This window comes from Bombus terrestris, chromosome 4 (genome assembly GCF_910591885.1).
Source record: "Bombus terrestris chromosome 4, iyBomTerr1.2, whole genome shotgun sequence".
In the NCBI taxonomy this organism is placed as follows: Eukaryota; Metazoa; Arthropoda; class Insecta; order Hymenoptera; family Apidae; genus Bombus; species Bombus terrestris.
Window position 1 is genome coordinate 17,073,476 of NC_063272.1, and position 72,089 is coordinate 17,145,564.

The following is a 72,089-nucleotide window of genomic DNA, read 5'->3' on the forward strand; positions in this document are numbered from 1 at the left end:
GCGTTTTTTTATTCCCCCTGTTTCTGTAATCGAACGGTGAAATGTAATCGTCGATTAAGATCACTAATACTTGTCATTTGCGTACGTTTGTCATCTGTAGCGACGTTTAAACGTAACCAACGCGTTCTGTTCGTTTTCATTCGGATTAGTCACGTACGAGACTCGAACATTCGCCAATAATAAAAAACTTGCTTATCTCGCACGCCTCTCTTTATCCTCTTAATCTCGACCAGTGCCCATTAATCTACCAATGCAATAGCGGTAATAATTTTTTATCAACAGTCGGAAAAGATTCGCGATTGTTTTATATTTTTTTCTCTGTCTTCTCTTTCTTTTTTTATGTAATTTTGAGCACCGTATTTTTCCATGACAATTTTTCTACATTTCGATACGTTTGACACGGATAGATCGCGTTGTTCGATAAATTTCGCTATCTCGTGTCGATATCTACTAATTTTTAAAACGGGCAGCTTTCATTGGACCAATCAACGAAAAATATCGCTTCTTTGTTCTATACGAAGCTTGATTCGTAGATTTTTCTCCGTTAAACGTTTCGCTGTGAAAATGTTATATTTATCGAATTTCGATTCTGGGTACGTTCTTCGGTCTAGACAGCCAACGAAATGTTCGAAAATTTTAAGAACGGAGGTAAAAATGTTACGTGCCGCATGTTCTTATCTTCGGGATGATGTTAATTTATTTTTTTCGAAAGAATAATTCGAATCGAACCGTTGCATTGATCTAATTACCCGACAAAAAGGTTTGCTTAAAGAACGAATAGATAATTGGAATGTAACGAACGAACAACCAGAATATTAAACCTCTATAGTACGTATAATTTCCAAGCTACCTGCTAATCCTACCTATGCCATAGTATGTATACCTATATTTAAACAAATTTTCTTTTATTCGCCTATCATTGTATTATTCCGTTTCATCTCTGCATCGTTGTACCATCGTGATCGCTTTCTCCCATTAGCCAATTAGATCGTCAACTGAAAATAAGGAACTGCGATCAATTATAATTTTTTCGTAAAAAGTAAACAAGTTATAGAGAGTTAACGCGATAAGAAAAAGTAAATGCAAGTGCTTATATACTTACATGGAACCGTTTAAAGGAGGAACGATATACGCGGGAGCGGAGCGGAGACTTCTTTGTGATTGAAAATTGATGGAGTGGAATCAAGAGGGCTGAAAGAGGTCGGTTAAGGGGATGAGGGAGCTCGTGGTTCATTTATCAAAACACGCAAAAGGGTGATGCCGTTTACACGTGCATGCAAAATTCCAAGGTAAAAAGATGGATGATACCGGATAAAAAGTACCTTCGATTCGTGTAAAAAGTGTATTCACCGCCGCAAACCGCTACATCCTCCAATGCCTAAGATATTCCATGCAATAAGAGTCTCTAACTTCCATAGCGTGTTCATTGAATTCAAAACGTTGCGAAGGTTTAAGCAATTTCAACGAATTTATCGTAGCTCGTGACATCTTATTTTGTCGATGTTCTTGGAAATTGCACAAATTTCTCGTTCTCTCTCGTGTCTCTATTTTTTAAGAAACGTTATTACCTCTTACTCTCGTCTCTTCGCTTACTAATTTATACAAATTTATGTAAATAGTCGATAGTCTGTACAAGTAATATATGTCGAAAAATAATAACAAATTTTAGTAAACTTAGGGTAATTTGTAATATTATCAGTAGCAATTGTAATCTCTCGACATTCTCGAGGTATAATTTTCTTTTCGTCTTCCTCCGCTTCTCTATATTATTATTTAATAAACTTATCATTTTGTTTATTTGTACTGCTCCGCATAAACTTCTTCGTATCTACGTGAATTTCGTCCGTCGCATTCTGCTCGCGATTGCGATATAATCCGCCTAATGACAATATCGGATATGATTTACGACGCCTTTGATTTTCAGAAAGTCGTTTAGTCATCGTGAAAGACAATGAACGCGAGCAATCGTTTGACGAAACCGTCGAAAATAAGAAAAGCGCAACAAGGAAGGTGTTAACCATCGTGCTTCAAATCCGCAAACGTTTTTGAACCAGTCATGGACAGATTGGCGGTTGAAATCGGCTGCATCGAAAGCTCGTTAACGAGATCGTTCGCTCTAATGCCACTAAGCCGTGCCATCGCCGAAAGGCTGACCGAGTAAGAAGCCAAGTTTTCGCCTACTTTCCGTTCATCTTAAACAGGATTAACCTTAAACTGGGAATAATCCTTGCCGTATAATCGGCCTGTGCAGGAATAGCTCCGAATCGACCAATCTGCTACGCGACTTTTCATTTTCACTCTAATCGATGAATGTACTGATATTCAGCTCGCACGATATCACTTTCGTCCAAGAACAATCGCTATCTGATTTATGTAAAATCAAGACATTGATCCATCGTAGCATCGCGCGGTCGTGTTCCTTTTACGAGACACGAACAACGTAATTAATTGTCGATCTACCTCTAATATTTACATCGTAGATACGTTTTCTATATTAATATAACGAACAAGATTAAATACGCGTGATTGCATCTGTATCTTTGTAAAAATTACTCGTCAGAAGCACTTACATTTTTTGATAATATTGAAAACGAACGGAGCTTGATAGATGCGTTAGATCTTCCTTGTACAGCGAATAAAAAATCTCTCCTTAAATTTAATTTCATTCTAGACTATGCGCGATAGAAGTTAGAGGAATTCTATAGGTAATTAAAAAGGTAGAAAAATAAATAAGGTACCTACGTACAAGAGAAATGCGAAAACTGACGAATTATTAAAAAGGTAAAGTGCGGCAAAATACCACGGAATAATATCTCTATACCGTATCATGTATACTATATGCTACGAAGTATACTTAGGATAATAAGACCCTTAAAAACGTTCAAATCCGAGTCTACCATAATTTTCGTTTAATCCTTAATCTTCCATTGGCAAACTGAATCTCTGGCAAACGACGCAAACGGAGCATCGTCTTTCAATTTCAAGAGAGAATTTCTATTTTTATTGGACAGAGTTTCAAACGTCTGATACGACCAACCATTGCATAATACGATAGAAACATGGACAAACGTTCCACGATCTTTTCACGCGTTCTGAAAAAACCGAAATAGCCAAACGATTAATATACATCTGTTCGTAAACGATGCAGTCCGCTCGCCAAGTACGAGAAATCATCTTTCTCCGGCAAAACCTAAAACGGTGATAATACTAAAAATAATCGCGCGACACTTACCTAATCTTAGCGAATCTCGAAGTAGACAAAAGTATAGAGAAGCGGCGATGAGGGTGGAATTTTCAGTGGAACGAGGAAAGTGCCGTGGACGATTAGGAAATTTTTAATAAGCCAAGACACGAAGGAAGCGTTTCTTGATAGAGCTGGCTGTAGTCGGCTGGCAAACCTCCCCTCGCGTGCTGTATCCCTTCCTAGACCCTCGGTATCCCTCCTTTTCTTACCCCAAACGCGGTGGTCGAGCACGAGGGGGTTGAAAACCGCTCCGCCCAGCCACGTGACTACGCGGCTGGCGAGGGGGTTGGTGGCCAGAAGGGAGTTTAGAAAGAGACAGAGTACACCAGCTTGGACCTACGCACCCCTCCACTATGCCCGATTCTCTGGTCCTCTTTCTTCCTCGGTCGGCTTCTCGACGACTTTATGCCTCATAAAAATGATATAAAATTTGTAAAGACGGAGCGGCGTAACGACCGAACGGCTTCGTCGTATGGAGTGGGAGATGAGGGTAAGGCTCAAGGAAAAGGAAGAGCCGCAAGGGGAAAACGAGGAGCGACGTGAGCGCAGGGAGACGAGTAGTAAACGAAATCGAAGCGGAGCAAGGAGCGAGCGACCGTGTACACCGACGTCCTTGACGGTAGTCGACATGATTCCGCGCGGAGATAAAATCCGGCCAGTTCGGGCACTTGGAAAATGGACGCGTAAAATGTGTAACCTTCGACTGGTTCTGTTCTCGATCAATCGAGTCGAAGCTTTTAGACACTTGCTCTCGGCGCGATTCTTTTCAATTAAACTACACAAGGCAAAACGAGATTCGTTTAGGTAGCCGGATGAAAATTTTTTACCATAACAGACGTTACAGATCGGACGATCGTCCGATGTGAAGGAGATCCCCGGCGCGTTTGATTTTTCCATTTAATTTTACGAAACAACGCGTGGTTATTTTAGCCAGTCGAACGAGTATTTTCTATTGGAACGTCAGAAATCGGATCGTCGTTTGTAAGAGGTGATTCCCGAAGCGATTCTTTTCTCGCTTAAATTTTTAATCTCGTTTAATTCAGAGTAACTAACGCGTTCGATTCGTCAATTAAATTTTACGCAACATTCCATGGGTATTTTCTACTACGAAACGTTACACGTTCAAAGATCGTTTATAAAAGAAAAGTCAGGAGAACGATTCGGTTATTCGCTAGTGTTTGATTTTGTAATTTTTAGCGAGATGATCATTTATAAGAAATTGGAAAAATAGATCGATCGATCGTTATTGCCGATCGATCGTGTTCAGTAAATGTGGAATCACCAATCTACGCGCGACGGTTTAGGAACTTTTACGCCGACGAATCTTTATCGCGACAAAGATTGTGTTTTACAATGGTGCAATAAATTAGATATATATTTATCTCTCTATTGTCCAATTAAAAAAACGAAACGTTGGCAACGGATATAAATTATTCTGCGAGTCTCGTATCTTTCTCAAAATCGCTTCCTCGTGACTGCAAGATAGAAATGAAACTATCCTTTCTATAGAACTTGCGTTTATTCATCTACCAGATTTAATCAACTAACTATACAGAGATATTGTACTACCTATGCCCAATCGTATTACACAGGTATCTATGAGAAAAGATTTCACGATTTTAGAATTTCATATCCTTCAACGTTACTTCGATTGATTTCAACAAATAACAAAGACAATAGTAAATTGTTACGAAATGGTAGCCCATGAAACGTTCAAGTTCAACGCTACGTTCTCGTCTTAGCACGATAAACTGTTCGTTGGAATTGAAACGACTCGATTTCCTCTTATTAATAATAATACGTTTCTGGAACGAGATCTTTGCCCTAAAACTACCCCAATACTCTGACTTAAAAATATCGCGATAAAAGAAAAAAGTTCGACACGAGAGAACAACAAGGGTTACCGAATCAAAATGGACAAAGAATAGAAAAGAAGTCGTGGATACGTCGAACGACCGAAAATATCTAGATTCTTAAGAGTAAAGAAATATTTTGCTTGCAAAACCACAGACGATATTAACGATTATATAAAACTATACGCACGATAGTTTCCTATAGTCGATAGTCTTGCCATTTCCAATCTTTCGTTTCGCGATGTTTCGTCTTCTTAAACGGGATAGGTACGTCATTGGCTATGAGCCGAATTAATTGGTCAGCTTACAATAAACGTCTCGCGAGATGCGTATCGTTTGGACATGAGAGGTGCGAGGACATTGGGGAGAGATTGCAGCTATTTATGTATCTTGGCCCCGGTACCAATGACGACGGACAAAGTTCCGTGTTCTGTCGTGGTTCTTTGTTCGAATCTCGTGACAAGAGAGGAGGACAAGAGAACAGGTACATACAAAGAAACGTTATCGCGGCACAGATAGGAATCTTGAAAACGATATTACGAGCGAAATATCGATTGTTTGCCTTACGGACGCTTTACTATCGCTAATAAAACACGGCCGACTCGTGTCGGCAGCAATTGATCTGCCACGGCCATAGAAATGCCTCGTACTGATAGATCCTTTATAGTACCCGTACCGACGACCAGCTGTTTATCTAGACTCCGTTATGTTAAATAGATCACCGATAGTTCTTTTTCCCGAGGAAAACTGGGTTAGAGTTTAGGAGTAACCGTGGCATTTTCGGATCGCGAAGGAAGAAAATAAACCCGATCGATTAACGCCGGAGTCGCAGTTTTAATATACGATTAGCGGTTTATCGTCTTATCGTTGTAAAATCGTTACTGTCACGTTGATAAGTTATAAAATATTAACGATATATTCGTGATAGTAATTCTTTCTTTTTTTTTTTTTTTTCTTTTTATTTCACAAATAACGCAATACCACGGTACTCGTGTTAGATTTATCCACGGAGTAAACGCGGAAAGGGATTTGAAGTAGAGTTAAGTTTATAAATCTCTTCAAATAAGGAATTCTTCGTTGCTTTTTTTCATTTCCTTTATCGCTTGTTTATGGCATATGCCTTGTAATATTATCAAATATATGAATATTTAATCAGGGATTGAAACGAAACGTCCGATATATTTAACGTATAATACAATTGATACTTTATACGACCATTGTAAATATACGAATGCAATTTTCAATCCAATTATTTCGTTCGACAAAAATATCTTTAATTCGTTATCGATATGCCTGATTTCCAGTTAATCGATTTCGCCAGCGTTTAATTTTCCTGGACCGTTAAAAATCTTCTTTCTTTGCTAAAACGACAGTAAAATCGAAATATAAAAATTCTAAACGATAGAAAGATCAAGTCGCGATATAAGACATAATTATAGAAATATGTACGTCGTAACGTATATCGGTAACCTGTATTCTCCCTTAAATTCCACGAAGAGAGAAAGAGAGCATACATACTTATGTGACTTGGAATATGTCCACGGGGTAAGAACACGTACGAACGTTGAAATAAATTCAATTTCGTTGATCTCTCGTAATACGGCAACAAGCACCTAAGCAAGGAACGGTCTTATAAAAGTAAGCTGTAAGAAGACAAATCGTAGGATTCGAACAGCATAAATCTCACGACTCTCGTCATGAACCTTACTCGCGAAGTCTTAACATTTCGTCGGCGAACTGGATTACAAGGAGCGCGAGATTTCCTGACCATACCGTCCCAAGGTCTTTATGAAACTTTCTTTTCGATTACTTTCGAACCTTTCGCTCGTATCCTAATTTACATGAAAATTAGATCGAAGATTGTAATTTTTCGATATTTCTACTTGTTTGCTGCTATCGCATACTTATGTCGTGACGTTCTAAGATTAATTTAGATTTAATTTAATAAGTCGTAAAAGAAGAGAACGTACGTACATGTAACCGTCTAGTTGGGCAAAAAAAGTAAAATACTTTTTAGATCACAGTTAGAGTTTTTGGATTATCACAGGTTACAAGGTATAGACTGCTCTTCTATAAATTTATAATTTTACGTTTACAATAAGATACGATTTGTGTCGACGATTTCTAATTTATAAAATTTCAGTCGTTTCATTAGAACCAAACATACAAGAAAACTTGACTAACATTTCACTAGCAATATTAGTTCAAGCGTGCAAGAGTGTCGCATAATTTTATAATATATTCAAGAAATTTTATTTGATTTTTACAATTAGAATTAAAATTTTTTAGAGTTTTTGGATTATCACAGGTTACAAGGTATAAACGTCCCTTCTATAAATTTATAATTTTACCTTTACAATAAGATACTTTGACGATTTCTAGTTCATAAAATTTCAGTCGTTTTATTAAGATTAAACACTTAAGAAAATTAAAATTTCGCTAGTAATATTAGTTGAAGCGTGCAAGAGTGTCGCATAATTTTATAATAATATTCAAGAAGTTTTATCTGATTTTTAAAACGTTAGAAGGAAATTCATCTGTATTTCTAATATCCTTTGGGAAAATAGCTTCATAACGCTTTATATGACACGTCTTCTATTTTTTCATTATTTGGCTTGGCGCAAAATAAACGGCCATTTGGCGGTATTTGAATAACATTGAACGTCAACCGGATAGTTATATCGAAGTCGCGCTGTTAAACGCATAACCAGCCATTCGTAGCTGATAAATGTCTATCTTATCCTTTTATGGCATCCCGGCAATAACCGAGTTTATGGGTATCGTTTCACCGATATCGAGCAAATGACAAGTATAAATAACAATGGAGACACGTTAGAAGGACAATTAAAACGTCCATTTTTCATTAGACAATGCTAGTTACAGTTGCGTGCCTAATTTAAGATCGTAGAATAATATCGACAGAAATAGATCTCACTTTTGAAACGTCCCAATATCAATGTTCTAAAAATATCGAATATTACGATATGTAATATTTACTTATACGCTTATCTGTTTATCTGCCGATGCAATAAAGTTTCATTTTTAAAACGCGTAATTATCGTAATACACCATCTTTGATTTCAGATCGTAAGCTCAAATTTCTACCTGATCGTTTCTTTCTTCTTATTAGATACGATTAAGATGGATCGTTTCGACGAAAAATTCGCGTTTTGTTAAATTGATTATCTAAAATTGATTGTTCGGAATAAGCGGCAACAGCTTCAAAGTATCCGTCGCGGAACATGTTTTATAAAGATTACCTTATAAGGACAGTGTAAAGCACCAACTTCTCAAAGCATCTTTTTAAATCATCTTCTCGAACGATACTTGTTAGTAGAATTAGAGTTAATATCCCTTAATTCTCGATAAAGAAAAATCTGCCGCTGTTTAGCAAAAATGAGAAGCTGCTTTACTTCAAGAATTTATGAAAATACGTAATACAAGATCGATAAAAATATACCATAAATTGATTAATTACACGCACAGTTTGTGAAATACAGTTGGCTGATTCGCTTCTACCATCTCTATCGATATTTTTCTATAAATATTTCATAACGTAACGGCACGCAGAAAAATTGGATAACGAGAGATAATTAATTTCCTCCTCGAAATTTCTGTTAATTTCATAATCGTACGATTTGATTCTGCTATATAACCACGTGTCACGAAAGCAACTATGAATAGTCGGTGACTGTGCGGTAGTTACATGTTCGGGTCAGCCGCAAAGCCCCTGTGTCGATCGACTGCATCCGCAGATAATCTATAATCCTTCAATTGCTACCGCATTACAATAAATAGGAATATTGTGCATATTCATATATTTCCCCCGTATTTCATTTCGCATAAGCGAACCGATATCACACTCAAACTCCAATCCACGATCGACGATTTGCCTCGTTGCAAATTACCATCGCCGAAACGACGTCAAATTCCTTCTTCTCTACGTCTCGTCTTATGAATTGTGACTTTCGTCGAATCTTCCAAAACAAAAAAAAAAAAAAAAAAAAAACGATACGATAATCTGGATAAAGAACGAAGAAAGAAACTTTTTCCTCTGTACGTCTTATTTTCTTACGAGTTAGGAGTGTAGTCGACAATTTAAAAAAATAAGATACAATAAACAATTGTCAGTGACTATAAAATAAAGAACAGAGTTGAATTCCGAATTTCCTCTGTCTCCGTAAATACTTATGTTTTATCTTCTTATGGACTATGTCTTCGATTGAAATTTTCAAGAAGCGATTCTTCGTCGGAAATAATACACCGTCTAAAACATTTTGATTACACTACGACCTATATATATATACATATAGTGCAAGTCGCGAATCAGAAAAATATATATAATATTGAAAAGAAGGAATTTTGAACTGAATTCCTTTTTTTATTCTTCTCTTATGTAGATACGTTTGCGGATATATATCCTTTTTTTAATATTATATATATTTTTCTACCTCACGACTTGCACTACGATCTTCGACCGACGATGCAGCGCTTGGTGTTATAAAACGGAAACACACGTACAACGTATCCAGAAGAATATTAATCATTCCTACAAACCTGAAATCCAAAAATTGAAGATAAAAAACCCGAATACGATTGCGTTATTCCGTTATGAACTGCAATTTCCATCGAAACTTCTCACAAACCATACGACACTTTTTCGAACGAAGAGACACTTTTTCAAAAAGACTCCTACTTCCTGTTCCAAAATCCTTCTTCTCCGTACTTTATCTCGCTGTGCATCGCGACTCGCGCCAAAAGTTTTCAAAGAACGTTACGACACTCTGTCGAGAACATACAACGTGTTCGGATAATGAAAAAAAAAGACAAATCTAACTACATCTTATTTTCTTCCACCACAACCTGCACAACATTCGCAGACAACAATTTCCAACACTTTGATCGCAAACCTACAACGCGTTCGAACGAAGTTAATCGATCCTAAAAGACCTAGAGGAACCTAAACAAAGAATGGAGAAGCAGGGAAGAAAGGAGAAGGCAGAAGGTAGAAAAGGGAAATCGACTGGTGTCGATCAATCGAGAAAGAGACGTCGTCGAGCGACTGAAAGCGGCTGCCCATTTGCGGTCGCATTCTTAACAGACATCGACCATTAATTCTCGGCAGACGGGAGCCGAGCAGGGACGTCCATAACTCGGTCGGCCGCTTCAAAAATCAGGAAACACTCTGGACGGTTACCCCTTCGTCCCTCGGATATCACGAATCCCACCAGCGCCGGCGTCTCTCCCACTACGTTCTATCGAAGTCACACTCACACAACCATACCCGACGCCCACGCCGCGACGCGGTAGGCGTGGCCACCTTGTCATTTGTCTCTTCTACTTTTGCCGAGGCGTTAGGGGGATCCCGGGGATGGCGGTCTCTGTTCGTACCTTGACGTATGTACTGCCGCTACACCAGCCTCCACCCGCTTTTCGTATCGTCGTCGTGCTCCTGTTCGTTTTCTGCGTGCCCGTCTTCCTACGACTGGCCTCTCTCATCTTCGTCGCTCCGCGGATCCTCGCTCCACTTCGAACCTCGTCTCCGAGACTTTCTCCCTTTTTCGACCACCAAATCATCCGCTTTGTCATTCGCCGCGTTTATCTTTCTCCTCGTGCCCTTCGCGATCTTCGGCTTCTCCTTCGTTGCTCGCCGTCGATCGCCGATTCAACGTCACCGCTGATTGCGCATTGCGCACGTATCACCGAATGCTTTGACGCTCTATCGAACTTTATGTGCTTGTTCGTGTGGTCCGTCGTTTCGTTCATTTGAATCCTCAGTTTTACGTTCGTCTTTATTGTGTGCTGGATAAGTAGTTGGTTTCATTTGGAATTTTGCGAACGTTCGCAAGAGGAATTTTCGTACGGTGGAGATGGTTGTATGACGTTGGAGATTTTTCTAGGGTTTGGTATTACGAGGTTTGCCTATTTCTTTCCTTTTGTTAGACATATACTATGCTTACTTTCTAGTGAAGCGTTTTCTTAGAGGATTCTATGTAAGTACGTATATTTCATTGTCACAGTAAGTATCCATTGTTCGTAGTTATGCGAAAGTAGGTATCGATAAATGACACGAAATTTAACTCGAACCTGATCAATTAGTATACAAAAGCTAGAATAGGTACAATCGCGTATAACCATCTTCCGTAGTCACTGTATATTTTAGCTGTTATATCGTAGATGTAAGACATTTTTACTTAAAATCGAACCGTTTTGCAAAATTTTTCATTAATTTTCATCCTTAAAACTTGGAGATAGAGCTCGAATTATCACGATCAATGTTTTCTCTGTTTTCTGTTCCGTTAGATTACATGTAACTTGTAACGCAAAAATAGATATACCTTCCAATCGTCGTAAGTATTGTAAATTAGATACCTTGATACGAATGCCTATCGTTTTCGTGTTTGGATGACATTAGCGTTAATTTTGGAGAAATTATTTCGACAGTGATGAAATATACCGATGATAAAACAAATAATATCGTCGAGCGATACACATTATGTAATAAAGAGTGGAAGATAGCGGAATAAAAGTCGAAATATTTTCCATTGATTTCGCGTGTAATTTTAATGAAATAATTTTCCGCTACAAGTGTATCGAATAAAATTATCAGATACATTTTGTTCCACCGAAATATCTTTTTCTCGTCTCCTTCTGATATCGATTTACCGATCGTATTCATTAATTAGCAATACCAGAATACATACGTGATTAATTAATTCCACACCTTTCGATCGAGGCTTAAGTTATTTTTACGAGCAAGTTAGACGACATGGTCACTCGGCATTCTCGAAATAAGATAAGACAAACGTAGATAAAATATTGTTTGTAAATGGCCGATTCGAACGGTGTATTTCACTTCTGGAATTTTTCGTAATCTGATTAGATTCTAGACTATTGCAAGGACGACGATTGCTGCTTTTAATCGTGCGAAAGTAATTAATCATAGTCTAGTCCGTATGAAATTAAGAAATTAACCGTGTAATTAACTCTAAACCGTATAGAGATATTATTTACGCTCGTGGAGTTTCCCGTGTCTGTCGATTTAAAGAAATTAAAACGTCGTAATACAGCTACCTGAGACTGAAACAGAACGAATCTGTAGGAAAAATTTCGTAGAATCAAAGAAATTGCGTAGAAAATTTCGAAATTGTAATTCTCAGTAACGGTACAAAATTTGTTCTGCCCTTTATATGGGACATGGTGGTGATTTTTTCAATGAAATTTGCAGCCAATATACGACACACCTCCCCATTTCGCTCGAAACGCCCAGCACAGAGGCAGTCTAAGTCTACGAAGATAGGTATTTGCTTCGACAGATAAGACGACCGATAACTGCATACGCTCGACTCGAATCACGGTATCTCGGCAAAGATTTTCTACGTTATATCTGAATTTTACATCGCGTAAGAGTTAAAGATGGCGGAGGCGGCGAATCAAACGCGATCGCAAGACCAACGTTATCAATCCCGTGCAAACTATTAAAATCGTATCACCGTAATAGAGAGGCAAATTTTTTTCCTTCGATGCAGAGAAACTACATCCACGTGTTTTTTCCCATTCGAGGAAAGCAGCAACTATGTACGTGCATCGTGGAACGTCACGTTGAGCGTGTCGTTAGAGATTAAAGCAACTCATGACGATCCAAGGCGACAAACGTCAACGGAAAGAAACAAATGATAATCAGAAGGTACGCGAGATTCGTGAAGCGCGGAAAAGAGGAAAAGAGAAAAAGAGGGAAAGAGGGAAAGAGGGAAAGAGGGAAAGGTAGAGAGAAAGGAAGAGAGAAAGGTAGAGGGAAGGACAGAGGGTGCGTGGTGTGCGTGCTGGATCGAGGGAGAGACGAGAGATCGGTGTGCACGTCCGTAGGAGGGGCGGACTTGGATGTTGTTGGAGGGGCGCCGTTTGCTAGTGGGGGTAGATGAAGAGAGGTGCGTCGACGATACCGAACATAGGCGAACCGGTGACTGTTTCGGACACGACTGGGACGGAAAAGAGAGGCACAGGCGTGAGAGATCGCGGCAACGAGGAAACGAGACGAAACGCGGCACGATATCGGGTAGGGGTAGCGCGAGCGAGAGAGAAAGCCGCGGGGTCGTCCAATCGAGCAGTGTCGGGGACGAGGTGACAGATACAGGCGTGAGAGATCGTGTAACGAGGCGTGAGAGAGAGAGATAGAAAAGGCGAAGGAAGATAGCGTGCGACGTGATGGAGAAAGCGAGAAAGGACGAAAACGAGCGGGACAAAGTGGGGAGCGATAGGACGAGGGAGAAGGACGGTGGCCACGGTAACCAGAGGGATGAAACGGGGCACGAAGACGCGAGAGATCGTAGCGGTGCGAGCGAGATAGACTTTTGAGGGAGATAACGAAAGCAGAGTGGGAGAGCTGAAGAGAGAAGGAACGGATGGAGGGGAGTAAGAGCGAGCGAGCCAGGGCGAGGCGCAGTCAGACAGTCAGGCAAGCCGCCCGGCAAGCAAGGAAGGCAGACAGGCTAGCAGGCAGCCAGTGCACCAGCCAAGACCACTAGATCCGCTCGGCTTACCGACTTAGAGACTTAAGCCGGCAGGCAGTCCGAAAGGCTCAACCGGCTAAGCCTGGCGGACCCACCTACTACCGACGCGCGGCCACTACACGTTCCATCTACTACGAAAACCGGCTATACTACCGCGGCCTCCAGCACCACTCACGCTTTCTTACGCTTCCTTCGTCTGTCTTCCTTCCTCTCTCTTTCTATTACACGCTGTGTCTGTCTGTTGTTCCTTAACGCGTGCCCCGTTAAGGCGAGAAGACCGAGGTAGACGAGCGAGACGAGAGCGTAGCCGGCGCGCCACGTTCAACTCGAGCTGAAAGGTTCCGGTCGTCGATCGTCGCGATGTCACGGCGCGGATCCCGCGCTCAATTTTCCACGCCATCATCGGCGCGAGCTACCGAGTGAACCGCGTGGGTGGAAATCTTTGGTGCGAGTCCCGCTGGCGCGTCAACGATCGCGAGTCCAGTGACCGGTATTGAGATACGTGTCGGAGGTGTTGCTCTGTCCGGCGTTGCCGGTGTCGCGATACTCGGTGGTGATCCTTCCACGACTGGATATACGTACGTACGTACCAAAGTTCTCTGCTGTGATCGGTTCGAACACGCGGCTGGAAACAGTGCAGTGACGCGGAATTTGTCGTGAGAGTCAGTTTCGCGAGGATTCGTTCATCGGGCCTGTAAACGTCGAGCTGTCGCCGTTTGTTGCATCAAAGTTTCAGTGTCGAGTAAGAGAACAGAGAACGGACAACCGTGGCCTTTGTACCTGACCAGCTGGATTCCTTACGGAGATTCGCGATTTAGCTGTCGAGCGGAAAAGGTAGAATTTATCGAAGATCAGTGACCGTCTACGTTCCTGCGAATCGAACACGCGTTGGCAAGTACCCGCGTAAGGATTTGAACGATCGATGCGAGCGAACGCTACCCGACACGCGGTTTTCATCGTACGTAAACAATACGATCACCTGTCAAAGGAATACCCAAGAATCACAGTGCGTGCAATCTATGGCGATCATAGTGCGACCTCTTTAACCTACTTTTCTATTCCGCTATTTCAACCGCGTTTCTCGGTCCTTACGTAACTCATCGTGCATCCGTGATTGTCTGATTTATCAGTCGCTTCTACCAACGTAGCGTTGGAGCACGTGCGTTAACCTGGCCCCTCTTCGTTTTAAACACAAGATACGATCCATGAGAACGAGCACCTTCTACCGTCAACCGGCTCCGACATCATCCTCAACGTTGTTAGCCACAGAAACGCAGAAACTTGCTCGTCCAATTCTATCCGACGCGTAGCGACGGAACGCGGATAGCGTCCGGACGTCACCACCTGATCCGCAACGAGCTGTTCAACCGAACCATATGACGAAAACTACCAAAATCAGTCACCAAGCGTTCTCTGTGCAAGCACGATCACTACTCGCGTCGCCGATAACGACCATAAATCGCCAAATTGGAATCGAATTTGATTCGTTGGAGCTCTGACGCAGAGGGAGAAATCGTTGGTGCAAACGGATGCCTCCAGCCGACGGCCGTCGCCAGTAAAAGCGCGCACCGAGTGGAATCCATCGCGCGTTCGACTCGAATGCCTGGTTCCTGAGGGCAAATTGGAAACACGAGCCGACTCGACGTGATTTCGCGCGACAAACGGCCTCGCGAGGGCTCGGTTGATCTTGCGTTGCGTTGTACAGATCAGTCAACACGACGTTAACCTTCTACAGCATGGAGCGGGGCAGCGGGGGCGGGGGGAGCCTCGAGCTAGCCGGGGGCGGAGGAGGAGGCGGCGGGAACACGGATCTGTGTCTTCAAGATCTCGTGACGGGATCGACGACCGGCCTGTCGGTCCAGCACCATCAGCACTCTGCCGCCGCGGGTTCCATGGCTGGCCTCCACGGCGATCATCTTCAAGCAGCGATGCACCATCACGATCTTCACGGAAATTCGCACCACGACGCGTCCATGTTGCACAATTCCAACCATCAACTGCACGAACCGCTGGAGAAGCTGAAACGTGGTGAGTCGGTCACAATATCGAGGGTCGTTCCGACCCGCGTTCTTCCTTCGCGACGATGAATCTAAGAGTCTGATTGGAGGAAATCGGAGAACGAGGGAAATGAGCGATTGTACAGTGTTTTTGAAGTTTTCGCAATAGATGAAGCTTGGTTCGAGTCTTGGAGGTGAGAAGATTCAATGGAGGTTAATCGAGCGTGATACGTGTGACGAAAAAGTGTTGCGTGTGGTGAGACATAGATCGGGCATGTTTATGCAAATTCGTGTTCTTGCGGATAGAAATGGCATCCAAAGAAAGATTCGTTTTACTTACTAAACATCGTAACGAGAACTTTGCATATTTTATGCGTGTTTATATTTCTCTTTTTACTTTGAATATATTTTAGGGGTTTAGATACATTTTCCTTTTTCCTTTTTCATTTCACCTTAAATATTTTATATGTCGTGTATATTCCGTTTATTTTATTCGAACATAGGAATGTCGTTTTTGTTTTGTCGTTTAAATTTCTTACGAATGCATAAACATCCGCAATCTAGCGATAAGGAAATGTTATTTATATAGCTGCGAGGATAGCTAGCGGTATACGAGTATTTTTAGACGAAAATTAATTAGGTTATATTACACGATTCAAGTGAAACTAGATCTTGATAGATTTTATTAATTGTTTGATCGATACTGTGCTGTTCTGTGAGTGTTACCGTTGTAAGAGGTTTGGTAACAATGCTTCAAAGTACTCCAATATTACTTATCGGTCCACTTGAGCGTCTTATAGCTTGTATATATTGGTTGATTCCTCCTTTAATTGTATTAAAAATATATCGTGCAAAGACGATCCCGTTGCCTTTTACCTTTACGTAATCTAACGTTCATTTTACAATATCTCGATGAAAGATAGAAATTAAAATGTTAACTGTACCATAACCTCTCGATCGTTAGATGGGCAACTATTCAATTATTCGAAACGAAGGAAGTTCAAATGTGGCAAAAGTTTCATCGCGACATGAAAGTTTAATTCGAATCTTCCTGGTAGCAGAGTTTTATTTAAATACCTTAAACTTAAAGCTTATCACGATCCTGGAAATGAATTTTATTTCCTTAGGATTGGAATAATTTTTAAACGTTCAGTTTTCTACAAAATATTTAGATATAAAGCGTCTTTGTTCGGGGATTAGACGACATAAAGATAAAACAATAGTTACATTTCTATTCAAGTACCTATATCTTTTTGTCTAACAACGGAATTACGTCGTCATACTTTCTGTTCGCTTAAAGTCGATGATATCCGTAATTATTACAATTGTATTTATTATCAAATACTTATTTGCACCTTGAATCTAAAAAACAAATATCGCTTATCGCGCGAATTCTTAGCTATACAAAATAATAGTTGTGGCGTGCATCTGAAATTCATGTAGCGTACTTATCAATGCGTAGAAAGTAGCAACGTTTGCTCGAGGTTGTTGTCCCATTTGTATGAAAATATTGTTATAACCTGCTTCGCGCGAACTATCTCGATCGCTAATCGCCGGGAAAAACTTAATCTTACACTATATCGGAATTTCCAAATCGCACCGCGATAAAAATATTATCTTCGCTTATGAAAAAAGAAATCCTAATTGATTGCGTCGCGTTGTTAACGAATAACGTAATTATATGCAAATAATTGGATATTAAATGCAGCAATTGCCAAGGAAAATTCGCATTCGATTAATTAAAATGATGTGCTTTTAAATTAGACAGTGGCAGATAAAATATTGTTAATCTTATCCGTCTTATTCGTATATCATCAAATTATCGTTTGCTCCGATTTTTGTAAAACTACTTTTTATAATAAAAGATTAGAATCTTTCTAGGAATCTGTACAAACTATCTCAAAGAATTTATCTTTGATTTGAAAAGAAGTACTTCGAAAAAACGATCATGAAGTTATTCAATGAACAGCAAAGAGTAACGCAGTTATAAATCAATAAACTTAGAAGAATTAAAAGACATGGTCGTACGAACATAGAATTTCCAAATCACATGGCACACAACTAATAACCGGATCGGTGTCCATTCAACGTCTTCGTCCTCCTTTTATCAAACCGAACGACAGTTGTATCGATCAAATTGAAATCGCCATTCTGCTTCAACATCACCGTAGGTCATTTTAAACGCAATTCGTCATCTTTGAACGCGTCACGTTTTCTTCTTCAACTCGTTTCAACCGAACGCGAGCTTCTATGTTAAATCGAGGTCGCGTAAATCAAAGAGGGAAGAATCGTAAGGATTAAGAATACGGATTAAATTTGAGTGCAGTGTTCGAGATATATTTTGTACCTACATTTTGTAAGAGATGTCAGAAGTACCTATGTACAATAGCCTCCTTTCGCGTGTCTTGATCGAAGCACCGATACGACGGAAGAACATTCCTTTTTTCTTCGTCGGCTGGTAATATCGGCGATAATCGCTTGTAGCGGGGAATTGACAACTCACGTGATTTTATTATTTGCGATATCATCGACGTTCGAACGCGAGAAATATAGTCGAGCACCTCCCTGCTCTTAAATCGTCCGACTGCGTCGTTTGCGTTATCGCGCATCTTTTCAGAAAATCTCCTATCGTTTGCCGTAGCAAATTTGCACGTGCGTGTGACGTAAGATTAACGCGTTCGCGTTGCTTCGTTTCTACTTTCCGTCGTTGCATCAGTTCGTTGCATCGATGTAACGAGCGAACGTAAAAGCGTGCCGTTTGCCAAAAATTAGAGGAACGGGACTTGATAGGAGAAGCGACAGGATCGATCGACTTGCCGAATGAATTTTATCGATTATATTTGTGACTTCGATGTTTGTTTCACGCAACGATAAATTCCCAATTTGTAGGCGAATGACGCGTATAAATGTATCGGAGGATTTTTGAACGGTTCGAAGTACCAATACAATTTAAGTCGCGTTCCTATGGTAGAAATATCGAGTACACGCTATAAACAATATATGACGTTTCTGTTGCAATCTCGGTGAATATTTTCGAGCGATAAAGCAACATTGTACGTTGATTTTTGTCAAGTGCCAGCGGAGCACAGATAAAATATTAGTACGAATAGCTTTGATAAGCACCGCACCCATCGTGTTATTCCAGCTTTGATACGACATGACGAATGAAATTTCGGCCTCGTTCCTGTGTTAATGCAATCGCCAAAAATTGCCATCGCCTAAAATAGCGTAAAATATCGAAATATACATGGGTCGTTGATTATCGAAACATTCAGAGATAAACGTTCTTACGTGTACATATCGTATGGAAATAAGAAATTTTAAATTACCATTGCTGGATGTCATTAACGCGTTTGAGTGGCTGTTGCTTTGGCTTCTTTTATTAACATCAAAAATATACGATTTTCAAAGCAAACGCCATTATATCGCGTAATACGATCGTTACAGTATCGTGCCATTACATCGGATCGATAGCTACGCGCATTCTCCAAATTCAGTAGCAAAATTTCTTCTACTCCGAGTGTCTTCTCTACTCGACTTTCGAAACAACATATCAGGTAAAATCGTATTTCTCGTGATACTTTTCGTAAATCTACGAACACAAAGTTCTCCTCTTATCTTCGTCTCCCGGCCGAGGAAGCTTTTCTTAGATGGTTCCAAATCGTGGTGTCCTAATTTTTCATAGCGAGAAAAATGAAACAGACGAACGATAGTTTCGAGGCCGAGATAAAAAGCGGAGACAAGGGACGCGTGAACAAACATCGAAGGCCGAATTCCATCGAGTATATCAGCTGGTATAGTCCCTTATAAGCTGTAAGATCCTCGAAAGGGAAGATAATCCAAAAGGAAGAACAATTAAGGAAAAAAAAAAATAGGGAAAAGAGAGTCACCGTTTTGTCAATCTCGCAAGAATTCAAGCTGCACATAGCAACGAGTCGAGGACGAAGACGATCTCTCAGTGGCGCCACCACCTGTTTTGTGATTCATTAACTCACCGGCTTATCGGGATAAGGCAGACTTATCCGGGGCTCGAACCCGACACTGCGGCTAAACCCGATCTTATTCCAATGGCATCCCACCTATCCCCGTTTCAGTTTCACTCCCAGAGCCGGCAGTTCCCACTTCCAGACCGCAGGTACTCTCCGTTCCATTCGTTTGCGGAATCGCGATCTTTCCTACGTTTCGCGTACTACTCTCTATCCATCCGATTGATTTGACGAGAATTCGATACGTTAGAAGGTTGAACGGTCCAGGATCTTTGGATCCGAGCGAGCCAAGAGGAGTTATTTTTAAGAGAATCGTTTCGCTTAGTTCATCGAGCTGGTTCGGATGATCGCTTGCCTCGAGGTGGATCGTTGATTTGGCGAAGCGCGTTTCGTTTTCGATTTCACATAGAAATTTGTTTATCGTCAGGTAGGGGTTTACGGAACTGAATGATATCTTGGGTGTAGATGGTTCTTTGAGTTTCGGATGAAAAATTGGAAGTTCGAGAAAACGTTATTCTTGCGATATTAATTAAGAAATTAATGCCTGCGAAAGGATTCTTCGATTCCGTTTAATCCGCAGGAATATTATTGGGAAGGTTTTAGTTTCCAAAAAATAATTTCAGTTATTTGGTGTCGGACGCAGTGATATTTTTTAAATGGATATGAACTTCACCTTCTACCAGCTTTCGTTATCTCTAACGTTATTGTCCCCTTTCAAATATCGAACAAACGCGGATCATCTGTCGTCCGATTTATTTTCCAATATCGTCACCCCCGAAAGGAAAGCCGTATTTACATTTCGCTTTCACCGAAGTTCTTATTAACATCCCATCAATGCAAAACAACGTCAAAGACGAAAAATCGGATCGATAACCGTCCATACGTGTCCAGTTTGAAAATTCGATTTCTTCACGGGCAATTCATAGAAAAAGGACCCTTTTGACAAATCTGTTATCCCTTTCGGTCAATGGCGATATCCCAATATTTTGTCAACAGACTGGCATACGGTCTGTACCGGGTTTTCGATCGGAATACCCCCGATAGTCATTAACTACCCCTTTGTTGTGGCGATGGCTGCGCGAGATCCGCTGGCAGATGCGCCAAAGTCAACCCTTGTTGCCATCGTCTAATGGTGTTGACAAATTGCTCGGCTAGCCGCTAGGTTTCCCTAGGGAAGCCACGGTAGAACTCTTCCGACCGCAGACTCATTGGCATTTAGACGTGCAATCTTTCAGATCGCTGCGCCACCCGAATAAGACGTATCGTCCTCCCTTTAGCCTCCATCACGCACCCTATGAATTGTAACGTGCGCGGAATAATTGCAGAGAATGTTCTCGATTAATAACGCGGTTAACTGGTACTACGTTGTCGCTTATACTTGCATATAAAAAAAAAGAAAATAATCATTTTCTCGAGAAAAACGGATAGCTAGTTGATTTCCCAGAAGATACTGTGTACATACTCGTCTTCCGATATTGAATTGATATTTTGAATTTTTCCATCGATAAACCTACCGTACCGTTTCTTCGATTGAAACTTGGTTTTCTCGCGAAGGACAAACGATCAGTCACTTTCGTAAGAAAAAGCTCGGTGGCTCGATAAATCGTCGATTTTATAGACGACCGTCTGCGAGAGTAGGAACATTATAGACTCGGCAGAAACAGTTAAGTCGGTCGATGAGCCGAGCTATCAAGCTGATTTTCTGCCTCGATTTTCTCGATCACCGAGGCAATCGTGGCGCTCTTCTAAGCGCGACAGGAACCAAGCCCGTGGGATCAACATAGAAATGAACTGATTTCCTTCCCATTATCTCAGCTGGCGCTGGTGGCACGGTCGGAGGACGCCTACCTCAGAAACAAGGTTTGTATACTCAGTGGGTTTCGATTGAAGTGGGCTGGCTCGGTGTCGGGGATCGTTTCGCCGAGGAAATTTTCTGTGCGTGCCGATGTGTGAGAACCGGGGGAACCCCGAAGCCATCAAACCGCCGCGAAACTTGCGGTCTTTAAGGGTGTAATCCTAGAAGCACCTCAAAATATAGCAGGTCTTTCTACGAAGTTAATTCTAGCCTCTACAAACTGCACCAACGAATGGGACATCTTGCTCTTATTTTGTTATACAGCTCTGGAGATGTTAATTGTTGGATAGGGAAATTAATTGTTGGAAATTAATTATTGGATACGTAGGTAGTTAGTACTGTGATAGGGAGGTTTTGAGAAAGGCGAATCTCGGTTTTTAAAAGCGTGCTCTATTTATGAAATATTCTGATAACGCTGAATTATATTTTATAATACGTTTTATAAACCAGTACTATTATATCAGTTTAGAATATTACTACGATCGTATATCGTTTTGTATTTGTGAATTATCTTCTCTAGAATATACGTATTAATCATCACGATATTTTCATAAATAGCGACGAAAACGAGTAAATAGAACATTGGATTACAACGTATCTCTCTCTTGCTGTTACGCATAAGATGAACCACTTTCAATTGATTCGTTAAATTGTCTTAAAAATCGCTATCTTCGTCATTATAGCTATGTATCATTTTATGAGAATATTAATTTGCTTTATGACAACGATATAGACATGCCCTCGAATAAAATTGTTAGTTTCGCTAGAAATTGATTTTAATTGATTCGTTAAATTGTCTTAAAAATCACTGTCTTCGTCATTATAGCTATGTATCATTTTATGAGAATATTAATTTGCTTTGTGACAATGATATAGACATCCCCTCGAATAAAATTGTTATTTTCGCTAGAAATTAAAATATAAATTTGAATACATCCCTTCTTTATTGCGTATATATTTAATACATTCTTTTATATAATTTAATTTTAATTTAATACCTCTCGAGACTATATTTCGTAAGAAGAAATGTCCTTCGCTTATATTCCAATTTATTCTTTATCCTAGATAATTTCTTGCATAGAAAAATGAGCTAAGAAGAGAGGAAACGAGCGGATTAGATTCCAATTAATTTTCATAGGAGCTGTAGGGGGTTTCCCTCGGTAGCGCCAGGCCGTCTGAAAGGTCTCCCGAAGACATTCTATCCATGAACTTTTCCGAAACGCTTGTGACACGCGTGTTAAACTCGAAAGACACACTGCCTCTCAGATTACTTATCGGTTCCATATGCTCTCGCCCTTGTGTCAAGTTGAAACTAAACAAATTGCTTGACAAGAGCTACCGAACCCTATCCACGGAATCGCTCGTCCTCGATGTGTCCACGTCCGAACAAACAAACGCGACATTTTCCTTGACACTCGCGCATTCCCGTCATCGCTTTGTTCTCGGAAAGATGCGAGTTTCTTCGAAGGACTTGCAAATCATTTTGCAAACAATCGTGCTTCATCCTCGTCTGAGAGGATGCATATGGGGATACTAACTCTCTTCAAAGACGTTGTCTTTGCAACATTGATTCTTTAATAGTTTAGAATATCTGCTCAACGTCTATATCTCGCAACATTGGATCAACACGCTCCGTGGAAAATTAAACAAAGAATAACGAAAAAACATCATTTGAAAAATACGTACTTTTCACTCTCAACCTGTCGTCTTTTTGATAGATCACTTTTAGAAAATTAATAAAGTTAATACGAAGGTACAATGTTTGAAACGAGTGTTCTTTTCACGGAATACGGTCCATCAACATTAATCAAAGTTTATTTCTTTAGAGTTGCGTATTCCATAATTTTATTCAAGATTAGTTTCGATTTAATTCTAAGGACAATAGAATTCTGTTTATACGAACCTCGTTTGTCGTGTGTAACTGAATGAGCGTAAAAGAAATAGCAAATAGCACTTAATGGATTGAATAATCGAGCAACAATTGACCGTTAATCTCAGAAACAGCGTTGTAAATTCCATTTTAAAACATTGAAAGACGAAATCTACCACGATATATCGAGCAAAATATTACCCATATAAAATCAAACAAAACCGCAACCACAGATTCAAGACGATATCTACAACAAAGAAGAACGTACGATCCATCGTCGCAACGACTTTCTCTAACAGTTGCTTTAAAATAAACAACTCCACCCTAAAGACGACTTATTATACCTAGAGCACCATCGTTATCCCAAGTCATTTTTCACACATATGCCGACAAATTTTACACATACGTCCCTTCGAAATCTCCGAAAAGGAAAAGGAAAGAAAGAGAAAAAAAAGCCGAAGCTCCTTAACAACTCACGGGCCAAAAATATCATCGATCGATGTGCGTTTTCGAATATTTATAAACGTGGAGCAGGACTTTAAGGCTCGTACGAGATATTCCGTCCCGGTCGTTGTCCCAATGACGAGCGTACCGGTCGGCTTGACTAATAAACGACTTCCTAAGGAAGCCAAGGATTACGAGATTAGGAGCGAAGACCGTAACGGCAGACTGCGACTTTCTGCCGGAGATGGTGAGGAGCCTGTGGCTCACAGGTGTTCCCGCCACGCTGTCGTACTTCAACCTCCCGACGTTTTTCCACGTCCGAGGGATAGCTGTCTCGGTAATTATCGGCCATGCGACCGTGCTCGTACGTCACTCTAAAATCGCCGCCACACATCTCGCTACGTGACACACTTTGGTTTTTCTCGGCCGTGTTCCCGAGCAGGGACAGGAAATACGTGCGGTCAACTTCTCGGGCAAACGTGTGAATGTCGCCGGCTACTTTTGCGAGGTAGATACCGAAAAACAACGGTGGGAAAGTTTGTTTATCGTTTGGTTGGTTATCGTCGAAAGTTTGTAAGTTATATGATGGTGTCATAGAAATAACATTTGGATTCTATGCAGATTGAAAGTGGGGGATTAAAGGATAATCTGGTGTAGAATTATCAACGAATTTTTATTAATAAGAATTATCAATTTTGAGAAATAGAAACCACCGTGTTCTTGATTCCACGTTATATTCGTAAGAACGATATTGAAAGATCAGTACAAGAATTTCGCGCGAATGACTAATTTCGTGTGACTTTCAAAGGATCACACAGCTGCACGATACGGATATTTTAGCTACCCTTATAACCCTCTTTGTCGCTGAGTTACACCACGACACGGTCCACTAAACACCTACAATTTTTACAGCACATGCCATTTTATTTATGTTCTCGCGTCACCTTCTCATTGGCCGATGATAATCCATAAAGTTTGGCGAATCATAAAAATACTTTCGTAACGCCGTACTAATTTTCTTGTTTGTCATTAAACGTAATTGTGGAATTATTTAGTGGAAAGTTTATTTGAAAATAGTTTGTTATCTCGTACAGAGAAAGATTGATAATTTATTGTGAAATTTATTCCGTAAGCAGAAAATGATCAAAAAGTAGCTAAAAAATGTCTATTATATAATTATTACCGTTAGCATCGACAAAAGATCGTTGGTCGTTTTGCAAAAGATATTCAATTCAATGAAGATTACTCCTGTTTTTATCAAAAGTAGAGAGGTATATTGAATAGGTTTAATCGCACATTTAAGATAACGAACCGATGTACGAGTAGATACAATAGCGATCTAATCGGCAACAAATAGATTTTAGAATGACAAGTGATATAAAGTTTATCTAAATAAATAATTTTTAAATAGTAACCTATGAATAAATTTCTTTCCAATTTCTATCTTCCACGAATAATTATACCAGCGAAGTAAAAAGAAAAAAAAAATTAAAGTTCGTCAGGCGATTTAAAAGTTGAAAAAATGCCGAAAACAAAATATAAAAATGATCGTTTAGTTTCCCTTTATCCAGGAAAAAGCCTTGTGAATACCTTTTAACCGGTTGGCTATTAAAACCATTAGATGAATGTGTTAGGAAAGAAAATATTACTGTAATAGTAAATCAACAAGCGGCAAATGTCAGTCCTCGCCAAATATCTCTTGATCGATGCCACGGATATTGGTACAAGCTTTATTGCCACGCGAGTAAAATTTCCGGGTAATGAAAGCAGCGCTGAAATAACTCTCCATCGATAATTTTATATCGGAGATTACGATGCACCGCCGGAGATTATAATCCCCCGGGTTTTATAACTTCCATGGACTACGCTCGTCGCCGTTGCTGTGTGTGTTATGAAATTGAAAAAAAAATGAAAATTATTTCTGGCACATTTTAGGCGGTTAATTCTATAAGTAAATCTATCCGATAAAAGGAAACATTGATCGCATTATCAGCGAATAAAAGGTAATATTTCATTTCGAATAAAAGAACGAACGCATATATATATATATATATGTATATGTAAGCTATGGTCTTGATGATATTAAACTTTTCATAGAATTGTTTGATTAATTAACCAAGTGTACAAACAATTCACGAACACGAACTTAAAAATGGAATAGAAAATTACGCGTACCCATCGATATAACAAACTTTTTAACGTTAAAAGAAATACAGCAGGGTTGAACAATAACCCACGTAAAAATATTATAATTTCGATACTTTATTAACTTATCGACTTACACTTATCATCGTGTAAACATCGCCGTTAAGATATAATATATAAAATTATTAATTTAATAAAGTCAGCAACCAGAACTTTGAGCAAATTCTTTCGATATGAAACGAAATCAATGGAGTTTATTCGAGTCGAGAACGTGGCGGTATCACGGGGACGCTGTCTTCTTCGTCGACGCCGACGTCGACGGTCGCATGCACAGTCGTCCCGTAAAATCCGCGCGGATTAGCGATCCACTAATATATCCCGCGGGCGTAAAAACGCGACGAAGCAGCTGAGATATTCGTTTTCGTCGTTCCTCGGCACTTGGCGTTCGTCGCGCCGCGCCAGCCGGTTTGTCTTTGGCATAAAATAACTCGAAGTCACGGGGAAAGTAATAAATTTGTGAGTTACAACTCGTCCACGCGGACCCCTAGTTACCTCTCCTCGTTTGCCTCTCTTGCATTTCTTTATTTCTTGCTCGTCCACCGCGATATCTCACCCTCCTCCCCTCGACGCGCGATTTTTTCTCCGTGTGAAAACACGTGCAAACCAGGACACGCAACGGGACACCGCATTACGAAGCCTTTTTTCTTAGAAAGAAAATTACCGAAAATTTGGGTAAGGTCAAAGGCTCCAGGAACAGGCTGCGTGAATTATCGTGTGAAAATTAAGAGAATTATCGCTTGTTCCTTATACGTGGAAAAATTCGGGCAGAAAATCGATCGGAGATTGGCTTGGATTTAGGTTCAGAAATTGTTGTAGCATTGGAATATAAAGGAGCGACGAATGAGTTGATCATTGCTCGGAAATCAAGCGAACTGTCGAATAAACGTTTCTCTTTGGTTGAATTTAAGTTTGGAAATTTTTAGAATTTCAGAGCAAGTGTCCGAATTATCGTATGAAAGCTTGTCGCTTATAGATTTTACTTCGTTGTGGGAATTTTTCTCTTTCGTTGTTTGTGGAAAATTTGTCCAGGATTGGGTCGAGTTGGAGTTTGGAAATTTTTGCGATATCGGAATGTGGTAGAATCGGCAAGTGTGTAAATTACGGTATGAAAATTGAAACAATCGTCACTTTTCGCTGGATTGTGGAGATCCCATTTCTTCGTTCCGTGTTCGTGGGATATTGTGGCGTAAAATTGTTTCGACGTCCGATTGAATCCCAAGTTCAGAAATTTTTGAAGTATTGGAATATAGAACGATCGACGAGTACGTGAATTATTGTGTGAAAATTACGGAAATTGTAAGAATTACCACGTATCAGAAATTGAGAGAATAAGGAAAATCATCCGGTGAAAATTGTGTGTATTTGTTGTTTACGAGGTATTAAAATTTACTGAAAAGACGAAAAAGGGTGGTATCGCAAACTGATAAGCCACTGAATATAAATTCCTTTGTTTCGAGTGAATATTTCTTTGGTAACTACATTATAGTGTCATAAATTTGAATATTTTATAGTAGCACGTTCGAAAGAAGAAAAGAAGTTTTCGTACTCCATAAAGTTTTATGGATAGGGTTCACCGAACGAAAAATTGAAGATAGAAATAAATGTTTCCAAATTTTAAGAGGTATAGTGCATAGTAATATTTAAAGAAACGAAACTTTTTGAATTTATTAATACGGAAAAAAAAACAGAAATCGATATATTGTTTAACAAGTATCGAATGAAACCGATTATACAACACAGAAATATCCTAATCATGATTTACTAATAATCATTATTTTCCTTCCATTCAGAGATATTTATATTTTATAAGAAGAAGAAAGTCGACAAGAATATCTATTTTGTTGTTCAGAACGATTATATTATTAATCGTAAAGTACGCAAATATTATAATCGTGCACTACGATAACGAATAATATCCCAACGATACTTGAACAATATTTCTCAAGATTAGATACAAGACATTTCAATATAAATGTTTCGTGAGAATACCAATTTCCTTGTCCTGTTAAATATGCTTGTAATTTAATATATGTCACAATACTTTGCTAAACTATACTTTCAGATTAATACCGAAACACTCGCATTTAATATTTTTCACTTCTATATTCTTCTTGAAATTCACGAGAATCCAGGATCAATATATGATCTTCTTGGTAAACGGACAGAACGAAATATCTACGAGCCACTGACCAATATAGATGTCGAATGTTTGACAGGAAAGGGTAGGATAGTTTTTGGCCACATTTCGCCCTTCGAGGATCTTCCGTTTTCACGTCTCGTGTAACTCTGCCACGAATCCATAGCAACGAACAGTAGAACCGTCAAACGATACGACATGTTAAGCCTCCAAGAACTCTGCAGGAGATCTCGTGGGAACTATATTGGAGAATATATCGAGCAAAATATATAGGAAGGAGTCATAATAGCTCTTTGTCTTCGAACGTCATACGTGACCAAATCGAACATTCTCAACCTTTGTTCGTAACGAAGATTCGATCCTACACCGAGATCGCGTCGAAAAAATTCGTTTATAATTTCACTTTATTTTCCAATTTTCGCGACACAGTACACGCATTTGCCAATCCTATAATACCCTTTGATACTTCGGTTTAATACGCGTTTGAAGTATTTGCCTATCTTAATTCTATTATCTTACGTTAATAGCAGAATGTGGTGTAATTAGTGGTCCGTATGAAAGAAAGAATTATTCGTGACAAATGGTTCAAAGAAAAATTGAAATCGAATAGGAACGAATAAGAATGTTTGCTGTAATCGTAAAATTGTCCTATTGCCGAAGAAGAAGCTGACGATTCGTTAAAGACAAAATTCATTTTTGATATCACAAATGTGTTGTGTTTATACATGTTACGTAATCTAATACTTTATCATCCTTGCGTTGTCATATCTTCTTCAATCTTGAAGAATACGGCGAATAATTCCTTCGCGTGTAATACCTCATAAATGGACGAAAAGAAAATTCTTGAAAGAGATATGTAATAAATTTTATATTGTCACGACTTTCTCAAATTCTTCAAAATTGCCAAAAACAACGTTTTCAAACTAAATATACCATTTACAAATATTTGTACGTGCCTTTCAACGTGCATACGCGCCGTTCTTCGATCTGTACATATTGTTGGTACATTTTACGATTCTCATTGCAACAATTTCTTTTATACGATATCGTTTCTCGGAAAAGGAGAACCTTATGCACAAAATAGATCGTGCTACACCATCGAGCGGCAAGGTATTGAAACGTGAAAAATGGAGGCCCTATAAATTTCACCGGGTTGAGTAGGCCGTTTGAATAGCGTGTGTCGGATCAGGATGTAGATTATAAGATTAACTCTAATCTTGAAATAATATACAAACTTCGGAACGAGGAAGTTTCAGTGGTGTACACTGGTTTTATCAAAACAGCAACGAAAAATACATTTTTAGTGGGTGAACCGACGTAACGTTATGTGTTCTTCGTCAATTTCGAAATTTCTCGCTGTTATCCGATATGCACAGGATTATTCGGATGTTTACGGTCGCACAACAAGCGCGAAGAATAGAATCTACACGAGGTAATTGTGACAGAAAACCCCGTGTGTCGCGTGTTTATTATTTTAAGAACCGAAATCCCGAATTTAAAGAATTTAAGAAAGAACAAAAAAAAAAAATAAATATCGCGTCTTCTTTTTTCATTTCAATATTTTTAGTGTATTTTAGGATTTAACGCGTCCAATAATATCGTCGAGAATCTTTAACAGCATCGAATTTTTCGAACTTCGTGATCTTTGATTTTTTTAAAATAAATACTCCAGAAGAAAAAATTAATTCGCGTTATTTATCTACGATACGTTAATTTTTTCCCTCGTCTCTTTATAAATCGTCGTCAATTTTTTTCTCAAACCTTTATTTATCTCTCGAAAGATTTATTTGTTTATCCTACCATTGTTCTAAATTTATTTACTCTATATTTTATTTATTTATAAATTGTCGCTCGCCATTCTTTCAAGCTGCTCTTTTCGAATCTAGAAAATTTGTTCCAATTCGTTATTTATATTATCTCCTTTCGCTATACGTTAAATACATTTTCTAATTGCTAAAGTCTTAATTTACGTCTCCGTGATTTTCGACTACTCGTCGTACGGAACTTCCAACAGTTCTATAGGGCGTTATCTTTTCACAAAAATACGACGACGTATCGAAATCAGCTGCTAGTTGTTTTCGAACTCACTACGAGTCATCATCGTGTCCCTTCGCCTGTTAGCCGTTTATTTACAACGTGTTACATCGTTTGCATTCTTCTGTTACGTGGATCGTGATAAGTAGCACGGAATCCATGTTTCGAGCTCTCAGATGCTGTTTGCCGAGGAGACATCACCGATAACGGCGACATCACTGCGGCACGGCCGCTTTTCCTAGGGGACTGGCCTTGACAAACAAACCACCTAACCATCCCATCGGCAGAATGAGGCTTATCCTCGTATGGCCATTCGTACCGCTTTACACGTGTTTTCCACGTTAGCCCGTCAAATAGGCAACCGATCTATTTGCAGACTCGTAGATTAAAAGAAACTATTTCGTGCGGTTTATTTAAGAGGCAACTTTATCGGTGAATTTGACGGAATTATTCATTTGCAAGAAAAATGACGCAAGAAACGTTCCTAATATATAGGAAACGCTTCAAAACGATAACAATATTATCGACCGCTACATCGATTCAACAAGTCGATATTGTTAACGTCGTGTACATAATGTTGAAAGAACGTGAGTCAGTTTAATGAAGAGACAGAGAGCGTTGTGCAACGAGGATCGTGAAAAATATGAATCGAACTCATCGATCGCGAATCGCGATAAACAATGTTGTAAAATTATTGTTTTATACGTACGACGTTAACTGCGTATTTTCTGCGAGAAACAGCGTTTTCGAGGAACACCGAATAATTGGAGATAGGCAAGATGGCAATGGTTTGTAAATGTTAGAAATAATGTATATATCTATAGTAAGTGGTAGAAGATAAAGACTTATTTGCTCCTTGAAAATGAATTTCGTTGAATATTTATATTATAATATATTTATCCCAGGGCTCGGATTTAATAATTCCAGGACGAGTAAAATTGATAGATCTTCTTCCCTAAATTACTTTTTGATTTTCCTCCATCTATCTCTTGTTCCATTTTCATTTTCTTTTTAAATGTGCTTACGTCAGCCAGGCGTCGAATTCGCGTGTTGTTAAAATTTACAATGTGGAGCGTTATAACGATTTATAAAAGTATTTAATCATTTTCTGTATCTAGGTTCATAATAAGACGTATTTATATTTAAACAACTAAAGCTTGTCTTGCGAGTTATAATAGTTCCTCCAACAATTATTATAACTACTAACGTTATGAGTAAATTCTAAACTTTAGAATAATTGCCAAGTATTAATTGACAGATACATTTAATCTTCCTTCGTGTTTATGCTTCTAACAAAATTTAGTTGCATTTGAATAATCGGAATCCACTTTATAAAGTATATTCTCGCTTCTTTCTAAACGAAACAACTTTTCTCGGATTATATTAACAACGCGGCATTTGTGAACCAGACATGGCTATACTCGTAACTTCTCAATTATGCTCATTCTGAAAAATTAACGATTATCCTTTTTAATCGAGCAAACCAGCTGTGCAATGTTTACTATAAAATGCAACTCTATTTATCCGAATAATTTGGATAAATTGATAACTCGTATGTATAACGAGATTGCGCTCATTGATCTAATTAATTAAATCGTATTCAGATAATTGGATACATTTACTCGCTCCTTTGTTAAGTTTTAACGCATTCTCTATCTATATCTCGAATGCTACTCGATACGTAATATTTATATTTTTAGAATATACGTGTAATATCGATTTAAATACAAATTGCAAATTGAAACTCGGGAAATTTTACAAACTAGTTACGCAATAACCCGTGTAGATACGTAGCCAGAAATAAAAAATACTTTGTACGATAGTGAATTTGTAATCGAATTTCTGAACCGAGTAAACGGCAACCCTTAAGGAGATTATACGAAATATTAAGTTAACGAAATAATAAATTAGAGTTATAAATTTATTTCTCCGGGAAGCTCTGTTAAAGATATAAAATATAAAGACAAATATAAAATCAGTCTTCCCAGAAAATGTAGAAAATGTAACTACTGTAAAAGGGGTAACACGTACGAGATATTAACACACGCAAACGATGAATCTTCTTCGATCGAACGTATTAATCAAAATTGCAAACGTCCGTATAAATCAAATCCGGTAACAACAGAAATGGCAAAACCTCGGCAAAAGTTCGACGAATTCAACATTGACAGACGTTTCTTCCCTGCGGATGCGTTTGAACTATACTTGAAGCATTTAGAGAGACAAACTGTCCAAATTGCCAAATTGTTTCGAGTATTTAACGTCGCATCTCGCGGATGCAAGCAATCTGCCCTTGTTTTTACGTTTCAAACGTTGGTGAATAATATCCTTGTTGGTCTATACGGTACATGCGTCTCTCACTGGGACTGCGTCTCGAAGACAGCCAACACGCGCAGTAGCTCGTAACACGGTTGGCGATATCCTGGAAGAGTGACACGCGCGTTTTCGTGGTCCGTGGCTGGCTTGTGACACTAAATCAGAGCCCGAGTTACGCGCCGACTAATTGTGAACCGCCTCCCTCCTCCTTTGCCGCCCCCGTGGAAACCAAATATAACTAAACGGAGCGAAACTAAACGGTCTGGCCGATTAACTTCTCCGTTGGCTGGCTACCACCGACAGCTCACTCTCGCCAGCCCTATTCTCGACTGCCACTCGTTCGAGCCGAACGAACTTTTTCTTTTCTTTTCTTCTCTATCCTTTTCTTCTTTTCTCTTTTTTATTTTCCTGTGGCAGTGCAGCACCCAATGTGAATAAATAACGCGAGGGAAAAGTATGCTGCTGTTAATTACGAGACAAAATAGTGCTTCGTCGGGGTTCTCGGGCTGTGAAGTGCGTTTTTATACGCGCGATTTTTCACGTACGCTTGTTGGAAACGAAAACACGAGTCTGCCATTCGAAACGATGTTTTGTCAGCGTGAATCGAATATTTTTACACGAGCTACGACACCGTTTGTTGTCGTTGATCAGTTGCAAAGACTGGTAGGTGTTTCTGTGCTGGTTCGATAGTTTTGTGCCTTCGAAAGTTACAGTTTATGTAGTTTACTTGTAACGTTCGTTGCATTCTTTCTCGCGACACTAAACGAACGACCGATACCAATTGAACGATTCTCGTCTTTTTACTGAAATTGTCGAACATCGACGAGCGAAGCAGTCGATAAATGTTATACACCGTAGAATGGAAAAGAGTATTCAAGAATTTGGCGATTATAACACCAGCACGTAAATAAATCGCGAGAGTTACAAAAATGAAATCGGATAAGACCGGCTCGTATTGGCCCAACATTTACTAAGCAGGACAAAAATATGGAAGAGAAAGATATATAAGTATCAAAAAACAGAAAATTTGTTTGGATAAAACGAGAAGGAATAGGAGAAAGTGTAGGAGGAAAGACAGAATTGCAAAAGATAGAATTTTCCTTTAAAATTCTACGTCTGTTGGCAATCAGGATGTTCGATCAAATCTTGCGGTTAGATCTCTGGAAAATGAAATCAAATAAAACTACCTCGCATTAATACGTATCTCGGTATAAAAAATTTATTAAGAAGCTAAAAGGGGAAAATCGCGAAGATAAGATAAGCTGGTTGGATAAGAAAAATAGACAAAAGGGCAGGATCGTTTACATTTTCTGAAATATTCAACAAACCTTTGCCTTGTAACCCTTCTTTTCCACTTTGCCGGTCGAGGAAACACCTTTGTCGTCTTAGAAGGGCCGAAACTGACCCCGCGGGATTCCGGATTAGTAACGAAATAAGTTAGTAAATAGCGAAGCTTGCGGAGAGCTTAGACGATGTTGCAAGAGGGTGTGATGCGTTTTGCAGTATGGGCACAGGGCGACTTCCGGGACGAGGTGACCGGGGGTTTGGCGAGGCTCGATTTGACGGGTCACGGAGCTCACACTCCCGGTGGCAGCAACCCCAGTACACCGGGCGCGACACCCACGACACCCTCCGGTGGATTTTCTACCGCACAGCCTAGGTCCCGCACGAACACGACACACAGGCCGGATATTCGAAAAGGTACGCCTCGCCACTTTACGAGCAACTTCTCTATCGCAACCCCTTCCTCCCTGTTTATTCGTTTCACTAAATCAATTCGTTTGACGTTTCTCTTTTTCTTTTTCCGATTTGTTTTTTCTAACGTTAACCTTCGTCAACGTTGCGCTTCTTCGTGATAGAGTGGTTCCGCTTAGATTCGTTTGTCTTCGAGGTGATTTGCCTCCGGTTAAGTGGAAATTGCGTAACGATAGAAATTCGATAAAAAATTGTTGGATTTCGTTGTAGACTGTGTATTTAGACAATAGATGCGGAGTAGTTAACGAGAATAACTCGTGACCAAGAGTGGTGTAGAGGAGATAGATAGTTTAGCTCGCTTCTGCATGATCTTTCCTCGTTTATGGTTATTTTCGACGAGTAAGGGGAATTCGTAGTTCGTGGAATTAGTATGCGTAGAATTAGTCGGTGTACGTACGTGCAAGTTGTCGAAGGGACATGATTTAACAGTTTCACAGGTCTGTGGAATAATTCAACGAATGAAAATGTTTATCGTAGAGAATATTACGGATGTACCGTTTTAAGATTTCGAAATAACTTTGGGCAAGTATCGTTACTACGTGAACTGGTGAAAGCAAAGACAAATGATCTAGAATAAGAAACTATCGAATTTATCTCAAACGTAATTTGTCTTGAAAATATGTATTCGGTACTTTCGATCCACTCTTTCGTCTATAACAGATTTTCCTGTATTACGTTACTATATAGCTTCGTCCTAACGATACTAACTGGCTTTTATCAACAAAAATGTAATCGTGTGTTAAATCATCCAAAGCCAAGAAACTTTGTATTAATATCACGATCAAACACGTTCTTCTTAACAAAAATCTTGAAACAACACGCTTCTACGATACGCTTACGTAACCTCGATCGATCAACCGAAAAGATTATTTTAACGCAATATTCTCAATCCATTAAACTGCTGTGCAAATAATACATACATAAATAATACAAATACATAGAGTCGCGTGTGATCTTTGCGCGAGGAAAGGCAAAGGTTCGCGCATCGATCAAGTAGGATAGCATGGAGATTCCAGCGGGAAACGATGCCGAGCTGCCGTCTCACGAACGACTGTGAAATCAAATGATAACAGAGAGTGGCGTTGTCGGGTGCAGCAAGAGAAAGACGAGGAAAATGCTGGCGTCGTTTGTTTGCAGGTTTGTTCGGCACTTAGCCGGCACTCTCGCAGCCGCCCCAAATCCCTGCAAATTGAAATATCTCCCGGAGTCTTACGGGCCTGGTTAACAACAAACCCCGGGGACGGATCTCACTTCACTCGTTGTAATCCCGAGACGAGGGCGAGGCCTCTCGTGCTCCTTCGACCGAGTCCAGCACGTTCCTCTCATTCGCGCCAGTCAGCCGAGAAAGATGTTTGAATTCCACATACTTCGATGAGTAACTCTCATTTGGACGAATTAATTGCCTGAAATTTATTGGATATAAATTGACGAGCTTCTCTCTCTTTTTTTTTCAATATCGCTTAAATTTGTTTTTAGTTTAGCTAATTATTTTAGGGATCGATCTTTATGGAAACTAGGATTATGATAACCCGAAGAAAGAATACGTTGTACGTTGATTTGCACTATGCGTTGAACCGCTTTTATCATGGGGAGATTTCATTGTAAATTGCGGCCAAACTGAGGAAAAATTTGTGCGTTAGGGAGTCAAGTAAGAGGGACGATGTAACTGTATTTTGGATATTGGCGAATGGAAAACGAGCCGAGATAAAATTGAAAGAAGAAACTCTTTGTTTGTAGACTTATATACTTCCTCTTTGGGTAATTTCCGTGTTTTCTTTTCTTCTTTCATAAATATTTCAAAGTTTTATATTCGTACTTTTTACTAATACGATTATATGTCTTGTTTTTAGATATATTTTGACAATTATCTACTCCTTTTTTGAGAAATAGTTGCAGCGCGTTGTTTATTTGAAAGTCTTTGTTTGACGGAATCGAACTTACTCCGAATTACATCTGAAATCTTTCGTTTCTTCTACGAATTTAAATTCATCTTGTATAAAACACGAAGCAAATATTTTTCAACGATAAGATCGGTATTAAGGCAATTAACGATACAGAATGGCCTATAAAGTATATTATTGCTTCAACCCCTGGTAACGTGTACTCTTTGTCATACGACTAAAATATCTTGTGCCACGAGAACAGTGAAGCTTCATGTACGACATTACAAACCTAGGTAGATTAGGATCATACTGAATAAATTGAAACACGGTGATAAAAAAAAGTCGAACGTTCTTCGTGACGCGACTTAGTTGGTATCGGAGCGACCTCATGTTGGGTTGCCACCTCTGTAAATAGAAATGGTCGTCTTAGTTAGAAGATAGTTAGCGGCATCATCAGACGCAGTGATAGCGGTGCTCTTTGAAAAAAGAGGCAATCGATCACACGGCTGTCAATACGAGTAAGGGAAGCTGGCGATTTGCTGCCTGCGGAGTCAGGGGTGAAATACCCTCACCTGTCACTGTCACGGTCATGACAAACACATTCGTGTTATTCTCGAACGGCAGGGTACGATCTAGCCACGGCAGAGATTACCGATCAAACGGTCTAATCGATCCATGATCGTCACGTCGTATGGTATTACACACATGTAGTATAATATATCTATGTATCTTAATATCTAACGAGTCACGCTATTAAATATTTTGTCGATGGATTTTGCCGAAATTAATATTTAACAAGGTCTGTAGTGTTCTTTCGCGAGTCGGTTCACATTTAGGTGGTCCCTTAATTCCATGAAGATTTCGATATATTCGATTAACTACGAAAGCTTTTAAATATCGTAATGGGAAAAATGGAACAAAGAAACGAATAACAGATAATCCGCTAGGCTACGAGTGACTCACATTTTGCTGTTTCACGCGAGAAAGATCATTTCCCTCGTTGCAACGTCGAATGTGTGATTTATTCAGATTTTGAGACTCGATTTATTAATCGTAAAGGCACATTGAATTCTCGTAGTATAAGCGGCGTGGTTTTCTAGAGAATGTGATATTTTAACACATTTCAGATGTTGCGACACCGACAGAGGTGAAACACGAATTGGGCGCCGGTGGAGGAGTGGTCTCTCCGGATGGTGTAGTTGGGGTAAATAACGCGGACGATAAAGATGGAAAGAAGAACAAACGTCAAAGGCGGCAGAGGACGCATTTCACGTCCCAACAACTTAGCGAGCTGGAGGCCTTGTTCCTGAGAAATCGGTATCCGGATATGTCGACCAGGGAAGAGATAGGTCTGTTCACGAAGCTTCCCGAACCACGAGTCAGGGTGAGTGACGATTATTCCTAATTTGATAGTCTGCGATTTACTTTTATGCAAATTTATATTTTCACGGATATAAATAAAAGAAAAGAAAAGAACTTGAACGGAATTTTGTTTTATCTGTGAAAAATTATAATGTTTACTCCGCTTTGAATATTTTATAGATCTCCGCATATTACATGCCTTCTGTACACTTTCTCAAATTTTGTATAAATGCATAAAAATTCGCAGTCAACGAATTGCTTACGTTTTTCTATTGCTGAGAAATCCATTTTTGCGTTTTGCTGGAAGAAAAATATTCTCGATCGGTCTTTGATTAAATTGTTATTTTCAATAATATTTTTACGATAATCGAATGTTTTAATTTCGTTTATTACGATTTTCCCAGAGGGAAGGATAAATATTTTCTCAAATCGTTTTAATTTTTCTGAATTAAAGAACGATATAATGATTTATCGAATTTTGGCTGCGAAGAAAGGAACATTTATTTTTGCTAATTGTTCAACCGGTACTTAGAGTACGACTGGTGTTTCGATCGATTTACAATACATCGCTAGAATACTCGGGGACTAAGCGAGTTTATCTCGCCTATAGCGCTACAAATAAAAAATTAATCTTACATTGCGAAATATGATGCAGTTTGATAGCAAATGACTATCACGCAGTGTTTATATGTATACTTATATTAAATAACCATTGCGAGAGTTAAAAGTTAAGATGCGATACTTCCATAATTTACTATACGTAATATGTAATTCTATTCTTATCAAAAAGTAACAACTTTCCTATACTTTAGAATGAAATTTGATCGTAACGAAAGATTGATAACTAGGTGAAAAAATGTCATCTAGTATCACGATAAAAGTATTCTTACGCGAAATAAATTAATTCCAAATACAATATATAAGTCAGTAATAAGACAATTTGCATCGATAGCAAAATAATATTATCGGTATATCATCAGTAACAAGGAACAGTATATGATAGTATTCATTTAAATAATTAATATCAATAAATAATCGTATTAAGCGCTGTTTAATCGGTGAATCCAGACACTTTGCAAAAAATCTAATTTCATCGAGTGCTAAATAATCGCGATTATTTGAAAGATTTGCAAGACTTATATTTGAATTAAACTTTCTATAAATTTCCATCAACGAGTCTATCGATCTTGTGATTAATTATTTTTTACGGAAGACACATGATCGTACAGATAATCGATAATTTTTGATGAATTTTTCGTTATTGCGTGAAGGTAACGCATCGCTATCAGCGTTTTCTCGCGTTATCACCGGTTGACCGAACGTCTATCGATCATGCGTCTAATTTCGGACAAACAAGTTTTGGAGAATGGAGATTCATCTATCTGCGTCGATGCATTGTTTTTCCTCGTTGTGAACGGAGTTGCTCAACTCATTCTGAAAGATCCGAGTCAGAGCTCGAACACGAATCAGGGTGACGTGAAATCGAGTTGATCGAAGTAGCAACAGAAACTTACAATGGGCGCATTGATGCGTTGAAGTATCGATTACAAAGGCAACAATTCATGCTCTTACTGGCCGATACCTCGAGGTCTCGCCAGTCTCGCGTCTGCAGACATGGCTCGTGACCGGAAAATGCCATTTCTTTGCCCACCGAACCTGATATTTTCGAGAAGTAGGCGGTCAATTTTTCTGCTTGTCTTACGCGCCTGATGTGTGAAGTTCAACAACGAGAATTTCGAACGTTAGTCAGCGAGAAATATGAATATGAGGGAAAATCTTAAACTAATGGAATGGAATACGTGGCGAGCTGCTTATTAAAACACAATATACATTCTACTTTTCTATTTGTAGATTTCTGGAAGGTGATTTTATTTCAATTAATACAAATATGTCTCTCGATTTTATTCATTCCGTACGATTGGAAGCTACAGTCTTGATTAACTACATATTTATCAAACATTAGATTCCGTCATACCGCGATTTGCAGCACAAAAATGACTAAGCTTATTATATCGTACCTATATTAAAATCGATAATTATTGGAAAAATATTTTGCAAGTAATTAAAAAGAAAACTTCGTACGTTTAATAGTCACGGAGATAAAAATTCTTCTGTGAAAGTAATTTTCGTAAGGATCGCCAGGGTCTGTAAGCTTTAAAAGTTTATACTTTTTAACCAATTTGGCGTACCTACGCGAGCCCCATAAAATTCTTTTACAACTCTGTAACACATTATAAAACGTTCTTCCGTTATCTAACTCATCGCATCGCGCTCTAAAAGAAAAAAAAACACGGCACTGAGCAAATAAATTCATAAACTTAAATATCGAAAGTTACGAGAAATGCTGAAAGGAAAAATAATATCGAAAGGACCAGCAAGGTGAACCTTCTGTATCGTGAACGAAGAAAAAATTCATCGCCAGTCGTTTCGGAGTAAAACGCGAGCAAACGAGACGAACCCACGTCTCGTTCCACAATTTGAGTTGGATCAAGCGACCGGGACATGCTTCTCGACTTGACAATCCTCGCGGTTTCGTGCGTTTCAGCGAGGCTTTTAGGAACGGTCATATCAGTGGATGAGAGCCCGGACGAGAAACATAGGGATCGAAAGAGAAACAGGGATGGAAGTGGGCAGGTATGAGGTCACGTGAGGTTGCGCAGCTCACAAGGGAAGCTTTGCGCCGGTAAGCCCTTCTGGATTTATAGAACCACACAGAGCATGGCACGGTATTCCCGCCACGCCGCTATACGCCATGTACCAAAATTCTGCGGATCCCAACTATCGTGGAACCACCGATGCATTCGCGAATTTTAACGTTTTCATCGAGACACCGCTTTCTTTCTTTTGGCTTTGAAGTTAACACGGTTAACAGTGGTCGAAGTCGATCATCGAATAAGAAATTACGGGAAAACGTTACGGGAAAACTGATATAGGATCATAGTGAATACTATATACAGAAAAGACGAAAAACAAAGTATAATAATTTGTACGGTCTTTTAATATAGTCTTTCGATACTTCAAATTCTTCGAAAGGAAAGTAATTCATAACGAGGAATAGTTTGAGAAAGTTCTTCAGAATATCGTTTAGAGAGTTTAGAAAATACTGAGGATATATCAAGAGAGCAAGTAGAAAATGGTTAATTTGTATTGCAATTTGTGCTAGCTATTTTGTAATAAATTATATTTATTACTGGTATTTACATATTAATTGATCAAATTCCAAGTACATTACATTTCCTATCGTTTCGCAGTACTTTCATACTCGCGACACATATTTGTTACTATGAAGATGAAATTTAGAACCCGATAAACACATACCTTATAGTATAAAATATAGATATATGCCTATACTTTCTGTAATCACCGTATATACATAAAAATTTCCTACGATAAACTGTTCAAATACTTTGGCAAATCGTTATACAAAAACCCTGAAATCTTCGCGTTAACCTTATAGGTAGACTACTCTCAAAATTTTCAATTTATCACACGAATCGCGCGTGGCAAAGCACGGTACGTGTTCCCGTCAGTTCAGGCTGGAACGCGAGGCGAAATCGTGTCTACGCTACGAACCGCGATCCTTGTCGGATCCATTCAACCGTGCTTTCGCGCTGTTGTGTCGTCCTTCGGTGGAAAGTTCTACGTGACACAAACCTGCAAACGGCGGAATTTACGCGAACCGATTCCGACGCATTTAGTCAATTCTAGCCGCGGCATTACGCTTAATTAATCCCGACGCAACATTTAATGCTTGCCGATAAATGCGCGAAAGCTTATCTATTTTGTCCACGGATTTGCCGGTATTTCAACCGATATCTGAATGGGGTGGTTCACGACCTGAGGCGAAATCGTTCGAAAGAACAGGCCGATTCGATTCGTTTGATAGGATATTTCGTGATAATGCTTCGTTCGAATTAGTCAAGTTCGAGTCGTTTGAATTTAAGTAGAATTGGTCAGCTGTGCTACGATGAGAGTAATAGCAGTTTTTATAGCGATTGTTTACTATAAAATAGATGAAACTGCTCGTTCGTAAAATTACATTCTCCCTTGCTTTATGGTTTTTCTTTTGTATTACAAATTACGTTAGGATTATAAACAATACAACGATTATTTTCTGTAAAACGAACAATAATATACGTTCGTAAAAAGCGTATAACAGTCTACATATACGAAGGTTATATTCCCGTATAATAGCAAACGATTTGCATTATAAAAATTCATAGAACTAGGCTGGCTCTTTGTTATTTTATACTATTCGTTTTATCGCTACGTAATTTATATCACAACAACAGAAATTTATTACCGGTGCTTTCACATTTTTTCTCGGTGATTTATATGTTTCTCATATACCCAGGTAGCTTTAAAACTAGATAATCCAATTTTTAAATGAAATCTCGGCGTGCGTTAAAATATATATAGCTTTATATTTCAGGGAAATCCATTCCAAGACGGTCGGTTACGTTTATTATAAGAAATTCGGCAGCCGAGAATAACATTGTAACTCAAGTAATTATTAAACTAATGGTACGATAACTTTAAGCGTTGAAACACGCGACTAGATTCAAAGTCTCAGAATCACGAGTTACTTCGCTAACTATGGGATTATCATTATGAACCAACCAAAGGATCGTCGATTCGTAGATTCACGGTCGACTCAATAGAACCGCAACTTTCAGCCGCGAGGTATTCCGCAACAACGCAGTTTCGCAAATTAGTTGACCATCGTCAGCTTGCAGAAACCAAAGAATAAGAAATCCCACAAATTCCATCCATTCGACGGGTTCGATTTTCACCTTGCCGTCGCTTCGGCGCCGCTCCGTCGATTCGCAGTCCTCGATCACAGCAGTCTATTCCGGCGCATAAAAGATCCAGATGCAGACGTTGTGTCTGCAGAACGAGTCCCAAGAAGTATAGAAAAAGGAAGACACAGCGCAAGCAGGGTGCAAGGCGTGCAAGGTTGCAGAGAAAGAAGGAGAGGATGAGAGAGGAGAGAAAGCGCGAGAGGATAGAGAGAGCTGGGTAGAGTTATCTGCAAAGAGGCAGGCGTATGTTTCGGTCGGTGGCAGCAGAGCGCGGCTGTCCGAGATAATCCGCCGGTGATTAAGACCATAAATCCATCGGCGGATTAGTATGGTTGCACCGCACACCGCGTGGCGGCGTCGTTGCACGGGACTCTCTGTATGCTGCAGCCTCCGCTATAGTACTGCAAACGTGCATCTCTCCCTTTCTTCCTCCCTCTCTATCTCACCCTCGTTGCAGCCCCTTCCTCTTGCTGCCCTTCCACTCTCTCGGTGCATTCCCACTGTTCCTATCTACCTCTATCGGTTCAGTATCGTTCTCGCTTCTTTCACCACCCTCGCGACGGACACACGTCGCTGATTCGTGTGTTGGTACACCTGCTAGAGGAACAGAGGAGGCGTACAAGAGACCGACAGAGTTAAAGCGAGGTAGAAAACGCACACGCGTAATGTACAAAGAGAGAGAGATAGAAAGAGAGATAGAGAGGCAGGGAGAGAGAGAGAGAGAGAGAGAGAGAGAGAGAGAGAGATAGAAGGGTTAGAGAAAGGCAGATAGATGAGTAGAGGGAACGAGAGGGGCCGAGCTTACACGCCATGGGAATGGGAAATGGGACGCCACGGAATATAGGTGGACACTAACCGGTATGAGAGTGAGGATTACCGGGTGTCATCCGTATTCGGCCGGGTTAGCGGCTGTCAGCGGCCAATGCCATCGCTATATATCAATTATTACCTTTGCCATTGCAACGGCCGGTTGCATTCCGATGCACGCGTTGCGCCGTACTGCACTGCGGTCGTCCGGTTGCATATCTCTTCCGTAGACCGATTTGCATCCGGTATGCGAACGCTTTGACCCTCCCCTCTCTCTCGCCGCCCCTCGATGAACCGCGACTCGCCTTCGTTTCACCATTTACCTCTCTGTCCCGGTCTCTTTTTCGCGCCAAGCCATGTACGACTGTCGCGCTCCAACGCGAATTCCGGTTATACGCCAGGGTTTAACGTCTAACCAGCTGTTGGCAGGCCGAGCCCGCCACTTGCCAGCTCGTAAGTTCTCGTGTGCACAAAGGCTCAACGCCGGCTGTCTTCGGGATTTCGCGGCGAACGCCGCCTGATTCCGGTGCTCCGCTCTCGCGTTATGAAGCCTTTGCTGCGGCCGAGCAAAGATCTCCAGATTAACGGGCCAGTGATTGAGCCTGTAATGGCGCGGATATCTGTTACGGTGATACGCGGGATTTAGGGATAAGCAAGACGAGCTTTTCGGCCGCTTCGTTTGATTCAGGGACAGCCCTCCCGCTTTTCACCGCAACAGACACGCTTTTTCAGGGAAAAACAATTTTTAGCGACCGAGGCCAGTCTGGTTTCGGGATTTCGTTGGATACTTTTTCAGTGCGATTGCGTGGAGGCTTTTGAAGTTGGAGGAGCGTAAAAGCTTAGTATTCGTGTAGAATTTAGGGTATATTCGTACATTTTTTAAATAACTGTTAGGTGTATATATATAGTATATGTATCTATGTTCATTTAATAATTTGTTATAAAGTATTTATTCGATTATATGTATAATATTATATTAATGACGCATTCGTGTAAATATTTCATTGATGAAATTGAATTATACATTTTACTTTATTTCATAGATACAAAAAGTAAATATTACTTATAACTGAATTAAAAGCGTCGAGTAAAACACTCTGAAATATATTAAAACAATATGTTGAAATATCTTACTCTTCTCGTCGAGATTTCTTGTTATTCTATACAGCATTAAAACTTTCACGAACCACGGATACCTTCAAATAATTGTATTATGTATATTAACATTTGTAAATTCCGAAATTTGTTCGTTATATTCCATGATTTAATAATTCGGTACACACAAACACTTTCAATCACCGTTTAAAACGAAAATACCGTTTATAGCATGCATATAATATCGAATTTATAGAACGTAAAATCTAACGATTCGGTACAAAAACGACACGTCTGACGATCATCTTAAGACGGAGGTATTGTTCTAAAAACGTTGTACAGGTAATATTTTTATACAACATTGATTATTTCTTTTTAAGGTCGGATTTGCCGCGCAGTGATCCGCGAAACCGAAAGTTCTCGCTTTGCGAATGCAACTTGGTGAATTCGGGCGAACCTATTCTTTGATGAGACGATATGATGGTTGTATCGGAGATTTCGAGGCACGGTAAATCGATTGCGAGCCGGTACGCTGTAAATCGCACGCGAAGTTAATACCGTTGCGGACGGGGTTGGAAAACGTCGAAGGCCGCCATGCGTGATCTGCGATATTCCGTTGGTGGATTACCAGCGTGAATATTAACCTTTTACGGTGAATTGTAGTCCCGAAGTAACGTTATCGAATTTCCGGATTTATTTTCCGCGGCTGCTCCACGGAATATCGTCCGATATTAAAACCAACGTTGGCCGTATATATAGAGGACCGATTAAATTTGCACGATTTCTTGATATGGATTTTAGCGTTGTCGGCTGGTATACATGGATAGTTAATATAATAGACAGTATTATGATTATGATATTGGTATCTTTAGTCGATAAGATTCGTGTTACAATATTTGATTTATGGTCGAAGTAAAATATAATAACTGAGAATCTATTGTACTAATATAGCGTGCTTCTAAAATGAGAAGAAAGAGAAGAAACTGAAGGTACATAATGTATAGCTATAGTGGTAAAGGACAAATCAATAATCGAATGGTAAAACGTGCTATTATCGAATAAATTGAAAGTTTCTTAAGTTCTATTATTAGATGATTTAAGGATTAAAAATATCTGCCGGAAAATGAATTAAAAATAAAAGATTCTATCATTGACGCATTAAGGATCAAGTAAGTAAGAAACAGGAGTGAAATAACGCGTAAAAGATATGGAAATGCAAACATAGTTGTACAATAACAAATTTTCGGAGAATTTACAAATTTGACTAAGGGGTATTATTTCTACGATCGTTTCAAACGATCATAAACGTTTAAAACGTAAAGTAATAAATTTCTCGATAGGAAACATTAACACGAAAGATAACAAACGTGACGAGAAATTTTTCTCAAATATATTTAATCAGTTACACGCGCTTCTACTCTGAGAGATAGCGATCTAATGAATCTAATTAGATTATCATTCTGTGGAATAATTTACAGTTGATAAACTAGAAAGGAACACATCATTACATTACACAATTAAAGTTCATATTCTGCGCCAGATATTTCATATCTTCCATTTATAAAATTCAAAGTTCAAAATGGCACAGATGTAATGATAATTGCAACTAATCAATCCACCTTCCGGTGATAAGTATTTCACGGAATTCTTTCTTATCGCGAAAATATGTAGGCATAATCGCTAATCAGTGACGTTGAAAATCCTTGTACGAACCACAAAATCATTATTTACAAACATCAATATATACAGAAGTTGATTCAGAAAGGAGCGGGATAAATCCAAAGGCGTTATTTTACTAATTTATAAATTGCGAGTATTAATAAATTTGTTCGTAAGTATAGCAAGTAACTTGGCCAATAAATGTCACGACCAAATTTTACAAATTACAAATCATTCGATGCGACTTATAATTCGACGATATATTGTGACGTTAAAAGTAACGTTTTATAATCTTGATGTGAATAAAATATAAATGTATAGATGCATGGATTAATAATAAGATAATCAAATACGATTGATTTTTTTATATGAATTAATCGTACGCATTTATAGTGAGAACAACAAGCAACAAAATATTTCAATAACTACTCTTTGAGTGATAAATTTTAAAACGCTACGTACGGTCTTCGAGCGATGTTTGAAGAAAGAAAAATACGAAAAGGAGAACACAGAAATTTGAATCCACTTCGAATTTATTACTTTATTCCATAGATCGAGTAAAATTTGTTCGTAGTTTGTAACGATGAAATTCGTCCAATCGTTACTGGAAATCAGTTTGGCCCGGATTCGAATAATGGTCGAACTCCTCCGGAACAACGTGCAAGCCGAAAAAGAAACAGATCCATCGTAAACCCTTTCGTCGCGGAAACAGGTTCCAGACAATGTTCGAAGCGATCGCGTTAACGACAGATACAGTTTCTGACTGTTGGGACGAGGAGCGAAAGAAAACAAAGACGAAAAAGGAAGGAAAAAGAACGGAAGAGAAAAAAAGGGGGTGGATGCATTGAATTCGACGCGAATCGATAGCGCGCGTAACGCAATGAGCCGTAACTATTTATAAATTACAAAGGAATGGAGGAAGCACGAGAGCTAGCTGGGACACGGCATTAAAAATCACGTGTTCCGCTTGAGCTCATAATCTCGTATAATCTTTTGCAAAGTTGTTAATACTCGCGGCTTACGGGTGTTAATTTAATATCCATACAGGTACGCCAACATTGAATATCCGAATCCCACTGGCTGCAGCTGTACAGTCCACTACCACAACGATAAAAAAAATCCATAAAACTGCTCACACCAAGAGAGAGCTAGCTGGCTTCCCATTCCATGTCGTACGCCGGCTCATATGCCGTTTGTATCGTTCAGTGTTGCCCTCCGGACCACTTTAATACAAACGATAATACTCGCTTCCGTCGCTTTCCCTTCTTTTCTTTTTTTTTTTTTTTTTTTTTTTACCCAATCCTTTCCCCTTGGTCGCAACCGTCAAGAATTCGTCCGATAGCGCTGACTAATCTCAATCTTTCTTTTTTATTTTTATCGACGCATGAAGAGTGCTATCAATTATGGGTAATATAATTGTAATGGCCTCTTTTATATCGTGTCGATCGTATCGTGTATCTTTGATTTTGAAATTCTCCATGAGTAAGTGGAGAAATTATTGGTTTCGTTTCTTCCATTCTTTTCTTTGTTTCGATTCGCTAGGAATTTTCAAACAATCGGGCACGAGGGAATATCGATACGTCAACTGTTAATGGTAAATTGTAATGATAGAATTGCATTGTATTTTATTAAGCGATACGTGATGCTTCTTTGATTTTTTTCCCTTCTAGTTCGTTGAAATTTTGTAAATAATCAGTAATAATTTGTAAAATACATTATACATTACTATATATATTTATATTTATATTTAAGCATTATACATATATTGCTTATGTATGATGATGTAGACAAACATAAAACATATTATACGGTTCGTGTATATTTTTTTAATAATAGTATTCGTTTGCATAATGCGTAGTTCATAACATAATTTCTCTTTTAGTATGTCTTTTATGCCGGTAGTCAGTATGTCTGAATGATAAAAAATTCATTTATAAACTCGTTGGTCCATATCGACTTTTAATTTAGGATCATTTTGTTGAACGTTACCAATCTTAGATATTTAAAATGATAATGACCCGACAGCACGGCGCTTCATTAATTAATAGATCTAGTAGATTAGATATGTATGATAATATCTATTTCTATCTTTCCTTTTTTATTTTCTAGCTCTAATACTCTTTCGCTCTAGTACTCGTCTATCTCTAGCACGAAAACAATTTGGAAGATTGAAAATACATTTTGTTTCGTACTATCAATCTCTCTTACGTTCAACTTATATTTCGACGTAGCCTAATGGCTATAAAATAGTATTTAAATCGAACAACTTATGATTTTACTAAACTAATAAAAATCAATTATTGAAAAGTTATTATTTAATTAATTTTGTTGCTATTTACATTTTAAATTTCTGCTTTATTCAATGAAATCGATCGAACCGTATGAATTTTACAATAGTCATCTTAAAATTGTATTGTCTATGTATCGTGGAAGATGACATATTTATAACAAAAACCAAAGTAATTTATCAAAAACACTTTGAGGCAACTATCATAGTCTCCTTTAGGTCTTTAGAAAGATCGTAATATGTTGCAGTTGCGTTCGATATAGTCTTGATAGTTGCGAATATTCTCAATTACGTGAAAATGCTTTCAAACTATTCGCCAAACCAGATCTTGCGCTGTCGTCTTCCGTAAGATTGTTTCGTCGTCTTGGCTACGATCCAACAAAGTTGTCTCGTTGTCCGCGGCATTTTGAAACTTTTGGAACTGTCACGCGATTTCATGGTAGATGTTCTCATTTAAATCTAATTAATTAAGTTTCCCTTCAGTCCTAGAGATACTTCACCAATCGAAGTTATTCCGTAAACATTTTAACAAAATCAATAAAGATCTATCGGGCCCTTAAGATCATATAGGGAAATTATTCTTCCATACTATATTTATCTAATACTTTATAAATCAAATTGCTATGTAAGTGACATACGTAGCCAAAAATTTGTAAGCTATATTGCCTCTCCTGCCAATCGTGTTAATCGTTCGATGTTAATCAATCAATGCTACGAATATGATAGCGATTTCTATTCTTTCGTAATGGATTCTTGAGTACGAAGTATTCCATTACTGAAATTTAATTAAACAGCCAATATGATTAAACCTGAAAAACGAAACCTCGAACGATTGTTCGCTGAATCCTAGCTCCACTTTGACCAAAATGTGCTATAGACCTTTATTTCCATACGATTATCAACAATCAAATATTCTCTCGATACAGTCAACATTCGCGCACAACAAATCTCTTCTATAATAAGATTTTTCATAATTACGAAGTTGAACGATGACCAAAGGCGATCCTACCTCGTATCCAGTCCTGACAACGCGATTTCGCCGCACGCAGCCGCATATTCATAGCAATTCTTGTGGATATACGCGCGCGTGCGCGACCAACCGTGCACACATATTCACGTGAACACGATACAAGTACGAACTGGCTCCCTCTACGTAGGATGTAGCCATTCCGGCTGATCCATCTCGCCGTTATAGTGAGATTTATGGAGACGGTACCGTTGGAAACTGAGACTGCCTGTTCTGGAGGTGGGAGGGACGAAAAGGGGTGAGAAGAGGAATAGCGAAAATATGAGAAGAAAAGGGAAGGAAGAAGCGTACGGGGGTGGTATAAGCACGCGTGAATGCATGAAAGCGGCCAGGATGGCGGACAGTGTCGAAAAAAAGACGGTTGCAGAATTGGAGGATGAGACGAAGGATAAAAAGAATTTGTGCTAGGAGCCATGATGCTTCTTTGCCGTATCCTAGTGGATACGGTTCTTCATTCGAGAATATTTGGCCATGAAGATATACTTGGATAGCGTACAGTTACTCCTATTGAGTTATATCTCCTATTTTTCTACTATTCTCTCTTTAGAATTAGTAAAAGCAACGGATCTCGTGATAAATATTTCAAGGTTTGAGATATACAAATAAAAAACCTTGCACCTTTATCATCCATTTTTTACGTCTTTTTCAATTAATAACACCAACGATTTGAAAAATGGCATACTAGAGCCAATATCTTCGTAAATGCCCGACAAGCAAGCTGTCTCTAAACTTCCACGGCAATCGTCCAAAGTGATGTCCCTTCGGGCTCGTCAAAGATGTATAGAGCTGAAAAAGTGGCGGCATCAGACGAATAAGTAGCGGGCAGATTTTCACGGTCCTAAAATCCTCTCGGAGTTCCCCGTTATCCAACGAGATTTCTTCGCGAAATTTATTTTTAACGAAGTGCTGTCTCCAGGCGTCTTTGGCCGTCGTGAAACAACCATATTCGTTAACGTGTTTCTACTACCATTACGAAACGTAAAGAACAGGATGGAAGAAATAGCCAGTCGAAATAGGATAAAACCAAAGGCAATTATATTTTCAAAAGTTTCAAAGTTTCTGACGTTGTCGTATTTACATATATTCGCCGCAAAAAGATATTAATTCATCGACAAAAACCAAATCACACTATACGTATACCTACTTAATTCTGCTCTGATTTTCCAACATTTTATATCTCAGTTTCCCTTTAGTTTCTCAGTTCTTTAGCATACGGTTGAAGCGAGAAATCATACATAAAAATAATTATTCTTTCGCGTTCGTCCGTCCAGAGACAGACGTATCTACTTACCTCTGGTACACGGTACAACAGCTCACGCACTACACCGCTAATGAAATTTCAAAAAGTTTCGTACAACACACGCAGTAAAAAATCACAGGAAGTTTCCTATAAATGTTCGAATACTTTCGTCAGCTACTGTACCTATTATCTATGGGATGTAAGTAGATATGTCCGTTCTCGCACAGTCAGACTTTATTACGTTAATAAAGAACAGACTCGAAAGCGGTACATACGAAGGTATCCTCTGAGACCTATATAAAGGAAGAAACCAATTTTTAAACGAATACATGCATGAAATAACACCTTTGCCGCGACTAACTAGAAACATCCACGAGTTACGTGAACCACCGTACATCGGCAAAGTATTTAGACCTTTCAATTTCACCATACTATTACCAAGGCTACATTTACAAAACCATATACTGCGCTATAACCGCTTGAGATAAAATTGTGCGGTACTCGATTTTGAGGCAACGATATACTCTATCAACTCTAACTCTACTTCCGATACACAAATACTGTTACTCTGGTGAAAAGATGCGTCTTGGAAGGAAAGAGCAACGCGTAGTCGTGCATGGACCAGGGGTCCCGTAGATTTCGAGGTCGTAGGTGTGCGCATATGTCGAGTAGACGGAGGGATGGTGGATAATATAATGATGGCGTCGGCTGGGCAAGGAGGGGCGGGGCTACGAGGGGATCAATATTATCCTCCTCCACCTCCACCTCCGCATTTTCCTCTGCCGTTCCCCTCTCTTCACCGGCGACCAACCTTCCCTCTGTGTTCCCCTCGTTCCCTTCTCGTTCCTCCTGTTCTCCACCACCATCGTCGTCTCCACCCTACAACCGTCGACCTTCTCTCCCTTCTACCGACGTTCCTCCTTCGCCTCCTCGTCCTTCTCTCCGACCGCGACGTCTCCCGTCTTACGAATCGAATTGCCGGGCCGACGCGACGCGACGCCTCGCTACGTTCCGACTCGCGTGTATGTATGTATGTATGTGTGTGTGTGACTGTGTGAACGAGCGCGCGCGCGCACGTGTGTGTATGGAAGTAAGTACTTACATACGTGTGCACGTTGTACACATGTGTTTGTAACTGTGGCTTCGAACGCAGATTGTTTATCACGATAGGAGGCACAAGCGATTCGTTGATCACGAGCAACGACTTTTCAATGCTCGGCTAGTTTTTTGAGTATCGCTGGATCAACGCTGATTTCGAGTAACTGCAGAGCTTTCTGAACGAGGCCGTGAATGGCTGGCAGTGGGTTTTCTGGTATTATGGTTTCATAAAGGCGAAATTCTCTGAAAAAGTCGCAGAGAACTCGAGATTTTAGAAATATATAGGAGTTTGCTCGCCTGCGAAAAGAGAAGTTTTAATTGCTTATATTATTTGTTGGTATTTGATAGTTGAGAATTAATAATGCGTTGCGATGATACGACATCAATGCAGAGCTATAGCAACGTATGAGATATAATAATATAGCGACGAGTAAATAAGATACAGATTTAAAAGATGTAAGTATTTTGCACGAATATGTAAATTCTGGACGACACGATGCATCGATACTAAGAAAAGCTTTTTAGGAATCGTGACGAAAATTTATTTTTCGGTAAAAAGTACTCTGACGGTAAATTAATTAAATCATCAAATTTTTACAACGTTTTCGATTATTGACTCTGTGCGATTAGATTCGAATGTAATCTTAAATTAAGTTGTAACGTAAATTCGATATTGAATAATTTAATCTTTTTTTCTCTATTGTATCGATTAAGAAGATGTATTCAATTTAATAGAGCGAATGCCGTATTTTTATTTTCAGTTCTGTTCGTTTATCTATAATAGTTTTCTTTCGTATAACAGGTATTTGAACGCAATACTTGAAGTTATTTTCTAAATAACATCGACAGTTTACGATAAATATCGTTTTATTCCTACTTTGAAAAACGTGTAGATATCTTTTGTATTGTTTTCAGGTAGTAATACGAATCACATCGATATTTGTGTTTCAAACGCATTCTCTCGACTAAATATATTTGGTTTTAAATTTTAAAAATACAATCTCCCGCGTCGTTTGTTCAGAATTACAAGCATATTCGTTTTACATAACGTTTATGTAGCACGAAGGCGAATGTAAAATTTAAAAAGAGGATTTTTCCGCTTGTTCCGTTTTATTTTTATTATATCCCGCAAAAATTTGTACGAACAAATGTTTTATCCATTTATCCATAAATCTATAATATTAATCAATGAATTTGTACGCGTATGAAATCTTTTCACCGATAATTAACTTTAGTTTATTAAAAAAATGATTACAACTAACACATTCGTATACGTGTATATTATTTATTTTAGAAAAAGAACAAACGATCGCTTCTCTCCGAATAAATTCGTCTATCGAGCTGTTAAACTCGTCTTTAGAGATACGTTTCACCCACCTGTATCTCAAACAGCAACAAGATTGACATATTGAAAGAAAAAAAATGGGCTAACAGCGTGGCCACCTCGTACGAAACGAATCGCGCTTATCCGATTGTTCAGTGGCCGTTGCTAAGTCGTGGGATTACCTTGTATGGGGCAGCATTTTCGGGGGTGTCTATATAATGCTAAAACGTATATGTGGCACAGAAAAGACGATCAAGGGTGGCCAATGCGAGGTTGGGGAGGTAAAAGCTGGTCGGTTGGTGGGGGCTTGATTGATGAGCTAGCCCCGGTCACGGTCTCATTACATTTATATAAGCTTTCGTAGATTGAGCCGTGCACGGAAGCTTACGCGGTGGCGAGGGGTCGTGATTTGATGAGGTTTTATTGCTCGGATGACGTGACGGGAGCCATTGTTCAAGCGGTTGTCGAGTGGAAAACATTGGATTCGATTTATCGCGTCTACCAACTTGCTTCTATGGAATTACCTTTACTTCCATTAAGCAAAAATCCAACGACCGACAAATCGCAGAGACAACCAAATAATTAGAGCGTGTATTGTCGCTGATTTATTAGGATTGGAAGAACGTACGAAGGAAGAGTAATTTCTTAGTGGAATTTGACGATGTCTTAAAATTGACGCCTGTAAAAATTCTTCGTGTAGTTTCATCGTTGATAATCGTTTAATAGGATGGTCGTGAATTTTTGATATATTTTATGATTTAAAGGAAGTCGATTGATTCGAAGGAATTTATTTTTATTTTTCTATATCTTCGTGTAGTTTCATCATTGATAATCGTTTAATAGGATGGTCGTGAATTTTTGATATATTTTATGATGTAAAGGAAGTCGATTGATTCGAAGGAATTTATTTTTATTTTTCTATATCTTCTCGCGGTTTTAATATAAAATATTTTCACGGGCCAATGTATCTATCGAAATCCTTTTTCCTGCAGCTTTATAATACAAATGGCCGCTACGGTTGCTGTTAACGCCGGTCAAGATCGTTTTTCGAAAATTATCAGCACGCTGGTTAATCCGTCGACTTCTATCGTGACTGGCCCGATTCGAAAGTTCATTCATCAAGCTTATGAGCCAGCAGAGTCGACTCGAATTCTGGGATGCTGTTAAAGTTTATGGGCGCGGTCTTGTGTGTGTATACGAAACGACTCGCGCGCGCCTTCCGAGAGTTTATTGATTCTCGAGCCACGGCATCTTTCGGCCGCTGTTCTGTCCTATCGAGTTTACTCCCCCTCTTTTGGCTTACCGTCGCCCCGTGTCATGTCTACGGGGTTGCTTCGTGAAATCCAATGATGTTCCTGCTCAGGAAGGAAAGTTTGCTCATACGCCGCCCGTACGAAGGGGAAATATTTTTCTCGCGCCACGAGATACTCTGCTCTTTCGTGAAATTCATAGGGGAGGAAAGTCGTATGGTCTTTGGATTTCGATGTTGTTCGCGGAGTTCCATTATCGTTGACGAGATGTTTAACGATTGGACATACTGGCAGATTTGGTAAATCTTTGCTACTTGTGAAATAATAAACAATAAGTTTTATAACATATAATAACATGGCATACGTTCCAACTTATCTCGGCCAATTTTTCTTTAATCTCGCGTTACAAACTTTCATAGCGTTATAACGTAATCGTATTCGACGTGCTCATCTTAACCAATCAACATTAAAAGTATTGCAATATCCATCCAATTTCTCAAGTTCGATAATTTCAATATATTACAATTTCATCCTCTTCGAAATACTCGCTTCAAAATTGTCTTCGCAACCTACACTCACAGACAGATACACGAAGCTCAAAATCATTCCAAAGTAATCCGGAGGAACTTGGCTTCTAATTCCTGCCAGCTCAAAAAGCTCGAACAAAGATCTCCATTAAAACGGCATCGGTAATCCTTTCGATCCGACGCATCATAACGTCGCTTCTTGACCTCGCGCGATTACATGCTGCGTTCCGAGAATAATCGGCAAAAGGCAGGGCATTATTCTTCATTAGCCAGTCTTCTTCCCCTCTTTCAATGACTCGTCGCGCCTCTTAGCGTTTTCACGGCGTGATCGTACGACCATCCATCTTGCGAAGGATCCTCCAACCTTCTTCGTTGTTTCTCTCCCTCGATATCTTCCTTCCTTCCTGTCGTCCTTTTTCGCTCAAAACTTCACCTCGACAACTGGAAGCAGATACAGTGGCTCGCAAAAGTATTTGAACGCTCACCATGGGAAATCTTTATTGTTGCATATTGCACGTGTTATACAAAACACCTTGAAATTTCATTAACGTTATAACGAGACACGATTTTCATTATTAAGATGGGGAAGCTTGGAAGCAACTTGAAAATGTATATAGAAGATATAAAATATTTACTGCAAACAGATAAATTTAGTAAAAAAAATTAGCATACAGAGCGAATAATTATTTTGAACATATAAAATGTGTTAAAGATCCCATTAAATATTCCGACTTATCGATATAATGGGCAATTGACTGTTTAAATTCTTTGCGAGAGATCTCTGCGAGATATAGATTTGTGCTAAATATCTTGCAAGTCCTACATACGTTTTTAAATTTGTTTCAATCTTTATGAATACGATGACGACGGTCGAGCTGGTTATAAGTGGCTAAATAATCTCTGGACAGACGAATACTGTTTCTTCAACATACTCTTCATGCTCGAAGGATGTACATATCAAGATATCATCTAACGTTTGTAAGAGGGTTTCATTGTGATATATGAAAGGGAAGAAATCATTTTTTAAATGAATGTACAATCATGAATACACACAAATACAAATATCATGCTGTAAATTTCACAAATTTTTAACTAAATATATCCACCAAATATCTTACAGCTTCTATGTACGTTTTCAGATTGATTTAGAATTATACCAATATAATCACAATAATCTGATCTCGCAGCAACGCCAACGACATTTCAAGATGTTTCCTATAGTAAGCATAATATATTCGTAAAAGGTTTCTACAAATGTTCGAATACTTTCACCAACTACTGTACCATCTCTCCGGCCGAACCCTCGCCTCGGTACCCGAACCAAACGTTCCAACGTTGGTTGCCTTACAGTTACGCGAGTATCTGAGTGCAACCACCCGTATAATTGTCGGGAGCAAGCTGGTTGGGCGTCGTGGAAAAAGCAACACGAAGGAACGAGCCGAAGGCGAAGGGAGTTGGCGTCGAGGTTGAAGGGCGAATGGGAAAGGAAAGAGGGTGGAAACGGCTGACGAGCGGCTCGCCCTCGCAGTATCGAACGCGAGAGAGGGCCGCCTTGAATTAACGCCATCATATTTCAGGATGGAGGAGCTCGCCGGGGTTTTCTTGCCATTTGTCTCGGGACTCGGCCGTTTACCGAGTGTGAACCTCGCCTTCGTCCCGCTACATGAGTAATACCTGGCTCGAGCGAGTCCTCCGCGCGAAATCTGGCGAAAAACCAGAAACGCGAGCCCCGCGCGTTTCGTCCGTTTTTCAACGAGAACTGCGAAGCATAATAGAACCGGTATTCGTTAACCGATGAAATTTATATAGTTAGGGAAAAAGGGGAAGGATTTCGCGTGGATTTTTTGTGGGCGTGGGTTACATCGTTGAAGTGTAGGGTGTTTAGATTAGTTTGGACGAGTGAGAAATGACGTTGGAGGTTGGCCGGGGAGAGGGATTCCGGTAGGCGCGGTTTAGATACGGGAATTTTTTGGACCACGATTGCAATTGCTTTTTCAACGAGACATAATTGTTTCACGGTGATAAGATAAGATAATTTCCTGGTAATTGTTGTATTTAGAAGTGTTTTCCTCGGTTTGATGCGTGTCGCGGCCGTACTTGGCTGAGATACGGCTTGGTTCGTGTTCTGTTTGAAAATATTGAAATTTCTGTTTGATATGATTAAATAGAGGCTTTTATTTAAAAAGTATTATTACGTTATTTACATTAGCATTAGTTTAGTTCCATTTGAGTAGGCATAACATATGCACCTGAAAGAAGTATTATGGAATTAATATAGACTTTGATAGACGCATAATGTCCATATCACTGCAGCCTAGTTTTAAAAATTTTCTTCTACAAAATGTTCGACTCAATACAAAATATTAAAACTATTAATTATTAATATTTTTACTGCTAATTCGTTGCATACGTTAATTGCTGCCGTCACTGTTGCGCTTTTTTGTTTTTATTAAATATTCATCGGTTAAAAGAAGAACATTGTATGAAAGTGATAGGTATCAGGTATAGCAGCTCATTGATTTTTAATAATTCAAATAGGTGTTGACAACAAAGTTAGATGCAAAGAAACTTCCGACAAAAGAAGGAAAAGCAAAAGGTGAAGTTTTCGTAGCAATGAAAATATTAACTTATTACCATTCATTAGTCGTGGCTAAAAAGAAGGTCGCCAGAAAAATACAGGTCTCGTTGGTTTAATCTAATAGTACACCTCTATCGTTTACATTTACATCACTTTTGCTTGGCTAAACACTACGTCTCTAATCTTCGTACTTCTAACCGTCCATCCTATCACGACTAACGCAATTAATTATTTCTACCACAAACTATTATGTTTAACGCAACAATTTGTTCTGTCAACGCAGGTATGGTTCAAAAACAGGCGGGCGAAATGGCGGAAACAGACGCGCAACGCGAACACCGCAGCTGACGCAGTAGACTTCAAACCCGGGTTCGGCGCTAGCCTGAACAGCTTCATCGGCCAGCCTTTCACTGACCCAGAAACGATCTACGGTTCGTACAGCACGTACAACAACTGGGCCGCCAAAGTGCCATCGCCTCTGAGCGGCAAAGGCTTCCCTTGGGTCAATACCTTGGGTTCCGTGGTACCAACCGCGTCGCACCATCATCATCACACCCAAGTCAGTCCCGTAAACTGCTTCAACGCCGCGGCGACGTCCGTGGCAGGCAACCACATGGGTGGAATGTCCGTGTCCGTGGGTCAGGCAGCCACGTCAATGTTACCAGGCATGGGATCGGGCTTAGGAGTTGCCGGTTCACCCGTGGCGGCGACAGGAGCTGCGTGTCCTTACGCGGCACCAGCGGCACCCCATCATCCCTACGGACCACCAGTATACACGCCACACCATAGAACAGCGGCAGCTCCGGAAAGCTGTACCGCGATGACATCCAGCATCGCCTCGTTACGATTGAAGGCCAGGCAACACAGCAGCGGTTACAGCAGCCTAAGCGGCAACTCGTTCAGCATGGACAGCACGCCAGTCTCAGCAGCTGGGAGTCCAGTAGGTTCAAGAGCTCCTTCGGTCGGCGGTGGACCGCTCAGCGCGTGCCAATACGCCCTAACAACCGCTGGCGAGGCGAATCCTCACTCGCCAAGCAGCGCAGAAGCTCACGTGAACGCTACAGCCAGAGCCCAAGTCTGAGGTGAAGCGGGGGCTACATCTAGCCCCCATCACCACACTGTAACCGCGAATTCTAGAAGCTCCCTGGCCGGTTCCGGGAGCTCTTTGGGAGGTGGCAGTCAAGTGGTACCGGTGGGAGCTGCAGCCAACGTGTCCGCCGGTCAACAAAGCGACAATCAACTGAGAACGCAAGAGTGACCCAGGCCTAGGTCCGCCGCCTCGCCGACATTGTCGTCGACCCCTTCGTCGACCACTTCTCATCCCCCTTACCTAATGTACGACGAAGACGGGACCACGGCGGACCAGAAGATAGAGGATGACAGAAGCGTGATCGAGGCAGGAGGCATAAGTGGCGAACGTGTTATCGCGACAGCTGGAGGTATCGGAGTAGGCGTTGGCATCGGAATTGGTGGCTCTGGTGCGGGTCCTGGAGGAAGCACAGGATTAGCCAGCTATTGGCAACACGCTACCACTGCTACCGGATACTGGCCCTCGTTACTGGACTGTTGGACCACGCCGTCCATCGCTTCCACCTCGCAGACACTCTCTCTGCCACGAGACGAGAACTGAGAACAGCGCACGCTATCGTGATGCCAGCGATGTCTTCGCAAGTAATTCTTACATTAGTATCTTGGATCTGGGGATGCTAAGTATCTTTTATTGTATTTTTAATTTCTATCGTTACACTTTTAGAGGTTATGAAACTTGTGTTTTCTTAAGTTTCAACTGGCGTGGCGTGGATCAGATTGGTGATTAGTAACGAATAGACAATTTATCGGTAAATAGCTCGCCTCACAACTGATCTTATACCGTATAGGTACCAAAGGCAGATAATAAGAAGTGCAACATTAGAAAAGAAATACAAAATGTGAGAAATACACGTTATATCTGTTGTCATTGACTTTATCTATGTCACGCTAGTTGAGAGTCAATTCTTTCTTTCTTTCCTTTTGTTCTGCTTTTCCTTTTTTATTTTCTTCTTTGTGGGTAGGATTTTGCGAAGACTCGTGGCATTTATGACGATGTTGAATTGTTACTAAATTGCGGATATTTATGCAAATTCATATTTTTGTGGATATAGTTAAAGTAACAGAACGTTGGTAGAGAATTGTTTACTTAAATATTATACTTTGAATAATTTATATATTCCTGCATTTTCTATACATTTTTTCACGTTCAAATTTTCTATAAACGCATAAAAATTCGCTGTCTTACCATTACATTCGGTCGTACGCTGTTCTTCATCGAAATTCATAGATCGGCCGTTTAACGATTATTTACACGATTTAACGACATTCTTCCCAGTGCAAGTAAACGGGAGAAAACTGTACATAGGATTGTAAATGCACGAACGATGGAACGATTATATTGGTATATAATATTTAATGTTTCGAGGTGCATGCTTCATCCGTAAAAAAAAGTGAACGGAATCGCAGAGGGCGTAGGGCGAATTTTAAGTTTCCTAAAGATTGATTGAGCTTAATTAGAATTTTTACTTTCTTCGCATTTACAAAAGTGCGACCTGTTTAACAAATACTCGAGCCAAAGTGCAATATTTTCGACTTGATAGTCGTTCTTCTCGAAAAAGGAAAAGAAAAATAGTCGCTGAAAGTGTGATCTATCGAGCAACGAGCTTTATATTTTCGTAAAGATTTATTTTTACTTGCGATTAGTTTGTTCTTCGCGCGTTTGCCACGGGATATCGTGCGTTTCGAAACAGAATTCACGAGCAACGTCGTTGCGGAACTTCGTTGTGTACAGTCTTTCAAGACTCCAAACGAGAAGACAAGTAAATTTAATCGCAAATTAGAGGAATAACGAGATGGAAAAAAAGTAATGGGATGAATAATAAAAGATCCGTCGCGGATCGAGATGTACTCATTATTCTGTAGATATATGTATAGTAGACGCTGATTTTACGCGGTTCGTAAATATCTTTCAGAATTGTTATATTGTAATGATGATAATAATAACATTATCCAGCAGAATACCAAAAAAAAGAATAAAAGAAAATAAAAGAGAAACCATACACAGGCTGTAAGTAAATGAAATGGCCACCGTTGCGATTGCAAACGGTGCTTTGTACAGTGTACGAGGAAAGAAATCACTTTATCGACTATGCGTACGTTATAAATATTATTAATATTATTGAATAATTATAAAAAAAAAAACTGTATTCGATACCCTTGCAGGGCATATGTAACTGGACTTTTGAAGTCCATCGATTCATTCTCTTCGTAATTTCGTTATTTCATTACGTTCTCGACCATATCTTTAATAATACCACTTTTCATCAACGCATGTACATTGTAAAATCGCTAAATTATACAATAGTTCGATGAAATTGAATCTGGAATACACAGTTAAAAAGAAGAACATAGACTAGGCTTTATAAATTAAAAAAAAAAAAAAATAGCATATCACCATCGATAAAACGTGAATGTAGAGAGGAAAACGATGTGAATCGATCAACTTCGAAAGTCGATGCAGGCATAACGCTATAGAACAAATAGTGACGTAAGCTAGATTTAAGAAACGACCGCTATTTTGTATGAATCCCAATGTCGTACAAATGTTCGTCGTAATCACATATCCCAGTTCCCGCGGTGAGTGATTGCAAATGCCCGCAGAAGAATGTTCTCATTCCCGTCGTCGCGTCGTTTCACTCACTACGTGTAAACGTTCCTACTGGGCGATATTGAGCGCCGAAAGGCCCCGTTTGTAATCTAGTCACAATAAAAACCAATTCTACTCTAAGCGAAGTCACTGCTTCACCGTCACCTGTCTCGTCCGTCGTTTTAGTTCAATTGTTCTACGCGAACTTTTATTTGATTTAACAACGAGCAAATATATTTCATACTTTCGCCAAGAAATCTTTTTCTTTCTTTCTTTTAAACAATATTACGATGAAAGTGTACAATAGAATCTTTTTTTTTCAAATTAGATACACCGTTATCAATAAATTACCAAACACTTTGTACAGTTAGAATAGGGATAAATGAACATTGTGATTACAAAACGATGTTAATGCCAAAGTTAGTCGTTATTTAAATAAAATATTTTAAGAATGATTATTTAAATAATATATCACCTTATTTGGTATAAATATATTTTTTCTGAACTATGCCATTATCTATGTAGCTAGAAGAACATGAATAATATTTTCTTTTATTTTATTCTTTGTTTGGATAAATGCTTTTAAGTAATTTTCAATTCTGTTGCAATAACTGCACGGGAAATACGTACTTACTGATTTTCACACAGTACCTGACACGTACAAGTTCGGACTTATTAGTCAATTTTATAGAATCAAGTATAAGTCATGGACGAGAGTATATCGTCAACGATAACGTTATAAAATGTCTTACAGACGATGTTTCAAAATACATAGTCAAATTACTTCAATTATTTCTGTACAGTTACATAGATAATTTTCGAAGAAGGATAGCCTTTAAACTACGGTTCTGTTTTTATTGCTTATCTCTAGCTAGGTTTACTTAACAAAAGATGCGTACAAAGTTCTATCGTCAGAACAGGTTATCATGATTTATACTTGTCAAAAGTACCTTTTCATATAGAGTTGCGTATGCTACGGCCGCGAAACCTATTTTCTAACTCCGTGATGACATTAACAAGTTGGATACAATAGTATTTCATCGGAATGAAAAAGCCAGAACTCTTTATCTCGATTATTCCACTTTTCTTCTCAAACACTTTTTCGTTTATGCTTTAATACGATTGAATATCGGATGAATTAATATTTAACATTGATATTTCGTCAATCGCTTGTTAAAATAGATAATTCTCTGTTCTTTCTTCCTGTGTACCAAATTTTTCTTAGATGATTTTATTGAAAAAAAAATAACACGAAATATTAGATATATCATACATCGGCATAGTTCGGACTTCGATTAATTCATCGAGTCGAGAGACAGGTAATTCCCAGTTCGATTATATTATGAAAAAGTAGTAAAAATAAGAAAAAATATCGATAAGATCTGTGGAATTTTTATCAAATTCCGCCTTGCTCAAAAAGTGACATAAACAATGAACGTAATAATAATGGTACGAACCATGATGCAATATATTCGAAAAAGACACGGAGCTCGTCAAAGAATCAAATAGTAAAGTAGTTCAACAAAGTTTAACGATTACAAATACCCGTTTTGTTGTTACGCATTGTCATCAAATAATTATTATAACAATTATTATAAAGAATAAAATCGTTTTAGTTGAATTTATCCGTAATTTTACATGTGCTTAAAATACCAATAATAAACGAGTATCTAGATATTTTTCAATAACGGCATACATTTGATTAACGAGGTAATATATCGTTACGTTCAAATATAACGTTTCTGCGTTTCTTTAAAGAACGCAATATCGCGAAATCGTATGATCTTCGAAGCAAAGGTACGACGTAATCGAGGCACTTTCGACATTTCAGAGTAAAATTCCGAGTAATTTTTCTTCGCCAATTTGGAACGGTTTAATAATTACATGCTTCCTATTGAATTAAGACAGAAGCCAGGGCAATGAATTCCGATCGATGATTAGGCTATTTATCGGTAGTTAGGCCTTCCATATTACACCCTCTCGGACATTGAAGGAGCATCGATAACCTACGGAATCTACATGCATACCGAGCGTGTAACGTGTTGCATTATGGTGGTCGGGGAAAAGCGATAAATTATGCACCCTCCTTGGTGGGGCGCGAAGGGTCGCTCCATGCCTGGCAACCCCTCGTCCCGCTAAACTAAACTAAACGTATATTACGATGATCGTTGTGCCGTTAATGGCACGACACAGTCATAAGATATTGCAGTCCGTATGTTCCTAATTATATACGACAGCGGTGCAGTTCTCGCTTTATGCATTTAACTGCGACAATCGAGACGATATGACGCGGGGAATAGCCATAGAAATTGCGAGAATTTTGAAAGTATGGCATCGAGTTACAGGAAGAATTTTTATCCGAATGGACAAGAACTTTCGAACATTCTTGCACGGTAATTTATTAAGTAATAATTTTAGTTAATTTACAAATGACAAGACCATAGACTTTTGTTACAGAAATAATTTCTTGTAACTTTACGATTTTATGTTTGAATAGGACAAGTTGTATAATTGTAAATCTTGTCGTTTCCATCGTCGAACTTGTAAAGTGTCATACATAAATCTTTGTCCCCATTACCAAACTTGTTGTACGAAGAGCATTTATTAACTCTGACAACTTGTAACTCGTGTGTATATCTGAAGTTTCGGCAATAATATTAGTTCAATTATGTAAGAGGGTGCTGCAATGCGTCGTTATAAAAAATAATTTATTTTCAAAATTAATTATTATCTTGCCTGTTTTATTTAAGTTGAAACTTGTGGAATTTTTATTCTATTGTGTGTATAATAGGAATAATCTGTAGGATTAAATTATTCGAAGTATTTTCTGCTCTTTCGAAATGTATCTTTTGTCGATATTTATGTTTGAAGAATACTGTATTTATGATTTATTTTGTTATCGCTACTACTTTCGATAGAATTGTTAATAAATATGATTTATTAAAGTATCGATTATCAAGTGTGCAATTTATTACGACATGACTCTTTTCTAAATGTACAGAATTTGTTTATTATTTTCGTAATCAATCCTTGCATAATATGCCAAAAGCGGCAGAGTAAAGTGGTTAAGTCTGTTGAACGCCACAAAATGGTTACATCATCGGTCTATGTACAATATCTGAAATCCTTAACGTCTTTGTAAAATTCTACTGCCGGTTTAATCGATTCGATAAAATTTTAGAAGTGTTAATTATTTATTTATGTAATTTTCAAGTACGTGGTACAGTTAAAAAAGAAATGGAGATAAAGAAGGTTGTAATGGTCTGTAATTAAAGTACTAATTGCACCGAGACTCTGTCTGTCTGACAGACACTTTTGAAACATCTATTAATTATAGGTCCAATGTACAAAGAGTATTTTATCTCTCTGCAACTTATCTTTGTTCGTAATCTTATCGTTTAACTGGCGCGCGACACACTTATACCAAAAATCTCCGCGCAAAATAAAGATTCTTGCAAAGTTTGACGCATTTCCTTCCTATTTCCTAACATATATTACACTAGGTTCTTCCATTTTGTGCCATCCAGAAAGATAGAAAATGAAAGAAGACTTCGTCTAATTACATTAAAGACGTTTCAAAGTATAATATATTAATACTTAAGATCAATGAAATAATGCATTTGTATTTGACAATGTAAATAAAATTTGCAGGGCCTTGTGACGTACGATAATCGATCAAGAAATAATGTCTTTTGAATAAATGGAATAAATGACATATAGGTATAAATATTATTGAAAATTGGGTGAAAAATACAGGTGAAAATATTATATCATTGAAAACACAGGGAACAAAATCTTGCTATGTAACGCAGTGTTACTGATACTCCGTTTAAGATCTTCAAATTACAAACAGATAAATCTCAAACTATCTAAAAATGTCAAATTCAGTGTAAATCACGGAATACGTTGTCACTCTTTCAGAGGACTTCTTTGAAATTACTTTTCCGCATTTTTCAACGTGTTCTTAAACCTGTTTTATTTCACAACCGGAAAGGAGCGCCAGTTAACTGGAGCCCGTCTTGACAAAGGGAATTTTACGCGCGGAAAAAGATGGAATCCCCGCCGATTCTACTTTTTCTTCACGAGATTCGACTCTCCAACAAGTAAGACTTTCTTCCCCCTTCGGGATCATACCCAAGTACCGTAAAAAAGGGGAACTTTGACAAGTTTTCCCAATATATTACCTAACGCGCAACATAAAAATTAAAATATTTCCATTTCTGTTAAATATCTAATTACGAAGTTTCAAGTATAAATATGTATAAAATTGTTGTCCTTTTCTTTGATACTATTTAGTGTATGTTTTATTTATTAATAATTATATAACGATATAATATTATCCAATTATTATATACATTGTATTATACGTATTACATCGTTATGTAGCTATTGAATATCGTTGATAATCATTTCGTTCACCAACGATAAACTCACTCACTCCATTCCTTCCTTCAGTAGTTCCCCGCACCAACAATTGCTTCTTCTGAAATTAGTTTTCCTCCTCGTTTCTTTTCTCCTCATCATCTTCGATCTCGATCTCAATCGTCAAAACTCTCGACAGTGGTACATCATATATATAATACTTACACCTGTCAATATTAACTGCTCCTTCAGTTTGCTGTAATAAATAAATAATTGAGTTTCACTCATTACATATCCTTTCGGTACAGAATACATACAAATAATCGAAATTGATATCTACATTTTTGTGTAAACAAGCCGTATTCAACGAAACTTCATCGATAATTTCCACTACCTGTTCGCTTATTTCTGTTTCCGGGCGTACTTGCGCGTCAAATTTACGTGGCAGCCAACGCGTTAAATAACAGTTCCTTGACAGAATTCGTCGAAATAACGCGAAGGGCAGCGATTTTCGACGTCGCGTCGTTTCGTCGTCGAGGTGTCCCTCGGCTGTAAAAAAGCTGGGTTGGGAGCATCGTCATCGGCGTCGGATTAGGAGGAGTCGCAGTAACTCCCGAAACTTCGCCGTTGCTCTTTCTTTTCGACTACGTATCGAGAGCCACGGGTCGCAGGCACGCGGAGCAGACTCAGGCCCGTAGAGATTCGAGGATTTAGCGACGGAATAAAATCGGATACGGCCTCGTGAATACGTTGTTGCCGTCGCCTGTTCCCCCGAGGACTGCTGGAATTCTGACATTGGAAACGAATATCGCAGCTTGTTCACCGAGAACCAAGATATTCCGTCTTCCACCAGCTGCTCCCGTCCTTTATTCGACGGTTGCTCGGGATATTGACTGCGAGGCGAAAGTTGATCGTAATGTGATTGAGAGAATGCGAGGTGGAAATTGAAGATGAAACGAAATGGCGTATAAACGTTTCATCTTTCTTTTCTATTTTATTATGGAACTTACCTTATTACGTTTTGGCACAAGTTACCTTTAATTATTACGTTTAGAAATTTATATCTGTGACTGTCGATCGCTACTAATTTGATATACTCAGACGTACATCTAAGATTTATAAATTGATCCATTCCGGAGAAATTCAATTTATTGAGATAAGTATTAGGTCGTGCGAAAAGTTTCTTTCGTTTTATAAGGAAATAATGGATGCACAACATTTTCCGTTTCGTATTATTTTATCGAATTACACTTTTCGGACGACCTGATATATCATCGTGAAAGTTATACTTAATTCGTGTAAGTTTCTTCAAGCTTACATTTATTACAGTCTACGTATGCTACAGTATTTAGTAATATTCATTCATTGTTAATTATTAATCTCTGAAAGGGTTGAAAACGTTCACCTATTAGGTACATTACAAGGTCTTTGATCCAAATGTACTACGTTTGATCACTGAAAGAATCATTCTAGTATAACGAAGAACAGATTTCTACGGATCGAAATAATGAAAGCGGCAACAGATAATTTTCCATCAACGAAAAATGCTTCTTAATACGTTGGAGGACAATTCGCGTTACGAGGAAACGTTTCAGTCCGTTGCAAAATTCTTCCGACAATCTTATGGTAAGCAATGCGGTAACGTCAGAGTCGTAAAACGTCTCAGGCGATTCCGTAGCAACAGTTAAATTAAGGTGCGCGCAACGAGGTTGTCGATGAAAGCGGTGTCTGCAAATAGCGAGCGAAAATCATCGAGTAAAGTTTGTTCTCGAAATTCGAAGGTCTAGTTCCGTGCTGGTTCGAGCGTCATAAAATTCGCGAAGATTACTCGTTCGAAATATCAGGCGTCTGAGCAAGATAAAACGGCAATTAATATTAACTTGAGCAACGTGTCTCACATAGGGTAATAAAGATACCGTGTCTCGTATCTCTGCCAACATCACCGAGAAACATTATCATTGTTCGCCATTGGCGTAGCCTGTGATCGCGTTTACACGACCTTCAAATATCTGAAAGAGTCGTTGCAAATCGCTTTGACCAAGATCAGTAATGTCAAACACTTTTCGATGAATCCTTCTGTACTCGTGACTCAAACCGACGATCTTCGTGGGTTTGTATACGTTTGATCACATCGCTGAAATTTAGTTCTTGGAACAACTCGTAGACTTTTATCTACCTCGATTAAGCAATCTCCGTTTCCAAAGAGTGTTCAGCAATGACGAAAGATGGTTTTTCCATTTTTTTGAAGTGTACAGAAGCCAGAAGTCGTGCCTAATTTTTTTTAAAGAAATTCCCTTTCGCTTCGATATTAATTAAATGTAAATATAACTGCAATTAACGATAATTTAGATTATTATTAAAGAGTACACGTTATATGCGTTCTATTGATTTTTAAATTTTACATAAATAAATAACAGTCCGTGGTCTAATAGCGATCTTTAACGCATGTGATAATTTCTATATTATTTAAATATTTTGGGAGTATATAAAAAATTTAGAAATCTAAGCCAAGTTATTTCAAAGTAATGATAGAAATTTCTAAAAAAAATTGTATCTCTATCTCGTCGTAATTTTCCATTTCTACGCCGTGTCTTCTATGTAATTATCAAATTTCATTGTACATAAAGAACTTTACTTTTATGTGACGATCGAAAGTAATAAACGCTCCGTACCGACGTCTAATTTACCTATTTACTTTCACTTTCCGAGACAAGACAAGAACCAATTTTTGGGCAATTTTTGTCGTGATAAAGCGTATAACAAATTATCGTGTCTGTGTGTGTGTGTGTGTGTGTGTGTGTGTATGTGCGGCAGTTATATATGTATATTTCAAAACGGAAGACACTTCTTGAAAGATAAGAAATTTTGGATGTTCGAAATAGAATTTCGATATGTTTAATCATTTTCGTTGATACCTATAATTATTCGGTTGGGATTTAAATGGTCCTGTTATCGGCAAAACTTGTAGTTATTCCGTTTAATTAAAAGCTATCAGCTTTGTTATTAAGGTACTCCGTTTTAATCGACTTAATTCCAGTTTAATCAACTTAATCGAAACACCCATCGGTTCCGTTTTGTACAACTCACTTATTGGATTTCATTTAAGTTTCTTTATTAATTTCACCGTGCAACTTCCATTCATCTAGCTAATTAAAATGACTGTATTCCTCGTCACTTTATTTTATTAACTACTCCGGTTTGAATATTATTAACCTCGTATCGATTAACTCTTCGCATATGGAATATTATTTGTTTTCCTTTTATTATATCTACCTATACAGTTCTTTCGTTCACGTATTCCAATATATAATACAATAAACACTATTTCGTTATAAAACTAACGAAATAATTTTATTAATACATACGATACAAATTAATCTATCGTACAAGATTTCCGGTTATTTTGTTGTTAAAACGTTATTCATCCAAAAAATTAAATTAAAATGATCGTTAAAGATTGTCCACGCCATCCATCGTCGTATACTGAAAGTCACGCGTACTTTCCTTCGACTTTTCCTCCTTTCTTCCAAATTCTACGCTTATACGGGTTATACTATGCTGTATCCTGTATATACCGCATAGAGTGGATCTCGAGCAGCGTGTTATTTATTGGCGGTGCGCTGGTTTGAATCGAGCCAAAGCAGCAGACCAGTGCTCCGTCTTCGGCTTACATTCGATACCAGCTGGCTCGTTCGATGTTCAACGAAGTAACCATACGGATCGTTCGTTCGCGAGAAACTAATAGGGTTTGCTAGCTTTAATTAGGTTTCGAGGATAAAAAATTGAGAGAAAGCAAAAGAAAATGATAAAAAAAAAGGAGGGGGAATAATCAAGGAGGGTGAAGAGGACGCGGGGTGATGAATTTTAATAGCGATAACAGGGTGAAGGAAATTAAGGAATTGGAAAAAAGATGAAGAAGGAAAGTAATGAATATATAAGACAGATATATCGTCGTGATTTTTAGGTGGACTTTAATAATACTGTCTGACGATGCTATCCGTGAAATTTAATTTTGAATTATTTATCTTATTAATTTAACTCTGCCGCGATCCTCGAATTCTTATATTCTAATCTCACTCTTGTTCTAACAAACAAAGGGCGTAATATTTAAAGATAAGCTTTGGGAAAAAATTGAAACGAAAATTCACGCGTATTCTGTCAGATTTTCTTCAAACTTAGAGGATTTGTTAACAATTGGAAAGTACGATCGAGTCGAGGATATTTCAAAGAATTTTGAATAATTGATAGTAAGTTAATATAATACATAAAGTTGTGTATCGCGTGTACATTGCGAGTTGGTATAAATAAATGAAATCTAATCCAGATAAAATAGTTCTACAAAATTTATTATATCTTGTATTATCAGAGACTTATCAGTTACGCTTATGATATAGAGTACGCATATGGTATAGACTAATTTTCTATTTTTATATTATATATGAAATATGTATATTATACTTGGAATTATCATACCTTGGGATTTTTAATTTACATTTGTCTATTATACGATTCGTTGAAGAAAACTACTCCCATAATTGGTATTAAAAACATTCGGTAATCCCATTTTAATCTAACTGAACGGAGGATTTCCTTCTCATCGTGTTGAAAAATTGGATAAAGATTCAGGATCCTAAGTGTTCTTCTCTTCTACTTCTTCCAACAGTTACGATGCAACGATTGTTCTCCATTTAATACAGTCGACAGCCTTTGTGACTGTGTCGCAATCAGCGTGAGTGCAAAGTGTGATAGTACTTTAGTATGCACGCTAGCGCTTTAGTATAAAACTGAAACGTGTACCCTTTCTAGATTAAATGATAGTCCGTTTACAATTTCAAATAATTATTTCGGTAGATATTAGATAGATACAGGTATTAATTCAGTATTCGATAAAATATAATTGCCGTAAAAATCAATATTATCGCTATACAACAATGTTTTCTCTTTTATATATTTTGTTTTAATTTACTTACGTAATTTTTTAAATTACGTTTTCAAATGATCGACTTTAAACTTTGTTCCATTCTTCTATAACACTAATATTGCTTAAATTAGGAACAAATATATCTGAAAAAAAGCATGATCAAAATAAAAATACCGAGATATAGAACACAAATCGGTGTCCGATTATTTTTATGGCAGCCTGTGTATAAATGCAAAAATAATAAAAGATCCAAAGATTCGTCTACTTTAATTTAACAAGTGAATAATTAATCACGATATCACCCTCAACATTTTCGTAAAACAAGTATCCGACGCTTTTCCAATTTACCGTATTCTTCGAAACAAACGATTTATTTTTACAAAATCCAACATCTTACTTTACACCATGAACAACCTCTTTCCAAAATCGCTACGCTAATTTCCTTCCTCGTCGAGGAGGCGTCCCTAAAAGGTCGATATCCTTCTGTTTGATATTATTCCCGCGTTAAGGGAGCCCAACACGAGCGTTCTGAATGCCGCGCGTGTAGATATTAATTTAGCCAGGCCGACAAAGTTCCGGGGAAAGTTAAAAAGGCTGCTTGCTCGCCCGGGCACACGCGTCCGCCGTCGCGGCCGCATAATTTCCCGAAACTTTTTACGAGACAGGACACGACGCCCGCCAGTAAGACGATACAAACTAATCTCGAGCACCGACAAACTTTCAGTAGAGACGCTTGAAATATGCCTGGCTGCGACCGCGCCAACGCATGTGCTAACTGCGAATACGGCTGCGTGCATTAACGCTTCCTGAACTGTATGTAAAGCCTCGTTTAGATCAATCGTGTTACACGCTTGAATCCAAGTCGCTCAAATTTATATAAGTAGATTAACTTCGAGTTAACATCCGTGCGAGTCAGGTTATGTATTTGAATCGAAGTCATCTTGAGTTCGGCTTTCTGTCATACGAGTTGAATTACTCGACCCAAGTCGTTTTGACCTCGAGTTTCCGTTCGCATAGACCAGGTTACTTGGCTTGAAGTTGTTTTGCATGCAAGTACGTAATTTCACCTCGAGTAGGTATGCGCTAGTTTTCTGTACAATCATTCAATGATGATTCTGATTGCGAGCAAGTAGCTTTTGTTCCGAAGTTTCGACAAATTTTTACAGAACATCGATCAAGACTTGTAATACATAAAATACGAGTTAAATTAAATTTCAAATTGCAAACTCATTTAATTGTTCACGATTAACCAATAACCAATAAATAACCAGTTCAATGACCAATTTCATCGATCGAAAGAATCGTAAATTTGTAATCTCAATAATTCTTTAATAAGCATTAAACGATCAAATGGAGAATTTTACTCTAGTCGTCCGCCTAATCGATGTTTAACGCTGCTTTCAAGACAATTATTACGTTAATATATTTTTTATTAATATTAAATACCCGCATAATATTTGAGCGTGTACGTGGTGGGTCATTCTCGATGTTTCTACACGGTGCCCATGCATAGATGCATATCAGGATCATCTCTGGTACTACATAATGCATCGCCACGATTCCAGTTCCCTTCTACGTTTTCCTGTATCTATTCGGCGTATACGGCGCATCGACTAACGTGTTTCAAATGGAGCCTTTTGTGGCCACCTACTCGACCGAGATTGAATATAAACGCGGGAATAAGAAGCCGTTTTATCACGCTCTCCGTTCAGCTTTTACTCCAGTGAAATTGAGGGCTTAGAGACAGGGGCTTAGAAAATCGGGCAAATTCTTCGTCTCGTTCGTTCGCCACGAAAATGAAATGACACCGGGCATCGAAGATGGCCTCCGTCGCGCCACCTTACCACCGACCTATTCATTTAATTCTCATGGTAATCGTTATTCGTGCTTTCGAATTTTCCGCGTTACACGCCGTCCTGCTTCCTCCTCTACGTCGCGTGTCGTCCAACCGCACCGTGTACCAGCCGTACCACGGTAATTGAGTA

General features: G+C 38.8%; 1 protein-coding gene across 5 annotated transcripts; it reads left to right on the plus strand.

Annotated features, from left to right (window-relative positions):
- Positions 1-13,350: 13,350 nt before the first annotated feature.
- Positions 13,351-58,471, plus strand: LOC100648781 (pituitary homeobox x). Of its 5 annotated transcripts, none has more exons than XM_012321311.3 (4): positions 13,351-15,632; positions 33,955-34,152; positions 37,217-37,473; positions 57,429-58,471. In XM_012321311.3, exons 1-4 carry the CDS (start codon positions 15,344-15,346, stop codon positions 58,224-58,226), a joined length of 1,542 nt encoding a protein of 513 aa, XP_012176701.1. In that variant the 5' UTR covers positions 13,351-15,343; the 3' UTR covers positions 58,227-58,471. The 5 variants fall into 5 exon arrangements, with proteins under 5 accessions (XP_012176701.1, XP_048260830.1, XP_012176705.1 ...); XM_048404873.1 differs by having other exon boundaries at positions 37,235-37,473; XM_012321315.3 differs by lacking the exon at positions 33,955-34,152 and having other exon boundaries at positions 13,352-15,635; positions 37,235-37,473.
- Positions 58,472-72,089: the final 13,618 nt, after the last annotated feature.

Excerpts from the sequence above, each read along its gene's own strand:
- LOC100648781 (XM_012321311.3), top strand. The coding sequence starts at position 15,344 with ATGGAGCGGGGCAGCGGGGGCGGGGGGAGCCTCGAGCTAGCCGGGGGC. Across the intron at positions 15,633-33,954 it reads ACCGCTGGAGAAGCTGAAAC|TATGGGCACAGGGCGACTTC; the intron begins GTGGTGAGTCGG and ends TGCGTTTTGCAG. Across the intron at positions 34,153-37,216 it reads CAGGCCGGATATTCGAAAAG|ATGTTGCGACACCGACAGAG; the intron begins GTACGCCTCGCC and ends AACACATTTCAG.